We start from the raw sequence: 53,678 nt of genomic DNA, 5'->3' as shown, positions 1-53,678 counted from the left end.
GTTTTCATTTTGAAACTCTAATTTTGCTGAATCTCTGGACATTGTTTTAGTGACAAACTTTTCCCAAATCCACGAAAAATCTACTCCATCCGTCCTAAAGAGAAACAAAACAACCTATGATTTGAAATGGGGGAAGTAGAAGATTAACTAGAAGTCTAACTCTGCTGTTAATTTTCACTTTTTAGGAACGTCCGCTCAACTCCCACATGCGGTTCCACACTTCCACTTCATGCTAAAAAAATGTGAGTGCAAATACGTAACTAGGTGCAAATAAAGACATTTTATAGGCGATGGTTCTCAAGTCATAGCATAGGCAATTGAATTCTTGAGCCTCGGCAAATAATCTCCTCCAGTCCTCCTAGATACTTAGCGGTAGAGTGTCACATTGGCATGGTTGAAGTCACTATCACACCCTGCTTTTACTTTTATGCTCTTGACCTTGACCAATGAGTCTCCAACCCAATCAAACAATCAGATAAAACTGCACGTTTCTTACTTCAGCAGGAAGTAATCGTTCATGCAATACTTTTTCTCAGCGTCTCAGCCTAATGCAACTATATAGTGACAGACAGGCCCTAACATTTCCGATCTTGCACATGTCAAATGAAGTGAGTCCAAAGCCCAACTCCATAGCAGGTGATCATGGAGTACACACCGGAGGACGGATCGTCGATCTGCTGGTTCTCGCCGGCAGCGCTGCTGGCGTCATGGCTAGCGTGCTTCTGCTCGGGCTCCAACCGCGAGGACCACGACGAACTGGCCGGCGACGACGACAACCAGCCGACGGCACCGATGGCTGCAGCAGCTGCTAAATACTTGACCTACAGTCTTCAAAAGATAAAGTTTGCCTGATTATTGTCCTGATCCTTATTTTTCCTCTCCCAATTTCATGCTACTAGTTGATTTTCCCTCTTTGTGGCGTCCGTTCGCGTACGGTACACCTGAGATGCGACCTGTAATAACTTTGTGTGCTGAGTGAGAACTTCGATTAGCGGCTCTCTTCTCACTAACCGGAAGTCCAAATCGTCGGGCCACGCTGTGTTTGGTGTCACGTGCCGGCGCCCACGCCACGACGGCGACAACTCACTTGCAAAAGCCCCGAAACCCACATGCCCCTCCCCTAAAAAACAGATCCGTGTCCCGTAATCTACCCCGAAAAGCAGCCCAAATCATGAGCTCCCCCCGGCCATCTCGGCGCCTAGCCCTGTTACCGGCGATCTGTTACCCCCGCGGCCTGCAAAACGCAAAGCAGCAAGGCAAGAGCCCCCGCCCCCGCCCCCGCCGCCACACGGCACACCGCTGAAGTGACCCGCGCCGATGGGTGGGTGCGTTGGCCACGTGATGGTTCCGTAACCCCGAGCCTGATTAGGCTCAGATCTGAGTGGCGACGGGCGCTGTCTATATCTTAATCCCCCGGCCGAGAGGCGATAATTAAACTAGTCGGCGCCGGGAGTTGTTTACTGATCCCTAAACGGATTCCTCAGCTTGCAGCAGGGAGTGTGGCAGAGGGAATGTTCCGATCAGAGCAGAGGCGGAGCAGGGGAAGGAGGCGGAGAGCACAGAGCACGACGCCATCCACTGACCTCTCAATGATTTGATCCACGGGATCCCATCATTTTTCTTTTGGCGTCGATCTGAGCTGAAGAATCATTACATCCGCGGCGGCCATGTTTTGTTGTGCCCGCAAGAGGAAACGGCCGCGAAGTTTCCCCGGGGTTGTGCGAGACACATGCGCCTTGTCGTATTGGGCGCAACGACTTTGAGATTGAGCCAGGCCGGCCGGCCAGAGCTAAGCTAAGCTAGGCAGCTTAGCATCTGCCCTCATGATAAAATATCGATAAATTTGATACCCAAGGTCCGGTAAAACTATTTTTATCACCAGAATTTTAATTTTCAGCTGAATTCGCACGCAGTTGACTAGTCGACCCATGTAAACGTGTGATATTATCTTATTTCAGTATCATTACTAGCAATTTTGCTATGCTAAATGGTTTGAAAACAATTGTGTAGTTATCTGAAGAAATTGGTATTTGTTTTTAAATTTTAACCTAAAACAAATCCTATCAACCGATATAAAGCCGATAAACCCATTTATCATTGACCTCCGATAATTTTTTCTTACAGGTAATGTTAGCCCTCACCTACTTAGCTAGGTTCACGATCATGAACCCCCTAGCGTAAATAAACGTAAGGCATAGTAGCATATCACTTCGCCCAGGTGAAATTGATGCAGACGGGGCCATGGCGCCATGCTTTGTTCGCCGGGACGCCCGTGGTTTCAGAGTCCCACGCACCGGCCGGGGACGTCGTCGTACGTGTGCTACAGCACTGCACAGGTGATGCGATCAGGGCCGGCCGCCCGGGGACCGTGGGCTGTTTGTTGGGTTCGTGCACGCACCGGCGCCGCGCCACCGGTCACGCACGCACCGGTGCTGGGCCCGGCCATGTAGTAGTAGGCGAGTCGCGTCGTCGCCCCCACCGGCGGCACGTGCACCGTGGTACCTACTAGCCTACGCGCGGCGGGATCGGTGACTGACGGGGACGGGCGCATGCACGCAGGTGCGTCGGCCGGCCCGTGCGTCGGCCGGCCCGGGCACATCGTACACGCGCTGATGATCCGCCGCGACGTGACGCGCGCGCCGGGCAAAGCCGTGGGGCAGGCCGCGCGTCGCGGTCGAACGTGCCATGTCGCCCCCGGCTGATCCCGTCCCCCACGATGCCATGCGAGCTCTCGTGCTCCGGCCAGATGGGCGCGCCCCCCTTTCCGATCGCTCTCGAGGGCTAGTGGGTGTAAAGGGCGGCCACCACCACCCACCAAGCGAACGCAGCAGCAACGTGGCGACACGCGCTGGCTGGTTGGCTGGCTGGCGGCATCAGGATGGATCGACCACGTATACGAACGGCCAGGTGCGCGCGTGGATCGTGCGTACGTGAGGCCTGGCGCTGGCGGTGCCGCTCTCGATTGGTTGGGCTGCTAGGTTACCACGACGCGCCGGGCACATGAGCGAGCACGAGAGCGTGGGCACGCATGACGGCATGAGACGCACCGGCTAGTTTGCTACCTATAGCTAGCTTGCTCGTCCTGCCGGAAAGCGCGGGTGTCTCGCACAGCACAGCCGCCTCGTTGGCTGGGCATGTGCGCGCAACGGGTGGGATTGGGGAGGTGGTGGAAACAGAAAGAAGGGTTAGGCAGGCAGCTAGCTAGGGAGGCCCACCAGCAAGGCGGTGTACAGCTTCGTCTCCGCCGCACCGGTGGAGCACGTGAGCGGGTGAGCTAGCTAGCCTTCTTTTCGCTCCCCTCTTCTCCCTCCCTCCCTCTCTTCCGGTGTTCTCCTACGTGAGCAGTGTTTTTTCACTCCTAGGTAGTTGGATCATACCAGTTGATTATTCTGTCGTCTGTGCCGCAATTAGCGGTGGTAAGCCTCAACAAAAAACGCCAGCCGTTCGTTCGATCAGATATGCCATCAGGATTCGAAACTCTGTGTGCTTGCCATTCGCATCTGGTTGCTGTTTATGTTGAAGACACTCCAAATTTCAAAAGATAAAAACATGGATGACACAACCAGACAGGCAGGCAGGCAGTCACACCTCCCCTCTCCTCTTCTCCTTCCCTGGCCTGGCTTCCCTCCACCTGACTATAATAAGCTCAGCGGAGTCGACAGCCGAATTCGCCACATTCCGTCGGTACTAGCTAGCAGGCGGCAAGATCCAGGCACCATCTTTCTGCTGCAGGGGTAGGCTTGGCAGGCAGGCGCCAGAGATCTCTCGGTTCCCGTGCCAATGCAGCTCTTCCAAGGTACTACCATGTCGGACAGACCTCGCCGACCGAGTTCGTCGTTCGTTGCTCTTGCCGTCGCCGCTCACTCGCTACGCAGCTAGCCTCTCTGTAATTCTCTCTTTCTCGCACGCTTCCTCTGAAGCTGACAGCTGTGCTGTTCCCGTGATTCGCAGGGGAGAAGCCGGCCCACGACTTCCTCTCGCTCCACACCGGAGGAGGCTCGTCGTCGCCGGTGCAGCACTCCACCCAAGGTACGGTGAAGTGCCATGGCTCACAATTCTGGCCGGAAATGCGGCAGCCTGTGACCCTGGGTCTCGTGTTATGCATCGGCTTGCTAACCCACGCGGTTTCACCGCGGTTGCAGGATACGATCTGGGGGTGCAATCTTCGCTGAAGCCTCTGAAGATGGGCAAGCGGCGCGGCGGCGGCGGTGGCGGCGGCGACGGAGCGATCGGCATGGCGCCGTTGGGTCTGGAGGCGGACTCGGAGAAGCATGCCCTGCCGGGCGGTGTCGGGACGTTCAGCATCAGGCAGGTGCCATCGACTACCCAGCCGAGGGGGCAATGCGTCGTCAGGGATGCATTTGCGCCCGTGCTTCATGGCTCCAGAACGGAGGGCACGCCCGGAGCAGAATCTGGAGCCAGGGCTCACAGTGGCCCGGCCACAATGTGGCAAGATTCGGGCACCGATCAAAGATCCAGAGGTGACTTATGTTTTCATCATGGAGTGAATTGCAGTGTCATTGTTCCCTAGTATGTAATGTTTAGAGTTCAGACCTGATTATCGTTCTGCATGTGCAGCAACGAGAGGAGAGGGGAGAAGCAGCGGCAGCAGCGGTGATCAGGGGCCAAGCACTCCGAGATCGAAGCATTCCGCGACCGAGCAGCGGAGGAGGACCAAGATAAATGACAGGCAAGCTTCTATTTCAGATTGTGTTATAAGCAGATGAGAAACAAACAGATTAGCCATGATCATGTGAATTTGAGTGAGCCACAGCCATCTCAACATTTTATAATTACATCATGGCATGAACCTGCCATAAGGACACAAATCTTGAATTCTATTCTGTTGCAGAACAGTTGATACATTACATGGAATTTGACAAGGGAAGTGTATTTTTAACAAGTATCTCTATAATGCTCTTCTTCAGGCTTGAAATACTTCGTGAACTTCTGCCACACGGTGACCAGAAGAGGGACAAAGCGTCTTTCCTTCTCGAGGTAAGCAGAGCATCAACTTTGCCACGGCAGTCAGGCGATCTCATAATGCCTTGTTGCCCCTAATTTTGGGACAATTTCCTCCTTGCTGCTTGCTCAATCATATGCAAACAACATTGTAGGAACTAGAACACTTTGCAGAATGAATTATGCTATAGAAGGGGGAAAAAAAACTAAGAAACATGGTATCAGCTATGCACTAGATTTGAATCCACAGCAGAAATTTTTACTAAGTGAAACATTTTGCTCGCAGGTTATCGAATACATAAGGTTTTTGCAAGAGAAAGTCCAAAAGTACGAGTCAGGCCACCCACAAAAGAATCACGAGGATTCCTCCATGCCATGGGTACTATACTAACATAGCCATGTTACCATGTTCACAATAGTACTCTACAACAATCATGCATCACTTTACCAAAAAAATGCAAACAAGGCTACATTTGGATTTTATCTGTCATTTTTCCATCTCTATTTTTCTTGCAGGCGAAAGTTTACTACAGATCATGCTGGAAAAACACAGAGGTAATTCCACACACACACACATGCCAAAAGAGGAAGAAAAGTAATAGCACATGAAGGTCCATTTACCCATGATATATCAATGATAAGATCTTTTCCTCTGTTCCTTTTTCATGGTCTCACAGAACATTAGTCAAGTCCAGGGAGGAGGATTATCAGCCCCCACGCAAGATCTAAACAACGAACAGTACTGTTCCGAGAAAAGTACAGTAGCACCTACTGCTCATTTCAGCACACAAAGTGCTGGAGAAACTAGTATAGACGACATTTCCTCCCAAAAGGCAACAAGCACACCAAAAAACTGGGCAGGTAAGTTGCCTGTTTTCCCTTTCCATTGCTTAATCACCTTTCACTAGCAACAGTTTTGTCAAGCCTAATGTCTTCAAATGCAGATGACAGCACACCTAGCAAACAGCCACCATGGTTGAGCATGTCAACCTCTGATTCAGGCGATAGAACACTAAGCAAGAATGAGAACAACACTCTTGATGAGGATACTCGTAGTCTTTCTAATGCTTACTCTCAAGGGTCTGTCCCTAAACTAGCAGTTGCTTGCAGAATGCTAATTTAGCTATATCTGCAACTAACTGAAGAAAACTTTTATCTGCAACAGGTTACTAAACAGATTGACACAAGCACTAAAAAGGTCGGGAGTAGACCCATCTCAAGCTAGTATATCTGTAGAGATCAATATGGACAAAAGAGAGCCTAGTAACATGCACGACAATTTGAAGGTACATCAGCAAGTTAAATGCTTACAGAGTTCCTAAACTTACCTCATATGGCTTATTCACACAATCACTCATTTCATTACCTCTTCTTTTCACCCTCACTTGTCAGGAACAGGACAATGAATGTGAAGAAACAATCCATGTGACCAAGAAGCTCCGGTGCTGACAGATCACTACCTCAAACTAGAAAAGTCAAACATCCCCCCCCCCCACCCCCCCACCCAAGTCCAGACCAGGACTTCACAGAAGCAAACCACAATTGATGCAATTCTTTTATTTATATTGTCATCACATTTACTGACCTAGGCTTCCATTCCAATATAGAGGAAGCTGCTTAGGGAGGGTAGCCAGAAACCTTCCCCATTCATTCATTCCTCATTTGTAAATGCAATTCAGATTGTAAAAACAGTGTATATGTATTGCTCTCTCAAAATTTGTCAATTCAACAAATATGGTAGTAGACTAGGTTGCAACGTCACTGTGTCAACCTTCCACAATTCATCCATTAAATTGGTAGCTAGAGCTATGGACAATGTAAACTATACTAAGCTTGTGATTTGCAGCAAGCGCCAGTAAATCATTGAGAAATTGAGATGTCACTGTGAGTCACAGATCCCCTTTCCCTTCTCATCAGCATGATTCAAGCGAACTGTAGTCACATCACCTGGCGCTCGGCTGCATCCGCAACGATAGGCAACCGTGGCGTCTTCCCGAGCAGGCACGCGCCCCCGCCGTAGACCAAGCAGACGAGCAGGAAGAGGAACACCGTGCTCTCCATGCTCTGGAAGATCTCGAATCCGACCCCGCCGGATGGCGCGAAGGACTGCGCGAGCAGGTCGGGGAAGATGAGCAGCACGTCGAGCACGACGGCCTGCATGGCGTTGAAGCGGACGAAGCGGGAGAAGGCCTGCTGGTTCCGCACGACGGCGAAGTAGAGCGTGAGGAAGAGGAGGAAGGGCGTGAGCGGCGAGGAGTGGAAGAGGCGCGCCGCGGGGCCCAGCGGGCGGAGCAGCGCGCTGAAGAAGGGGAACTGCGCGAGGAGGAAGCGGCCGTGGTGCGCGCCGTCGAGGAACGGGTAGAGGTAGGCGACCGCGGCCACGAGGCGGTCGGGAGCCTCCACGGCCCCGCTGTTGTCGTTGTTGTTGGAGGCGCGCGGCGGGGCGGCGAGGAGGCGGCGCGGGGATCGGGCGGGGCACGGTGGAGGTGGGAGGGCGCGGCGGCGGGGGCTGCAGAGGAGGTGGCCGGATGTGCGGTGGAGCGGGCGCGGGGACGAGAGGAGGAGGAGCGAAACGGCGGATGCCATGGGGGCCGCGCGTTTCGGTTGGTACTCGGGATAAGCGGCGGCGAGGTGTGGTTTCAGTCCGCTGCTCGGCGCGGGTAGGGAGTGGAGATTTTTGGGGGGTCGGAGGGGGCGGGGCGTTTGGGTGGGTGGGTGGGGGTGGGGGGGGTGGGGGGTGGGCAGTGGCGCGCCGCGCGGATGCCGGCGGCTGCTGCCTCCTCCGCGCGGGGGGGAGAGGAGATTTTTGTGGAGTTCCGGCTTTCCGGGGATGTGGCCGAGTGGGAGACGAAGAGGAAGAGATTGGTTGGTGTTGGTGGTGTTTGGCGTGCCGAGGCGGTAGCCAGTTCACATGGGCCGGATGGGGCGCGCCGCGCGCGTTGTCTGCATAGTTCCACATTGAGGCGAAGATTGTTAATGGGCCACAAGGGAAGCCGAGTTCTTGACCAATTTCTACAGATTTTTTATATTTCTACATTTTATATCTTAAAAAAGAGCAAAAATATATGTTGGTTTTGAAAAATTCAAAATGGAATCCTCTCGTCAACTCTAGTGGCGAGATAAATAAATCGTTGTTCCAGTAAGCAATTTGTTAAAGGTTGCCATATGAGATCGCGACAAGATGAGCTCCACCATTACGGATTTACGGGCACACATGGTGAAAGGTGAATAACATGTGGACTGTAGGCTGCATTTTAACTGACACTCTCCTCATCTCCTGGCTTGCTCGATGCGATATCACCAAACGGAAATATGGATGGGCCACGTAGCACCATTGGGGCACATGTCAATTGTGGTGCGTGTTAGCTCAACTTCAGTTCACGCATGCTGCTCCGTGTGCAGGGACGGACCTAGCGTATAATTTGAGAGGGGGCACACCTCAAGAGTAGGTAAATTGATGTAGGGGTGGGTCCAGGACCCGGTGACTCTTGGCACCTGCCCTGCCCAGCTCCAACGACATTGTTGCAAGAGGAGCTAAGAGCAAGCTCCCTTTTATTATTTTCAAAACCTTAATTAGGGAGAAAAACATTAGAATCGAGTCTCCAACAGCTTCTCCCCGCAAAAATATGACGACGTGAATAACTCTTCGACGCCCCGCAGATTTTCGCGACTCCGCTTTTCCCCGATCGCTCCTACACGTACTTCTTTCCCGCAATGGAGATGAAGAATCCATCATTTTCATCATCATCTGACGACGAATCCAACACCAATTTAATAGAAAGGTTTCGTCGACTCATAACGAATCCGTTTTACCTATCTCCAATTGCGATCGTAGAACGCGGCAACAGATTTGCAGCGCTAGAAGGGGCGACAAGTGGCGGCAGCACTAGAAGGGCGACGGGAGAAACAAATCGTGAGGGGGAAGGTGAGGCTGGCTGAACTGATGGACCCAATCATACTGACGTAGCCTGTTTCGAAATATTGGTGATGTTATTATTGAAGATCTACCGTGGGATGACATGATTTTAGGGAAAGAAAATTTTAGAAGAGCCCTATATATAGTTTTGGGGAAAAAATTTAAAATAAGCTTTTGAAGCTGCTCTAAGTGTTCGAATCAACTTTCGGTGGTCGCAGCCCTCTTCGACGAGAGATGGGAAGATAATTTTTTTTAGTTCACCCGAGCTCCATTCAATTCCTACTTCTGCAACTGATTGATGTAGATTTTCTATGTTGAAATTTAGTTAATTAGCTTGGCTCGCAGAATTTGTATAGGTCAGCCCCTGGCTCCGTGACAGTTGATCTCGACTATGACAGTTGGCAGGGATCTCTCACGTCATCGCACAAGAGTCTTGTGATTTCATCAAATACGGAGAAAATTAATTCAGCATTTAGAAAAAAGATAATAAAAAATAATGTTCTACCTACACGAGAACATGTTTCAACATTTAGAAAATAAGAAAATATATTTTTAAAAATGTTCCAGATACACTAAAAAAATGTTCCATATTGAATCTTATTATTATTTTTTGGGAGTATTGTGTTCCTGCCCTGTTCTGAACCTCAAGTGTAATTTTATCCTTATTTTTTTCACTTTGTGATTATACCTTTACTTTTTCAAAATAAACACTTCGTTTGGCCCTATTCTTGGCACTGTTAGTTGGATGTGGAATAAACCAATTTAAAAATTTAAGAAAACCCTTCATAATATGGTGGAAAGACAAAACTACCCTTATCCATTCACACCCCACCCACCTCATGAGCATCTATCTCTTGCTCTTGGTCTCTCATCTCTCTCTCTCGTAGCTCGAAAATAGACCTACAACTAAAGAAGTAAAGAGAAAATTAAAATTAAATAGTTTTATAGGAAGAAAAAGGAAACGCTGGTGTTAGGTGTTGCTGCGCCCTCCTGTGCGCTGTGCGGCGCGACGCGACAGCACCCAACGCATGCGAAATACGTTGGTGGTATAAGATTTGCGTATGCGTATCATCCGCAAGACCCAAACGTTAGGTGCTACCGTGCTAGACGGGAGGCCGAGCCTGCATAAGAAAGGGCAAGATCGATTATTCAGTGTTGGTCAGTTGGTAAAGGTGGAGCTGCGAATCGTAAAGACTTATAAGCACCACTGCTCCGTGCCAGCAGCGACGCGGCGTAGCCTAAACGAGCAACGGCAAGATGTTTATCAAGTCATGCTCCCTCTACACATAAGTATGCTGAACTGTCCTACCGAAGCAGAAATGTGTTGCTGAATGCTGAGTTTCATTCAGTATCTGATTGCTTCGCCAACGGTCTTGTGTAATTGTGCTGGCGGTATCACCGCAGCGGAAGAGCCGGTGCCATTCCTGTATCGAATACTGCAATTCGCCACGCACTGACGCAACTACTACCACTACTAGGCCACTGGTAGCATACTCGATCCCAAGACTGCTCTTGCGTCAAGGTTAATCCTGCCATGTTAATCGTCACTGAAAACAAGGCGCACGAACTCGCGAGCTATCGAATGTACCCCCATTCGAAGCGCTCGATGCAACTAGGGATCGGAGGCGCGTTGACGAGCACAGTGCGCGACGTACACAGTACGCATCGCCGTCAGAGTCTATAGCGGAGAAGACAACGGCACAACGCCTTCAACAAGTGCCCCAGAGAAATTCAATACTGAGTCGTCTAGATCCACTGACAATTTGACGCAGTAGTGGTTCCAGCGAGGCAGCATTGGATCTTAACGGAGCCAAAATGACGCTGCATTGCGTCTCATCGGAACGACTAATCTAGCAACCCCAGGACGGATCTGACCAGCGACGCAGGCGCGTCTGGATATTCGCCGCTGCTGACGGCGTCCAGCGAAAACCTCCCACTCTCCCAGAACTGCTCGCGCATCAAGGCTAATCCTATCCTAATCATCGCTGAAAACAAGGCGCACGTTAGGAAGCGGATCTGCTCGGCAACCGAAAAATTTACAACAACGTTTACTGACCGATTTTTTTTTTTTTTGCGAGCTGGAGACGTTGGAAATTAAACGTTAATGGATTCAGGAGGCATGCGCTATTGTGTAACCCAAATGTTGGCACATCTATTCTTTTCTCATCATAATAGTTTCTATTCTTACAAAGATCATTCTTATGGGACTTACACCATCTACACATGAACATAATCTCTGCATTTGCTGGTGTAATCAAGACTTGCCTCGCGGTGCCAGGATTATGCCTATCACCTATGTACATCTGCATTCAAGTATCCATCATCCTTTCTAGTTTCTAAACCAATCGCAGACCTTCCATGGCTCTGAACTGCTACCAACAGAATGCTAGCTCTCCATTTGACGGCTCCGAAGATTGATGAATCATCTTAGGTACAGCCATGCCAAGTTACAGAAAGAATGGCAAGAGGGGTGCTGAAAAGATCACGATGTTCGAAGCAGATTGGGATGTCGCAGGCATTCTTGAGGGTTAGCATAGAAGTAGTCCTCTTCTTTCGGTCTGTCAGGGATCACCGTCCTGGTGGTCGCTGATCCCATCCGGTTGGCATGGACAGCCTTGATTAATGAAGAGAACTCATCCCACCGCAAAGAACCACTGGTATACTGATCTACCAGCTCAACTATAAGTTTTCGATCCAACAGGATCGTTTTCTTGAAGCCCATGTACCTGTGTCAGCAAACAATGATCAAAATGTTACTTGCTTTTCTACAAGTGAACGCTTCGGATGCAGAACTTCCTCTATGAAAAATGGACAACAAGTCAACTCTAATATGCTGGTCGTAAAATTTGATAAATAATACTTGAGACAATAGATACCTGCGGTGGCCCTCGACAACTTTAGCCATGTTGCCATCATATGTTGGAACAAAGATATCACTTTCCAACGATACCAAGTAGTCCAGCGCTGCCATTTGCGATGAATGGTTCTGAAAGAACATGAGATCAGAAGGTTCCAGAAGTGTCTCCTTTCTCACCTGCACATCATTGACAGAACAAAAGGCATCAGAGCCATGCTAATTGATGACAGCATAATACAACTGTGGAATCGCAGGTGAATTTAGTCATTTGATCCATACCACGTTAGGGTAAGCCGAGGTAAGAGAAGCCATTCTGCGTTTTCCACCATATATCTCACCAGCTGCAATATATATTTGCATATTTTTGTCGATATCCAATGCTCTAAGGACAAGAGCAATCTCCTCTGGCGTCAGAGGGCAAAGGCCGTCTTTTCTTTTCACAAAAGAGTTTATTACTTTCTCTTTCCACCATGGGTAAGCATATCTGGAGTGTGTACTTCACTGTTAGTATGCAAAAGACCCGTGATAGAAATCAGAAGGGAACCAAGAAACTGGCAATCAGAAGAATTTTACCTCATTCTTGTAAGCTCCTCTGCTTCCTTAGGAGTGCAACCTTGAGTACAGCCAGAGAAAGCAAGCATATCCATCTCGTAACGTAAATGGAGAACTAAAAAGGGGCCATTTTGGCGGAGTATTCTAATTACTCTCCTGCCTAACTCTTCAATTTGGGGTGTAAATTTCAGTGCAGCGTAATTCACCCGGCAACGCAATCTCTGAATCTCCAGAGGCAGACCATTATTTGCCAACCTAGCATCAGTTCTATTCAGATGGAGGACCTTGTACTTCCGAATCAAAGGAAGAATCTGTACAGGATGAAGAACTGATCATCATCAAATGTCAACATTCAGTGCAGTTTGGAGTAAGGACGGATAAACATCTGACATATCTGACCTGCTTATGGTAATAAGATATATCTGACCAACTGATAGGAGGCATGGAGTGGAATTTCCCTAATTCCACTCCTCTCTTTATTCTCGGTGGCAATTCTCTAAGTATACGAACCTCGTCTCTAAGAGAGGTTACAAAATGTTCAACATCAAATATATCCTGAAATTCGCTGAAATATGAAGAAAAGGAGGTTTGCATAAGTATATTGTCACAAAAAATAGCACAAAATCTGTTGATGATTCAAGAAAGAAACTGGGAAAAGGAATTATACGCAAACAGTAGACAAACCTTGGGTCATTCCAAAATGATGTCTTATCCAACTCGGGAACTATTAAAGTTATATTCAAATATCTTGCAATGGCAACCATATCACATATCTGAGGGGCAAAGGTAAGGATGCTTGATGTTAGATGCAAGAAAGCATTGTTCTTCTGTAGCAAATGGCTGCATGGAGAGTCTTAAAGTAACTTACAGCGGCTCGCATTTGGTTAAGCCCACCATTGCATGAAACCATCAAATAACCATTGTTCCTATAAATTCCTAACAGAAAAATGGACAAAAAAAGATTTAGTAAAATCAAGGAACTAAATCACATGCTACGGTGCACATCAAGCAAGATTATCCTGCAGTTAATACAACCAATATTGTGATAGAGTTGAAGCTCACCGACCATGGTAATCATATAGTCAAATTAATACATGTGTAAGTGAAAGATATTTGTTCTGTTTTTTTTTGCAAAAAGTGAAAGATATTCATGAAAAGTCTATCAAATACTCCCTCAGTCCCAAAAAAAAATCGATTTGTAGCCAAAGATTATGTCCCAAAGGCTGTACTCTAAAGGTGCAAAAAATTAGGTCTGTTGTCACCTGACACCAGTGAGAACGAAATTGTGTACTGAAATGCAACATAATTGGTACCAAAAAAGGAAAAGTATAAGCCATAAATTTTGTGTACTTGCTACAAAAGGTTGTTACACGTTACTCCTACTTTCCCACCTGTCTCGAAATGATTAACATATTACCATCACACGACTTTCGAACAGGAAGCTGGAAATTGTGTCAAAACTTTGAATTGTAGTAAAATGCTGTAGTGTACGATTACTACGGCTTATCGTATTCCACCAAATGAGTGGCTATGGCCGATGCACAAAATATGAATAAAAATTGGTGGTCATAAAACGCATTTACGTTGGTCTACAATTGGTGTATTTGTATGCAATCGATGAGAAGCAGAGCGGCAGCACTCACTCTTGGGCGGCAGCGCGGCCTTCTCCACGACGGCCTCCGGCATCGCAAGCCGCGTGGTGGTGACCGCGGCGGCGGCCGCCGCCTCCCGCGCCGTCCGGCACGACGGCCACCCCTTGAGCACGCGGGGCCCCCAGGTGTTCCCCACGGCCGTGAGCTGCACGACACAGGTCCAGAGCAGCACCGTCGTGGTGGCGCGCACCATCCACGGCTTCATGCGCGACCGCGCCGCCGCGGCGGCCGCCGAGGACGGGAACCTGAGCTTGTCCGCCGCCTTGATCCCCATTGTTGCCACCTTGCACACCATCGAGCGAGGCCCCCGCGCGATCAAAGAGCCTCCCCGCGGAGCATCTTCACCGGCGTACGTAAAAAATCCACCGAGAACAACAGGGAGGGGGGATCGCCTCGCCTCCACTCAATGCATCGTAAGCACGTCGCTGGCCACAGCTTCTCCCACCCGCGCCGCCGCCAATGCGCTATATAAACGCGAGCTCGCGCGCCGAATGAGCGCCCCGAATCGGAAAGCGATCAAGAGAAATCCCAGACTGACGCGGAATAAAGCGCCCACCAGCGGCAATCCAGCAGTTATTGCCAATTCTCGGGCGCCCCGCCTTATCACCTTCCTTTCGGAGCCGAATCTCGGGCTGGGGGACCCCGACACGGCACCAAACGACGACGCCTGCCGCTCGCGCCGCGCCGGCGCCAGGGCAGGAGACGAGCAGCGCGAGCGGTGGTGGTGGGGGGGGGGGGAGTGGGGGGAGAATGGCTGCCGCGGCGCGCCGGCGATGGAGCGGGTGGATCCCGGGCGAGCGAGCGCCTCGGAAGCAGGGGAGGGAGGAGTGGGCGTGCGTGCGTGTGGAGGGAGGAGGCGGAGCGATTCGCGTGGGGAAGTGAAGTTATTTTTGGACGCCCCGCGTCGGTGGCGCTGTTAATACCCGGCGGACGTGTCCGATTAACCGAAAGGGGGTCGCGGTATGCGGCACCGGGGAGGTGTACACGAGTCGGTGCGTTACACGTGGACGGCGGGGATCGCGTGCCGAGGAGATTGGGACGGTCGAGATGGTGGGGAGGCGCGGTGTGGGAGCGAGAGTTAACGCGGCCGGGTCGGGGAGCGGGGCGCCGTGCGCCGCCGGGGGCGAGATCCCACGTGAGCGGTGGCTGGTGGCGCGGACGCCGTTGGATCACGCCCCGGGCCCATCGGACAGGAGACGTACACGTATCTGTATATGGCTAATTACCTTGCTCATAGGCAATGCAGACGGGCACCCTTCACCCCGCGCTCTAGGCAAGAGGTTTCACATGCATGGCGTCCGCTGCTTTAAAGAGAAAGGCAGCTGACAGATCACAGCGGCATTGTGCTGCGCCGCGCCGGCGCACGTACATGCATCTGCCAAACTGGGACTGTCTTATCCTTTTCCGGATTAAAATTACCATTGCTTCTGCCTGGATCATGCTGGAAATTTGCAGAGTAAGCTTCAAAGGCCCGAGGCCCGAGCACATGCCAAGGCTTCGTAGTGTGCTGGTGTGCTCGAGTCTCCCTGTGCTTCTCGACTTTCAGTCAACAACCCGCAATTAAACTGATCCCGTTGAAAACGAGCAAGAAGAAAACAAAGCAAGGAACCAGCCAGCCTGGGACCCCTCCTTCCAGTTCCATGTCCGTGGCTCACGAGCTGTCCGCATCTGCACCCAGTAGGAATCCTGACTCCTGACTCTTTGTCCAGTGGGGAGAGGACGCGCCGTGTAACCCAGTAACACTAACATCAGATAGCTTGAGAAGATTCGACCATTTCCAAATCTCAAAGGCACGTGAACGTGAGGGACGGGTTATACACCAGACAAAGTGAAGATCCCCCGAGTCATAGAGCAATTAATAAAAAAAATTGGAAAAATGGATGGGCTGCACATAGCTCACTGGTTGGTGCTCTCAGGAAAATAGATGGACTCCTTCAAAAAAAGAAAAAAAAAAGCTGATGAAGCGGATCGTGGGCCGTGTTTGTATTCGCAGGCCGCAGCATCAATGTAGCGGGCTATATATCTAGGCCGAACCATTCCTGGGCCGGCCCACCCCTTTCTTGGACCGTGTATGAGGCTCATAAGGCCAGCGCTCGAGCAGCCGGCATCAGGTCCACCTATGCGGAGCCGTTCTGAATAATCCCACATCGGGGAGGCAACGAGGAGCGGTGGCGAGCGGGGTGTACAAGTAGGACTGGGATGGCACCGAAGAAAATCAAAAAGGGCCGGTTGGCTATGTATGCCACATCCATCCTCGACTGATGGGTGCTGTATGGCTATCAAGACATATGGCCGGCATAATTTGTGGAATACAATAGGGTTGGCTCGCCTCGGCCGACCCTCCAGTGCCAAAACCGAAAATTTTGTACAAAATGATGCTACTCTTTTATTTTTTATTTATTAAAAGAGGCTATTATGCGTCGATGATTCAATAATGCCGAAAGTGACAGGCACACGACTACAAGAGGATGTGTCTTTTAAACCCAACCCAAGTTGAAAGAATCTGAAACCATGTATGTAGGAAAATTTTATTGAACGTGAAAAGTTATAGCGAGCTAAAACTCAGTTCACCAGACTACGAAGAATATCGACATATGCAGATCACCTTGACAAGAAAAGAAAAGGTCACACCATAGGTACAGATTCCTAGAGTTTGGTCAAAATCAAAACTCGCAACAAGATTAATATTGCTTCATTGGGAGATAACAAATGAATAGATGCATGCAACCAACTAATATACAATATCATCTGGAATTATAAAGTTCACTATCATTGTCGTCATCTCTCGAATCGTGAAACCAACAACCCAACTTCTCTGAGGCTACTACTTTGCATCTTCTGCCTTTCCTCGGTTTTTGTCATCGTCGTCACTTTCCAATCCCTGCAGAAGTGAACAACATTGTTGTCAGCACAAAACAGCAAACAAAACCAGTTACCTCACTTTTATAAACATGTCAAACAAAGTAGTCAACCATAGCGTGTCATGGAACGTGTGCAGATTCCATGGAACGACAACGATGCTACATATTGAAAGCACTAGCGTTGTATGACTGCCTTTATCTAGTGCAATAACAACACATCACACTCCAATTCCACATTCTAGATGGCATGGATGCGTTTTTTGTCAAATGCTGTATGCACAACTAAATCATGGTTATAGCTATTGGATACAGCAATTCCATTCCCAAGGGAACATGTGTACTTACTGAGGTAGCATCAATCTTATCGAAGTCATCACCATCATCACCACCATCTGAAAGCGATCAATCAAACAAGTCATGTACAAGAATTGGAGAAGAATATACAAACTCAAGAGCTGGATGAGGTCCAGGGAAGTGAATAGTATACCAGGGCCCTCATCGTCACTACCCAGATCTCCCAGCAGAAATACATCCAGATCATGTTCCGGATTCGTTGAAGTAGAAGTCTTGCTTGGGGCTTTTGAGTCTTTCTGTTCTGCAGTTGTAGCTTGTGAGGCCTGGGACTGGGATGCTTCCTTCTGGGAATCCTTTTTCTCTTCCTCTGCTTTCACTTTCAGCTCCTCAAAATATTTCTTCTCAAAGCTATTCAAATTATAGTAAAGTCAGTAAAAACGCTAATGTGCAGGTGAACTAGGTCATAACTAACATAATGATGTGATATAAGCAGCACTTCCAAATCAACCATTTATGTGAAATTTGAAGAAATCAAATGTGATAATATATGTATTAAAGATAAGCTCCATTCCACCTATCAACTAGGCAACTAAATGATCAAACCCAAAATTAGAGCAGAAGAGCCAAACGCATGACATTGTAGATTATGCCGTCAGAAATAATTGCCGCTATGTAGTTATCATATATTTTAACATCACAAATAAAAGTCAAGAATAGATCAATCCAAATAACATTTCTATAAATTTTTTACACAAGTGTGGCATGAAGAGTAAACAACAAAACTATCCAGCTTCTAGTACAAGATTTCAATGTGCAAGAGTTCACAAAAAGGGACAAGACTCCTGTAAACGAGCCCATTCGATTTATGTAAATCAGGACAGGTATTCTCCATTCTACTGAAGATAGTGCATCAAGAACAGGTTTAAAAAAAAGCAGCAAAAACATTCTAAATTGCACAGCATGAGCTGACAAGGAGAGAGAAGAAAACTTACGGGGCTATGTAGCTGTTTACCAGCAAAAAATATACCCGCCAGAATTTGCGTTCTTTCATGTATCTTGGGCATAGCTCATATCTGAACTTTGATATTTCCTGAACATAAGATGGCACTAATTAGTAGAAATACAACATTAGGTGATCGGAGAACAGAGATCTTTGCTTATCTGCATTACAAGTTAACACCAAAAAACAAATTATACACAGGAAGAATATTAATGGGAAGCAAGTTCAGAGCAGAGATCAAATTATAGTCAAGAGACTATGGGTGGCCAAAAACAATCCTGTTATCTTACTAGATAAGAACTAAGAAGCTAGCTTAATTCAGTATCAATATGGTAACTGCCACAACTTTAAACAGCACATATTTAACACATGTTAATTGACACAGTCTCTCCCCAAGTTGCAACTCCCTGCAGATTCTAAGCGCAACCATAGTTGGTATGCTGATGCTCGGAGATAGATCTGAGTTCCACAAAAATCTACACACAACCTTTGGTTGAGCCTACACATTTTTATGTCTTCAGTCTCCTATACTTAAGAACCTGAATTTCATATTTGAAATACCACTAGAATTACTGACATTTTGTCTCTTGATCAGTTTACCACAAACATGTAAAAGTATGTATAACATATTTTTAGATCCCAATTTTACAGATTATCATGTTACCACTTTTTTACCGTCACAAATAATATGTCCAGCTCTGTACTCAATATGTCCCAATGCTATAAGCTCAGCATTCTACAACTTTTATGATCTAATAGTCAAAATGTGTGCACACCTAATCATACTTGCAAATCATAAACTACTGTATGTCCTTCCATACTTGGATTCATCACTAATCTAGCAACTCCACCACGCACTGAATCCCCGAGGTCACAAGTGTACCAAATATTGTTCAGTGAATGAAACTAGTTGATGATGAGAAAACCTTGACGGACGAGAGGACGAGTGTGGCGTGCTTGGCCTGCCACTCGTTCAGATCCTGACGCACATTCGACACCGTGGGCACATCCGACATCTCCGGCTCATCTGCAGGACCAAAAAAATCCCGATCAGATGCTCGAAAGCTTCGAATTCTCTAAACCCACCCAACGAGAAACGCCGCACCTTGCAGGGGGAAGTCGCGGAAAGTGCTTATGGTCATGCCCTTGACGAACTCGCGGAGGTCGTCGGTGATCCCGTACCGCTCGAGCTCCTCGGCGTCGGGCTCCGGCGCGGCGGCGGAGGGGATGGGCGGGATCGCGGGGATGGGCGGGATCGAGGGCACGGGGAGGTCGGAGGCGAGGTGCTTGATCTGACCGGCGAGGAGGTCGGCCTGCTTGGTGGCCTCGGCGGCGATCTCCCGCGACTTGGAGGCGGTCTCGGAGAAGATCTCCTTGGACTTCTTCGCCGTCTCCGAGACCAGCGCCGAGGAGCGCTTGGCCGCCTCCGCGGACAGCTCCTGCGACCGCTTCGCCGCCTCGCCGGCGAACGCCCGGGCCCTCTCCCAGAGATCCATTGCCGCCGTCGGAAGAAGAAATCGAGAAGGTTCTGGGGGTCTTCTCACCGCCGCCGGTGACACGTCTCCGTTGACGTCGGTGCGCGACGGGAGGAGGGGTAGTGTTTTAGCGCTATTTAGCCGAGGGATATTGCTTGCCAAATGGAAAGATAGATAGTTTTCCCTTTTTTGCAAAATCACCCTTGTTTGTTGAGATAATTGGTTGGAAATCGCGAAAGTGATTGTTTGGACCAAATCATTAAAACGTGGTGTTCATGCAAGAGAATGATGACGAGGGAATGGGATTGATGGTTTGCTTGGAGCTTTGGTCACGGCTTTGACGTGACAGCTACTAACAGCTTTGAATAAAATTTGGGTGGGTTCATGCCAAAGCGATTCCATCCCGCATCCGCGTGCGAGAACAGGTGGGATGAGTGCAACTCACTGTGCCCTGATTTAGGATCAAAGTGGATTGACTGGTTTGTGAGGCAGCCTCAGTTGACTTCACCATGCAGAACATGGAAAGATATGGCATCTTCATATCCTTTGTAGCTGCTACCACTCAAAATGCTCTCGGGATATGCAGAGCAGAGAGATAATGATACTGTGGTGCTCTGATTTCTTTTGATGCTGTGATTCCAAACCGGAATGTGCAAAGTCTTCGCACGGCGCACCCCATTGGGTACCACCGTACCACGGTACCAGGCGAGGACCAGGGGCAACGGTGCAAGATGATTTTGTGAGGAAGGCCAAACAAAATAACAATTATTCAAGAAACATTGTAAGAAAATAATTAACACATTTATGATCGCGAAAGAATAGCAACATAGACTAACAGTTGCTGAGTTGCCTAAGATGATCATATTTAGTGGTAAATACATGTTAAAGATGATGGAAAGAAAGGCCATTCAAGCACCCCGCGTGCATAGTCTCATTGAAAACACAAAATACTGGAGCATTAGAAAATGGTTTGGTTGCGCATGGATAAAAATAGCGAGTCATTCCTTTCCAGAAGAATATCATTACTAAGGCCCCGTTTGGATCATTGGAATTGAATTCCATCCTAATAATCATAATTTAGACACAAATTAATTAAGCTAATATAATTGTATGTGGAATATAGTTGTATATTATAGTTGGTGATATGGGAGAGATACTTGTATGCTGCACTTCTACTATAGAGAAGCGAGTCTAAGAGCGTGCTATAAGAATTGAATTCCATTCTAATAACCATAATCTATAGAATCAATTTCCATCTCCCACCCCATAAATTTAAGATAGGCTTATATCTAAACTTTGGAAAGTTGTGGAATGCCACATTCCAACATAAATTAACCTACTCCATTAAATAGATTCCAATTTCTTGGACCCAAACGGGGTCTAAGAGTAAATACAATATTGACTTGAAGACTACCAGAAATCCTTTAAAGCCTGATTTCCAAAGAGAACTTCAGCTATTGTGATCCCTATAATTTAATTTCCACACAACTGCAGCATGCACTTTTTTCCATCCTGCTCAACTAAATATTGAAAATTGTGTCATGGTCAAGCTTACTCCATTAGATGACACATAATTTTTTTGAGATTAATTAGATAACACATGTCCGTAGCTATATTTCTAAATCAACTGAAGCCCAACATTGTTCAGGCCCAACTTGGCCCATCACCCACCCATCCATCCATCCATACAGTACACAACCTTATCTTCTCTGTATCGTTCAACACTTCAACCTTAACCACACGTAGGCAGCACCAACGAACACTGACATCAGCACAACAATGGCGCTCGCGCTCGTGCTCCTGCCTCTGCATGCCTTGGGATGTCGGGCTCCGAAGCGTCGCCGGAGGAGCAGCCTGCTCCGCTCGCCGCGGCGCTCGCGGCACCGGCTGAGAGCTCCCCAACCCCGTCCCTGACGGTGAGCACGGGGTCCCCCTCCCCACTCCTCTCCTCCGATTCCAAGCTGTGCCAAACCTGATTTTCCTTTTGCCGGTTTTGTTTGCCTGGATTCCCAGAGGAAGGAGTAGCTGCTGCCCGTGAGGGAGGAGATCTCGGTGAGGATCCACCAATCCCCCGTTCTTGCTGGCGGACGCAGTAGGAGTGGTGAACGGACGATGGACGTGTGTGGCGCCTGCGTATGGTCGCACGGAGGGAGAGGCGGCAGAACGGGCGGTAGAGGAGCGGTGTGGATGGGATGGGTGGAGAGTAGCAGACGGGATGGGAGGGGGCTGCGGCGCGTGGGCGGGTGCGGAGCGGATAGGAGGGCGTGGCGGCGTGCTCGGCTCAAGGTGCGGTGCGAGCCGACCCCTCCTCCGCTCCGGCGACGAGCTCCTCTACTCCGGCATCGGCCCACCTCCACCGCTCCGGAGCGAGACGCGAACACCTGGAGATGGGACCGGGTGGAGGAACGCGTGCGCTCGGAGGCGCGAACCGCGAAGGGAGAGAGGGAGGGAGTGGGGCCCACCTGTCGGCGCCGGGGTGATTGGTTCTGCCGGCAGACCCAGGTATTGACGCGGACCTTGCAGTTTGTTCCGTACTAGCACGTCGAAATATTCGGATAGTAATCGGAAAGATTAATTATAAAAACTAATTATACAGATGGAGTCTAATTCACGAGACGAAACTATTAAGTCTGATTAATCTATTATTAGTACATGTTTACTGTAGCACCATATTATCAAATCATGGACTAATTAGGTTTAATAGATTCATTTTGCAAATTAGCCTCCAACTAGGAAATTGATTTTGTAATTAATCTATATTTAATACTTTTAATTAGTATCTACACACGAGACCTTAAAATAGATAAAACCCTGAAGGAACCAATGTCTTTTTCTCTTCTTCTTTGAGCAAAATGAAGAAACCAATTGAGTTGGCTCCGGCGGTCTGTCGGCGTCATGGGCCTTATTCGTCCACTTTGCAACGTTGGGCCGTGTGTAAAATGGTGGACCGTTGGCTCTTCAGTTCTCATTAGGGCCATTTTCTGATGGGCTAAGCTGTCTATGGGCCTTGAAGCAATGATAAGTAACTAGGCCTGAGCAAAATGCAGGCCGGGCTGGGCTCGTGCTGGGCCAGCAAAAGCCCGGAATGAGTTGGGCCCAAAAAACGTGACCAATCCCATCCACGACCAGCTTTCGGGCCGGTCATTTCAAGCTTTTTTGGGTCGGGTTGGGCCGACCGTTCGTTTTAGTTGGAAAACAATTTTAAAAATAATTGGGCCGGACTTGGCACGCCCATATTTTTTTGGTTGAAAAATACGCGCCACACCCGGCCCTATAAAGGCCACGGGTTGGGTTTAGCCCGATGGGTCGGCCGGTGAAATTTAACTAAACATTTATAACCTAATAGCAGCCCAATAACTAGCCGACAACGGCTAACAAACTATCTCAACATTTAGATGAACTATCCCAACATTTTTTACATTAAAAAAGTTGGTGAATATAAAAAAATATTGAGAACGAAACGTTGGCGAGTGTAAAAAAATTTGGTGCATGTAAAAATTATTGAGCAATATAAAAAAGTTAAAGAAAAATGTTGGAATATATAAAAAATATTGGTCAAGGTCAAGAAATGTTTTTTTTACGGAATTAGCAGGGGAGCTCCTACCTAATGTCAAGAAATGTTGGTAACAATTAAGTCAGACTTTTCTAAAAAAATGTTGTTATATATAGGTTTAATATGACCTTTAAAGCTAAGATAAGTTGATTTGTTCGAAAAAAAAATAAAGATAAGTTGATTATCTACCTTCAGAAAGACGTATAGAAACGTCATGAGCGACAACACGTGAGAGAGATGATAGATGAGATTGGGTGGGTCTTATTTTGCACTTCTGGACGAATTCAACCTCGTAGAGAGTTGGCCTCGCACTCGAAGCATGAGCGCAACTTGGTGCAGGTCCACCGTAGTGCCAGTCAGAAATCCTTCTTTACTTTATTGAAGCCTTTTTAAAGAGAATATTGAAGCATGCGCATCGCTTCTCAGATTGGCCGCATTTAGAAGCCTTCTCCATCAATTACAGTGGCGACCATCCACAGGAGCCGAAGATAAGGTCGGCACCGAATTCTGTCTTGACAGAAGCCTACATATGCTCCCTTGAATTCCGGTTCCGATGCCTTGCGAATCAAACATTAGCGCAACGCAACAACCGCAAAATCCATGCTAATCCCTGTCCGTTGTGCAACCGTGCGTTCCATCAAACGATTCATCAGGTGCGCAGGCTGTGTTCTCGCGTCAGGTTCCGGACTCCTTTGACAGCCACCCTTTGTCCGCGCCCCTGTTTGCACGTCCACTCGCCCGGTCTGTCGGTCGGTCGATCAGGCCACTGTTTCGGCTTCAGATCACGGCATGGGCACCGAGATCTTTAGGATCTCTGCTCGCTGGACACGGTTCCAGTGCAGTCGCAGTACCGACTGCAACTTTAAGCAGTCCCAGGGAGCAGGCTCGAAACACCGTGCGGTATTGTTGAACACAGTAGCATCACTATTCACTCGGTTCAGTACGGCACTGTTTATTACTGTACCATCTGATCTGGTCCGTTGGCTGGGAAAATGGATGGCCATGATCAGGTGCAGTTGCCAAATTGCAGCCCCAGGAGCAACTGCACTCGATCTGGGTGCCTGCTCGCTAGCCTGACGACGAGAGGAGGCAGCGGCGCCTACCGCCACTCACTAGCTAGGGTCGCCGGTAGCGTCCAAGCGCCGGTCATCTCGATCGGCACTTGTCAGTTCCCAGTACCCTCGCCGTCGCCTTGCACTTGCATTGACTTTGGACAGATATGCCCTACGCGGCTAGGCACTTGCCTCTGTTGGCGTCTGGCGACGTGGAGTCACTCGCCCACTAGCAGGCGGCCGGGCAGAGGGGAGGACAAATCCCTTGGCGCCAGGGATGTGCCCACCCGGCCGGTCAGGGTTTAGCGTAGCAGTTAGCTCTACTGCTTATCCTCGTCACCGTCCAATCTGCCGGTAGCCTGTCAGTAATCACTGCTCTGTTGCCACGGGCGTAATTCTCAGACCCTGATCGATCATTCCCCGTACCTAGCCTGTAGGACTGACTGTAACCCTGAACTAACCAGTTCCCTGCCAGCACGGCCTCCGTTTGGCATGGACACACGCGGACTTCAACTGCTGCAGCTTTGGACTGTGCAGGACCACAGGGGTGCCTTTCAGAGTTTCAGGTCGCGCGAGGGATCGAAGCAACACACACTTGCGCGCTAGCAGATGGTGGCCACATGAGTAGCCATTGAATCCCTAAAGGCCTTCTCACCCTTATCTCCTCGCCGCCGCCGTCCCAATCCTTGGGACCTCACCAGCCGCCGATGACCTGCCTCCTCGCCCTTCATGCCAACACAACACGTTGGCTGGTATAAAATACGTGATGCGCCTGCTAGTTGACACACCGTGTATAGCTGGGCTACGTGTGTAGCGTACGGGCAAGAGCGTACGTACAGTGATGAGTGAGAGAAGTGTGCGAGTCGATGCGAGTTTAAATGGGCCGGTATCTTTGTGCATCCAACCAGGGTGGCGCGAGAGAGACCGACCGGGGCGGGAGGGAACACGTACTGTCACCGCGTCGAGGATGGGCAATCCCAGTCGTGGTGCCGTCGGGGGCCAAGCATTAAGCCCTCCCCGGAATGGGAGTTCGTTAGGCGGGAGACAGCTCCGGCGACACATGGGCGCGCGGCGCTGCCGTCCAGAATCTGAGCACCGCGCCGCCGTCGCGATCCCCGGACCTCGCGTACGTCGCCTCGAGCAGGGAGATGGACGTAGAGCTGAAGCGTCAGCTGCTAGCCGCTAATCGACGTAGAGTGCGCTACTAATTAACGGCTGGATTAATTAACTGAGGGCACATGAAAAAGGTGAGGAAAGGTAGAACTGTGTTGCGATCGACCGCCGTACGTGCTCTAGCGTACAGTACAGTTGGGATTGATCGGAGAGGGGACGGGGACGGCCGGGCCGGGCGGGCGCGCGCTGCAGCGCCGTGGCGTCGCTTTCGGCGATCCCGCAGGCCACAGCGATCCATGTCGCGGGGATCACCGAAAGCAACGGCTAGGGGTGGGGATCCCCGCCGCGCCCTGCCGCGGCTGCTGTCACCTTCTTGTCATGCTGTCTCGCTCGCCTCGCTCGCCCTAGCTATCCGTCTACTACCCCATCTCTCTACCCTCGCCGTTGCTACCTCGCAAATGCAAGCTAGAAGCCCTGCCCATGACGTACGCCACCGCGCGCCTCTTATCTCTCCGTCGAGTCAGGTCAGGTCGCAGCCACCGTGACGTGCAGCAGTGACTGCACCAGCGCGGCGGCCATCCGATCGACTGGATCGGTGATACAGTCTAGCAGCGACTTGGGACTGGACCGATTCAAGTCGGCAGGCATCGGATGAAATAGGGAAACTGTGTGGCGCGACTTGGTCCTCACTCGCTCTATCGCTCTAGAGCGTATGTAGTAGCCTGTTAGGCGTGGCGTGGCGCTGTGCCGCGCTGGTTCATCAACGGGCCGTCCGTCACGCAGGACCGATCGCAGTTTCACCCAACGGTCATTAAGCCTACTTCATCTACTCATCTAGCTTAGACATAGATGGGCTCATTGCTTAGACAGCAGTCGATTGGTGGATCCATCCTGCCACGAGCCCACGACAGACCGATCGATCGATGCACAGGTACCGGCCGGTGGTAGTAGTGAGGCTAGCTAGCTGTTCAATCTGACCAAATGATACAGACACTGCATTCATTCAGTTATCCTTCAGCGCAGCATTTTCAGTTTGCGTTTCGATGATGGTTCCTAGAAAAGTGAGGACTCGTCGCCTCGATGATCATTCGATCTTGATCACAGGGTACCTAAGCTAGCATGTTGTGGCCCATGACGTTTAGTCAGATCGGAGCCCAACATGAGACGTCGAAGCTCAGATCGTAGGAGTAAACGCGACCGGGACCCGTCGGCAACCGGGCACGTGGCGCCCGAGGTTCCTGCGTGCTACTCGATCACGCCGCGCCCGGGGCCGGCCGGCCGGCCGGACTCCCCAAAGCTACATGCTAACCACCCGCAAACCAATCGGCGGACGCAAAGCCGCTGCCTAATCCGTCCCCTGATCGGCATCCCTGTCTGCCAAGTTGCCGCCGCGTGCACGTCCAGCGCGGTGACAGGGCAGGGCATGATGACGGGCCGTATCGGATGGTGCCGGTACTAGCTATACGATCGAAGAAGACGCGAGGTGGGGGCCTGGGGGCACGCGTGTACGTACGTCCGCCGGCGGCCGGGCGCGGTGGGTCCCCGGCCGGCGTGCCGCCACGGCGCTGTCCGTGTCCGGCGACGCCAGCCGGTGCCCAACCCTCCTGGCCCGGCGCACAGTGGAGGGCAGTGCGCACGCACTTGTGCGTACGATCAGGCAAGGCCGGCCAGTGCAGACTTGCAGTCGTCCTGCTCCTGCAGACCCATGTCATGGACGCATGTCAGGGCGGGGCCACGGCGAGGAGACTGGAGACGTGCCGGCGCACTGTGGCGCTGCAGTCGCTTCGATCGGCCCTTGGGCGAGGACGACAAATAGTGAGGCGCAGCGTGGCAGAAGCGCGTACTACGCCGGTGGGCCGGGTGGTGCAGCGTGAGCGGCACGAACGCCGAGCGCGGCCGTGCGCGGGGCTGGTTCCTGATGTGAGCACCGCCAGTGGTGGCCGGCAAGGGACCCGCCGACCTGCCCGGACGGTCCGGCACGTCTCTGTGCGCCTGTTCGTCTGTGCAGTGCACGGGCCCGGCGGAGGGAGCTGCGACAGTTTCTACTCAAGTGGGTAACTGGATGGAATTTCGGCACTTCAGCTGAATGACTGATTCGAGCGAGTTAAATTTCGGCTGAATGGGAATAAAAGAGCAAAAGTGGCTGACAAAATTGGACGCTTGTTGCGGTAACTTGCCAGATTAGCGTGCACACGCATACGCTGAGACGTATACGTCACGTACGATGGCAAATCTATCTATTATCTTAATATAACAATGTTAAAAGAAACCACCACATTCACCAAGAGCGTCTAAAAATTACCAAGTTAATAGAAAATTGAGAAGAATATACACCGTTAGATTTTATGAAGATCCAATGATCTATATTAAACCACAAAATCCATATCAAAAAAGATTAACAATAGATAAATTGGGAACTTAAGAAAAAAAGAAACCCATATTATCACGGCAGACTTTTAACCAGAGATATGTAAATCCATGGATGGTTCGCGTGATATTATCAATCAATCCGTGCTGCATTAGCATTAAGAAACTGTACAAATAGTTTTTCACAGGGCACGTAAACAATAAAAATTGATGTGTATTAGTATTAGGAAACAATTTGCTTTCCGGACAAGGAGGCAAACAATAAGGAAATAAAAAAGCACCCTCTATGCAAATACTACTGGTTTCCGATATGTATTAGTATTAGGAAGCAATTTGCTTCAAAAAAAAGTGTTGCTCCTGTCTGGGCTGTGATGGTAACGCAAAAAAGATCATTCAAACTAAACATGGCTTCACAGAAACAGTACGTGGAATGCTAAAAGAATACATATGTAGCTTTGGGATAAGATTTATAAAAAGAAAATAAAAGTGACAAGAAAATAAAAGCGACATTTTATCCAATGGTGGTATTTACAGTAAAGCCAAAATCAATCATGACACCATAAAAATATACTAAAATAATTAAAATATTAATATGTGAAATATTTTTAAAAGACTACTATGTAGAAACTCACAAATTCGCACGCACACGCAACAGCACATGCATTCCTATCCATATGAGCATTATTGACGAAGTCACCACTAACATATTGCTGTTGACATGGACGTCGCCTACCACTGAAAGAATAGTACCAATTAAATTCTTAAAAATTTAGGAAAATGCGAGCACCCACGCAGAGTCGAGGAATCGAAATGAATATACACACACAACCCTATCCTTATGAGCACCTCCGAGCGACTGAAACGGCAGATCCTTAAGATTGATGAATTCACCTCTAGCACCTCACCTACTACGAAAAGAGTAGTGCCGGTTAAATATAAAAAAATTAGGAAAATATGAACACCCACGCGGAGTCAAGGCCAAACCCAGATGGATAAGTTCCACCACAAGGAAACTTATCAGATGAGCTATGAATGGAGATACCAACGTACTAAGATCAGCCATCAGCAAGTATTGACGGTCCTCAAATCTATGAAGCGGCATTGTTAGTGTTATCAATTTGGAGGAAGTGCCTACAAAGGAGAAGAACTTTGGAAGAGGCAGCCCCCCACAAAAGATTAATACCTATCATGTTCACTCTCAAGGGCTAAAAAAATTTCATGTTAATTAGAAAGACATAGAGAGATCTAGGCCATTTGATTTTCCATGGTCCCATGTTATAATGGTGGATCAGTTACATCAACACAAAGAGTACTTAAGCTATACTTAAGCAATACAAAGTTTGATTAAAAAGAAGCAAAGGAAATGATTGATGTTATTTATTAGGGCTGTCGTAGACTAAGTTATTACAAAAGCAACACCCATTATTACCTTAGAAGCAAAATATGAACGAATTGGTATTCGTCGGGGCATGATGAGAGATATGATTTTAGGAGATGCAATATGTCTTGAATTTCTATCCTGGTGGTAGTCTGATCACTAGATCATATGCGAAAAAATAGGAAGGAGTAGGTGAAGCACCTGACGAAAGTCATAGATGCTTTTATAGCTGCTGGTGAAATCAAAAGAATGGCCAAAGGAGATAGAAACAAAGTAAGAAATCAATTTCCCCAAAGGGAAATAGAGGACCGATGATAGAGATGTTGTGGTTGTGTTCTGATGCCATGCTTTCTATTCTTTTCAAATTAATATTAGAATTAATGGATTTTTAGAAAAGTAAAAAAATAGTAAATGAATTAAGAAACTGTGAAATTAAGTAAAATTAAAGATCCAAGGTACGGGCAAATAGATAGTAGAATTATGCAAAATTAACAATTGGTTCTCATGTGGCTTCGAAATAAAAAAACCAAAAAAAACAAGTCCGTCTCAAATAGATATAAATTCATAATTTTTCAGTAAAGAAATACCAAGTAGATTTTATATGTAATGGTAAGAGAAAAAATAAACAAAATAATCATATAAAATACAATTTATAGTAACTAAATGTTATATTCAGGATAGAAAAAGGATTCTATACTAATATAATATGAAAAAGGTAAGCTAGCTGCTGAAGGAGAGATTCATAGGAGTACAAATTCAAACAAATATAACCTCCACTTTCCATGTTTTGCTATTAAATTTCATTGTATACCCAAATTAAGAGACATTAATATCAATTGATTAGCATGGAGTATGTAGAAACATCATCATGAAAAAGTTTAATGAAACTATATTTCATAAATTTGTGAAGGAAACTTAAAATAATGCATTGGTCAATTGTAAGATCACTATATCTTGGATAAATAATCATACAAAATAAAACATCAGATCTAGCCGCGCTATTTGCGCGGTAGACAGGGCACACGCACCCTGATCTAATACTCCTACCCTAGCTACCCGGCAAACACAGACAGCCACGGTTCGTACGTGCGACGGCGTGTGTGAGCCCGCGGGATAGGACTAGGGCGTCCCCTGGCCACGGGCTGGGGTTAGGCGCGCGGGTGAGATCGATCGCACCCGCCTGCTGCCGCCTCCGCCTTGAAGGCCCGACGCGACGGGCGGGCGAGCGTACGTGTGCTGATGGACACCAAAGCGCACAGCGCCCGAGGACTCGACGCCGTGGCTTCCACGCCCCGGCCCCCGGGCGCATCCTCCTCTCCTCTGCAACCACCAGCGACGTCGAAGAGCACCAGATGACACCGGTGGCCGATCCCGAGAGGAAGCTGAACCGGCCGTGAAGCGCCCGCCCACGCGACCGATCCCCCCGCCGTGCCGCGCGCGGAACGCGCACAGCTAGCGCACTGTTTCCACGTCGTGGGAGCGTGATGGGGCTCGATCAATCGATCGTCCGATTCGGCAACGCCGCAATTACTAATCCGGGCAAGGCGTTCCCAGTCCCATCCCGGCAAGGGCATCATCACGGCCGCGTGTGCGCCAGCCCGGCCATCGAGCGCGAGCGCGACGTGCCGGACGCAACAACTTACCCAACCGGCGGGTGCGATGCCTTTACTGAGCGGGTGACCGCGGCCTGCCCGCGTCGTCGTCGCGCTCGGGCGGTCGCCTCGCTTCTGTAGGACGAGGCGCTACACGGCCGGCGTGGCGTCGATGCGCGCGCCCCGTGGTCCTTGGGAGTTTCACGACTTGTGAGACCCTGACGGCGACGCGATCTCGGGCGACGACTGTTCAGCGAACCAATCCGCCACAGACACTGCGAGCTCCCTTGTTGCCGCGCCCTGCGGACAACAGCACCTCTTGGCGCCGCCTGTGATCGGACGCCACCCCCTTGGCTCTCGCCAAATCTGATTCCCGGTCTCTCCCGGTCGGACCGGGGTGCCCTCGCCTCGCCTGCTGAGTAACTCGTGCCGACAAAGATCAGTACGTCTGGACGCAGTACATGAGATGTTACAGACACATATGCGGTATGCCGTTGCTGGCACAACGATCTTCCGGCCAGGTCGATCAGATTCGTTCGTTAACAATGTCTGCCAGCGTATGGTGACAGCCGGCGTTCAGAAACGGAAGGCGAAGCGGGTGGTTCGACGTGCCCATCTCGAAAGAAAGCCTAGAACGTCAACCCGGAAAACAAGAGGCGCTGCTTCGTCCACGGCGCGGCTTGCCTCTACCGGCCACCATGTCGAACCAGTACCTGCAAACCCTCGTGGCCTTATCCCCCGAAAATCTCCGTACGCACGTTGTGCGGATCACGAATACTCTGTCTCGAATCTATGGAATGCAGATTGACGACAAAAAAAACAAATCGAAAATCAGTACGCACGACACTGCTAACGATCTGAGCACGCATCCAATGACATCGTCGTCGTTGATCATTGCATGCAGAAGAGCTTGATCCACCCAAGTAGCGGATCGAGCACATACTTGAACTTGAAGATGATCATGCACGATGGGAAACAGTAGGGTCAATTCGGTCATGAATAAATTCAGGGGCAATTTCGTAACTCGAATGGGGCTGGGCGGCGGACAACGAGGGTGAGAAGTGTAGATATTTACCCGCTATCCGTGTGTGATGCAGAGGCGACGCCGAGCGGGTGGAGCTCTTGCCGCGCTCCCGCGTCCTCGGCGAACACACACCCACTAAGCTAAGCCAGGGGCCGAGCCAACGCCCTGACCTTGAGGCGATATCCTAGCACGTCAAGGACAGACGACGCCGCTCGCTGCCATGCAGGAGTTCCAGTCCATCCCCGGCCTGGCGGGGCGGCTGTTCGGCGGGGCCGCGGCCGCTGACCTCCGGCGCGCGCAGGCGCAGCAGGGCCCCGGGGCGCGGTGCGGCGGGGTCTCGCCGGCGGCCGCGGCGCCCGAGGCGGTCAAGTGCCCGCGGTGCGAGTCCACCAACACCAAGTTCTGCTACTACAACAACTACAACCTGTCGCAGCCGCGCCACTTCTGCAAGAGCTGCCGCCGGTACTGGACCAAGGGCGGCGTCCTCCGCAACGTCCCCGTCGGCGGCGGCTGCCGCAAGGCCAAGCGATCGTCGTCGTCGTCGTCCCCCTCCTCCGCACCGTCCACCCCCACGTCGGCCACGGACGCGAAGAACCCGCGCCGCGCCTCTGCGTCCTCCCCGCGCTCCAACAGCGGTAGCGGCAGCGGCAGCGCCAGCCCCACGGCTGCCGTGGCAACGGCCCCGACCACCCCGGCCACGCCGTCGTCGAACAGCATCGGCCTCACGAGCCACCACACGAACCCCTTCTCGACGGTCGACGTGGCTCCGCCGGCGCCGATATTCGCCGACCATGCCGCGGCGCTGGCGTCCCTCTTCGCGCCGCCCCCGCCGCCGCCACTCCCGGCGTTCACCTTCACAGCGCAGCCGAAGGAGGAATCGGCCGCCGCCGCCTCGGCGCAGCATCTTGCCGGGCAGGCGGTGCCGTCCGAGGCGCCCTCATCAGCCTCGACCGACATGACCCCGTTCGCGTCCCTGGACACGTCCGGGATGTTCGACCTCGGCGACGCGTCGGCGGCGGCGTACTGGAACGCCGGGAGCTGCTGGACGGATGTCCATGACCCGTCCATGTACCTACCCTAGCTCGCCCCGGTTTAGTTACCTATCGCGATCCCTAGATTAAAGCCGTGGTGAAATGCTTCTTAACGACGACCACGAGCTACGTCTACTACTCCATCTCCATCTCCATGTTCCACTGCCTCTGCCTCTCCATCTCTGTAACTTCCTCCTCCTTCCGCCTCGTCTTTCTTGATTTGGCTGCACAGGCTGCGTCCTGCGTGTAAGAAAGCTAACCTCTGTGTGCGTCGTGTCTGCACTCTGCGAGTGGATCGATCGTTGTCGCTGCAATGGAATTAATCGCAATATTAATTTCTTTTTTTTCACTCACAAACCATAGTATACTACCATGATGTCTCTCTTGCATTAGATGAACGCATGCATGTTTCCGGCAACACGAGGTGTTGGAACGGTCGAAGCCGATCGATGGTCGATCAGCATTCAGCAGGGATGATCGATCAGTGGTGTGCGACTGCGCGTGTCCTTTTGGTTAGCGGTTGGTTTGTTAATTTCGGGCGTGGTGCCCCCGCCCCCGTACGTGCCTTTCGCTCTCCGGGGAGTTTGTGCTGACGGCGACGGCACCTGCGCTAGCTGGCTCGTTACGTACATTGCTTCTCTGCAGCCCTATACGTCTCTCCGTTGGCCCGGCATGGCCTCGCCCTCGCCCCCTGACATTGCTGCATGCTTCCGTGTATCGCCGGGCGACGCGCCATGTCGCGTCGCGTGCCCGGCCACGCGATCAGCTCGGTCAGTCCCGTCGTCCGGTGCGGCACTGTTACCGGCCGGAGGCGAGAAGAATCCAATCCAGTGTCCAGTCGCCGCACGGTGGATGTGCATCGAATCGGGAGTTCTGAAGAGGCGACGGCGAGGCGTGCGTGCTGCACGACCACCGGTGGAGGGCCGCCTGGGCCGTTCTAGCGGTCGCACGCCGTGATGTCGTTTTTCTGTGCCGATTTGAAGAGCGTGTGTGCATCAGCCTATAGTAACCGTACCACCACAGGAGTCGTCGTGAATTGACCGGCGAGTACTGATGCGGGGACACGGGCATTGGGCCATGCTGTTCAGTTGGATTGGCGACCAAGTCATTGCTTGCACTCCGGTGGAGAAATTCGAGCACACGGGGTCGCGATGGTGACGGGCAACTGAAACAGGAATCGTGGCCGTCCAGGGAACTGTCAGATAGCGGCGGCCGGCGGCGATGCTCCGATCCCTGGTAGCCTGATGACATACATGGAGGCTGGAGCGTGGCTTGCTTGGGCCCTACCGATGAGCTGCGTCACCCTTGACACAAGGATGCATACCGAACGCAGCACCACCGCCGCGGCGTCGCCCACGCCCTGCCGGCCTGCCCTGCCTAGCCTATACCCTAGCCACTAGCCTGTCCGTCGTCGGTGGCATCACAGACAAATCGATTTGTCACATACCTGCCCTACGCAATTCTCCTGCTGCTTCTTCTCCAACTCCCCGTGCTATTCGTAAGAATTTTTTTTTATGTGACCTTTTAAGAGAAAAAAACAATATTGTTCCAAAAAGAAACATACAAGAGGCAATCAAATTTTCACGAGAATTTGTGAAGAACACACATGGTGGCTGGAAGGGCAGGCTTGGGGTTGATTAGTGCGTCTCTCTGATTGAAGGTCACACACCCTGATGTGTAAACTAAGAACCGAACACGATGCCGAATTTGTGCGGGCGTCGTTTCAGATTGACTAATGCCGATCTCCCCGGCCCTACTCGGGGTATTCGGTAGCGATGATTGCTTTGGGTTAAAGATATGCGAGATTTCCTTGTCCAAGAGGCTACGGGCCTACGAGATGGACAAACCAGCAGCTGCCCCGGCGGCTAGAGCTTATCCGAGGGAGCTCAGGGCTCAGCTCAGGCATCCATGACAGGAATTCTCGCGTCATTCATCGCCACCGCTCGGCCCTCCACTGTTGCTTGACCCACGCTGAAAGGCGCAGAAGATGCGCCTGCGCCAGGAAACAGGCGGCCCCGGCCGGCGTGACTGTGCGGTAGCACTGTGCCGCCATGGCCTTCGCGATCGGCGTCGCTGTCGATCGCCGGTCGCGTCAGGGACGAAATCTTTCCGGTGGCTGCTCCGTCGCTGGTTCGTCAGGTCCCGCGTGCGTTTAGTTCCTGTTTTTCCAAGTTGAGTTACATCTGGGTTAAGGCAACTTGACTCTAGGGTGTTTTTGCTGTTTGGAGAAGCGGTTGCAAGTGAGGAGACGTGGTCGCGCGTGAGGAAGGGATCCACCAACCTTTTTCTATTGAATTCTTCTTCAGGAAATTACAGTTTTTCTGATCATCCTTCTTTCGTGTTTGATTAGTTTCCAAGAAAGAAAGTGCGCAGAATTCGCAATACCTTCCCCATAACAACTCTGACCTCCCAATTGATGCGCTATGGAATCAAGACGGTTCAGACTTCAGAGTTCATAATACAGCGGAGCAGGGAGCAGGGATTTGCTAGTTCGCCTCTGGGAGAACGATGCTACGGCCCGCAGACACGTTATCCCCGCATGGAATTTATGCATGCGCAGCCGCTGGCACAGAGCACTGACCACTGAGGCGACGCAACGACATCAGCAGGCGAGCAGCACAGGTGCCCAGTGGCATTCACTGCGCTGCAGCACGACGGCGGCAGGGGAACAGAAGGCGGTCGCTGGTAGCATAGCCGCCGACAGGGTTCGGAAGTTACTATGATCCCTGGAAACCCTGCTCGCTCTGCCTCTCCTAGGCGGTAGCAATAGTTGGTGACTGTGGATCCATCGTATTTCTCCAATTATTACTCTCCTCCCGTACTGGCCGCCGCCCATGCTTTCATGCTCGCAGGACGAACAGGGCAACAGGCAGCGGGCTAATGGCTCTGTGGTATGCTGCTACTCCGTAAGTGCTAACTTGGTACTGCCTCTGCAAGTCTGCATCGAGTTTATGATCTTAACTAGCTCTGGCCATATGAAAAAGGAAAAAAAACACTTTTACGGTATCTTATACTAGACTATACTAGTATTTGAAAAGGTTCAGTATAAAAACATCCGACGGCTTGTATACCATTGAAGACTTGACCTGTATGGTATAAAGTACAATAGGTAGTATAAGAATATTAAGGGAAAAAACATGCCGCCGCGACTCCAACAGTGGCACGGAGGGAGAGGAGATCATAGCGAACCTCTGTTGTTTTTCACGCTGGCCGGCGAGCGCATGTACCCGAATCCTCGCCGCCGTTCTCCTTCTGGTTATCGATTGATCAGTATTCAGAAGGCCCTTGCATCCCATAGCATCAAGATGGAGAATTCGAGATCCTTGGATTCCATCGTTCCTGCGCATCTTTATTTGCCATGGATTCGAGTGCTGCAGAGAGGCCATGTTCATGGAACTCACCGCTCTCTAATTCCTCACCAAGATGTAACGTACATGAAATAGATGCGGCATCACTAAATTAACCAAGTCTATAACGAGTACTGATTGTTTTTAACACACTACCTTGATCGTCAACTGATTGATTAGGATTATGTCCGGTTTGAGTTCATGCAGAATTTAATGGCTTCAGCCAACACGTGAGCTGGTGCAGCGTCTCCTTGGCTCTGCCTCACGCCATCAACCATGCTTGTGGCGCCGCAAACATAGCAATCACTGCTAATCGCGGTCGCCAACGCGGGCAGAATTGCGGCGCATTCGCCATGACGCCGACCTCCAGGAGGCTCCCGCGGCTGCGGAAAGAAAAGGATCAACGAGTCAATTAGTAACTAGGTACAACACTACTAAGTCATCCTTATCACTCTAGGGTTAGATGTTCTCTATACTATAATAATAATATAATGCACCATAAAAGAGTAAAAAAGAGAATAGATGCGAATGTTTAATCGCATTTCGATGTGCTGTGCATTATAGAAATTAAGCAGTTCTTGTTTCTTTGTGGTAAAACTTGTATATATGGACCAGAGCCTTCAAATCAGTACGACTACTCAAATTTACAACTATTTATTTGCGCAATGATAGATGATATATCCGTCGACTTTGAGGCACCTACTTACGTTTATATACGTTCATAAATATAGGGCATGCGTTCGTAAAGGTGAATATGTGTGCGACCATGTAGGTATACAAGCATGCACGTTTATACACGTTTCACAAAAGGAAAAGAAATAGGCAACAACTAAATGTCCCCTTCTTCATGAGCTGGAGAATCCAGTGAATACGAGCTGATCAAATTTTTAGAGCAATCACACCATAGTTTTTTTTCAGGGCATCACATCATAGTTGATCACTGCAAGGCCATCCTTGCAATAGAGTTTGCTCTGCTTCAAAGAAGGCATATTTCCCAAGTATTGAAGAATGGCTAGAAAGCTTTTTATAACTGTTGTTTTGTTTTTTTCTTGATTTCCATCTTTGTAACTGGGCCATTTATTATAAATATATTTAGTCAAATCAGTAGGGGCAACCTCTCCTCTCTAAAAGAAGGAAAACAAATTAAATAAAAATAAAAAATATTAGTTTTTTTTAGAAAACCGGGTTGCATTTTATTGATTCATATGGAAGATTACACATACATCTTTACAAAGACACCCTTGAATAAAACAAAAATTACATTCTGATCCTGGTAAATATCTCTTCCCGATCATCTTCGTCACTGGAGCCACCACCCGACGCTAAGACGAACGCCAAGATTGCAACTTGAAGCCGAATCCAACCTCCACGAAGAAGCTTCCAGAGAAGCAGCATACATTTTTGATGCCACATGAGTTGGCACATCACAAGATGTGCACCTAAATCGCTGAACGGCTAGGCAAATCTTCACTAAGAGTAAGGGATCAGACACCACAAGCATTGCCGATGACCCCAAACTCCCCAGCGAGGAAGAAACCCTAAGGAAAAGCAACCAACCCGATTTCTCGAGTAGGGAAGGAATAGACAAACCTCACAGATCCACATGCGGGGAAGGATTCGTCATTGTCGTCGCCACCAAAAATCGCCTGGAGGGACAAAAGAACCAGCCAGCTATACAGAGCCACCAGGACCATCCGAATTGCCGCCAGCAAGTCTTGACAACAAAAGAAACTAACAGCCGCCGGCGGGTACCGACAACAGGGCAACTTAATCTACTAAGCTAAACCTATAACTAGCAGATATACAGGACCACACCTGGTTCTCGAGCCGATTCCCTTCACCTTCGGTGCCGGCGACGCTGTCAGAGGAGAGGAATCGACGAGAAATGGGTGCGGGATCAAGAATCGTCCGAAACTCGCCCCTCTCTACTGTAGCTTGGGGAAAAGAAACAGGGTTCAAGAGAGAAAAAAAACATTAGTCTAGAGTTGGAGGCCAGCCCGTCCGTGTGCACACTTTTGCTTCACACAACCTAGTTATATATTTTGAGATAATTTCCTATTTAACACTAGAAAAATGACTAATGACTATTTGTTGACGCTCAAAATTTTTTCCTTAACACTGCCTTTTAACTTTCATAAGAAAAACGACACTGCTCTCAGTTCGGTTAGACACTATCGTGAAAAGCTATTGGAGACGTGTCAGTTTTTTTGTGAATGGACAAATGTACCCCTAGCCAAGGGCCGTTTCCCCAACTCCAACCAACAGAGGAATCCATTCCTCCCTCTCTCTCTCCCCGACGGGCGCTTGTGAGCGACGGCCGCGGGGGAGCGGCGGGCGCAAGCCCCGACTGGCGCGCGGGAGCGGGCCCTGCCGTTTGGGAGCGGCGGGCGCAGGCCTCGAAGGCCAGGTGGAGCGGGTAGAGGCGCCGTCGTTGAACTGGGGGCTCACCCTCTTTTTTTTTATTTCTTTTTTTATCCGGAAGCGGACTTCTTGCAGTGGTTGCTTGCCACTAAATAATCGCGCTTGGATTGCGTTCCGCCGGCTGCCAAGGGGCCGCCGGGCTGCGGGAAGATGGTGTCGCAGGTGCCCATGGCCGGCGCCAACCACACGGCAGCGCTGTCCAAGAAGAGCAACCGCATCGCGCAGGTGCTCGCGTACGCGCTGCTCCTCGCCAACGGCATCTTCTCCACCTCATCTCCAGGTTCGCCTCCTTCTTCGACCTCGCGCCGCCGTGCGCGCTCTGCTCCCGCCTCGGCGTCGACAGCCTGTTCGACCGCCACGCACACCGTGGCGTCGGCGGCGCTGAGCCTCTGCGACGCGCACGCAGCCGAGCTGTCACGCCTCGGCTACTGCAGCGCGCACCGCCGGCTCGCGGACGCCGGGGACATGTGCGAGGACTGCGCCGCGGCGGCGGCGCCCGGGAAGGCGCTGCTGTCGTGGATGAGCCGGAGCGAGCTCGGCGAGCGGGACCTCGCTTGCGCCTGCTGCGGCGTCGCGCTCGAGACGAGTTCTACTCTCCGCCCTTCTTGCTCCCCACGCCGGCGCTGCGCGGCTCAGATTGTGGCCACAAGCAAGAGGAAGAGACAGCGAGGCCAAACGGAGACACGGTTCTTTGTGTCCGAGGAAGGCCCTGTGATCTTCGACAAGCAAGAGGCAAAAAATCCCGAGCTCTTCGACGAGAAACCATTGCTGGGGGATAACTCAACCAGTGTCTTGCTACGGTCCTGAAGTGCATCCTTTGAAATTTGGATACACAAGTGCATGAATATCTCAACTGCATAAGGAGCAAAAACGTCTTTCATTTTACACTTAACGCTGTTAGTACTCCGTATCGACGGTAGTGTCAAGTTGAAGTCGGTGTCAAAGAAGGAAAAATTTTAAAGTTTAAAGAAGAAACGAGTTATTTTTCTAATGTCAAATAAGAAATTATCTAATAAATTGAGGCCGTAAGGCTGAAGGCCCAGGTTTGTTTCCAGTCTCTGGGCTTTGGCTAGATCGAGTGGCCTATTGATTCAAATGCAGCCCACTTGCAATAGAGAAACTTATTGCATTCAATGGGCCAAAATTTATTGGATTCAAATCACGCTTTGTTTCCAGCCTGTTTGCATTCGATGGGCCAAAATTTATTTGGTCCATCCGTTCAATCAAAATGGATCTTAACTTCCTTCGGCGCTAGCACGACGATGAACTGTTTATGTTGGATTAGGAGGTCCAATCAAGCGAAACTTCGAGGCAGCCCTATTATGTTGACTAGGTCCATCCCGTATCCACTCAAAAAAAAAAACAAGAAGAAAAGAAACGACCCGTATCCACTTAATCGAACAACTCGATCATTCTTCCTCTCTTTCTTTTTCCTGACAAACACTCCTTTGCACTTGCTAGGACATCCAGGTTTTGCTGCGAGAGCTGCCATGTGCCAAGCAACTTCAATGAGACGGAGCGGTGATTTCTTTCCCGGTCTGCACCCTGCAGGGCAGGGTGTGAAAGTGTTAATACCGGAAACGCCGAGGCACCGGGTGGGGGCATTTACCTTGGGGTGCTCTGGGCAGCAACGGTTTGTTTGGGGACAGTGCTCTTGAGCCGGCCTCGACCTCACTCGTGTCCTGTTCGTCTCTCCCGTCGAAACGCCTCCTGCAAACTTACCATTTCTTCTCCGGACGTAACGTGCAAGGTCTGCACAGTTCAGGGGCCGAGACCACCCGCGCGCCCCCGATCGATCGATTCCGCCAGCCATGTGGCCGATCCGCCGCTCGCGTCTCACCTTTCCCTCCACCGACCGCACACGGCACATGCTTTTGTCCAAGCGAGCCATTACGGGCACGGCTAAAGCGACGTCGCTGGCGAGGACAGGCTCCCCGAACTGTGACCCTGGACTGGAGATGACGATACGGTTTCGCCCAAGGCATGTGCCGTGTGGGCGAAAGGGAGCGGTAGAAACGTTGCTGATCTGGTTGTTGTACACGGTTTCATGGACATGGAACACCTTCAGTGCTCGTCTATCGCGAGTGGTCTAGGCCAATTCAGGGAAAAAGTTATGGAGCCTCGTCTTAACTTTGATCTCTCAGCCCCGTAGAGTGCCAGAACCATTTCTCTGAAACCACTGAACAATGGACCTTCAAATCACTCTTGGGGTCAACAAGCCATTTTGTTCCTTTTCTTTGGGAAAACATCACGATGGTGAATAGCAGCAGCAAGCGGGAGGAGCCAGAGATGGGCTAAATGGGGTTTCAAGAAATTTCAATGTTCCAAAGCAAAATAACCTGCTTCTACTATAAGCTTCGTGCCTAATCTGCACCACCACTCTTACCAGTGCAAGCAGTGTTCAGCTTTTCAGCTTTTCCAGGGTGAGATTCTGCGCTTGAGCTCGATTGAATATCTGAAATGCCAAAACAGTTGCTCTGGGTGACATAAATCGGTATGCAGATAGCTGGAAATTTTGAACGCTCATTACACACTATCGTAATGCTGAACAAACTCGAATTCGCTGCACTGAAACTGAACCATGCTTACCGGCCACAGAACAGCGCGACCCGGCGCGCTCATTTCGCAGCCACTTCGTTCCCATAAAACCACAGGCAGCTCACGCTCTGCGAAACGTTCCTCGTCCCGACACCATCTCCCTGCTCTCCTGAGAAACCAAAAACCCCACCCACAATGCCGCTCGTCGGCGCCCGATCCGTCTCCGTCCTCTTCTTCACCGCGGCCGTCCTGGTGGCCACTTCGGCGCCGCCGTGCCATGCGGCGCACAACATCACCGCCATCCTCTCCGGGCGCCGTGACCTCGGCGAGTTCAGCCGCGAGCTCACGGCGACGGGGCTCGCGGACGACATCGACGGCCGGAACACGATCACGGTCCTCGCCGTGGACGACGCGCGCATGGCGCCGCTGAAGGCGCGCGGCCTCCCGCGCGAGACGCTGCGTCACGTGCTCTCCCTCCACGTCCTCGTCGACTACTACGACGACGCCAAGCTGCACCGCCTCCCCGGCGGCTCCGCGGACGTCTCCACCCTGTTCCAGGCCTCGGGCGACGCCCCTGGGAGCGCCGGCATGGTGGAGATCGCTGAGCGCCGGGGCGGGCGCGTGGCGTTCTCCCCCCAGGACGACGGCGACGCCCGGGGCGCCGCCGTGTTCTACGTTAGGTCCGTGCACCAGGCGCCGTACAACATATCGGTGCTGCAGGTGAGCGGCGTGATGTCGTCCCCGGCGGCCGAGGCGCCCGGGTCGTCGCCATCGCCAAGCGGGCTCAACTTCACAGACGTCATGTCCAAGAACGGGTGCGGGCGCTTCGCCGGCCTCATCGCAGCCACGCCCGGCGCCGCCGCGACGTTCGACAAGCACGCCCACGACCTCGGAGGCTTCACGTTCTTCTGCCCGGCGGACCAGGCGGTGGAGGCGTTCGAGCCGACGTTCAAGAAGCTCCCCGGCGACGCCCGTCTCGCGGTGGTGCTGTACCACGGTGCGCTGGGGCACCACTCCCTGCAGACGCTCAGGGAGGACGGCAGCCGCATGGCCACGCTGGCCTCGCTCGACGGGGGCAACACCACCGCCGTCTTGGCGGTGCGCCACGCCGGCGACAAGGTGACGCTGGTGTCCGCGACGCAGAACACGGCCAGGGTCACCCGCACTCTCGCCGACGCGGACCCCGTCGCCGTGTACATGATCGATGCGGTGCTTGTGCCGTTCAGCTTCCCGGGGCTAGCGTCATCGCCACCGGGTCTCGGACGGTCCGACGGCGGCGATGGCCATCAGACGAGCGGTTCGGCTCCAGTCTGGCCACTGCGCGGATGGGTCGCTTCGACGCTCGTGTTCACTACTCTGCTAGCAGCGGTTGCGTCTGGACGAGTGTGACCGATTGGTTGATTCGTTGGTTCACTTCACCATCAATTGTGACTGCTAGGTTGTGTGTGTGGGTTTGTGGACCATGTCTCGCTTGAGTTTCATCGACTATGTGTTGTGTTAGTATCATTGGGTGCTGCTTGTTATGCTTTTCAGTTAAATGATCAATGATCAGCAAAAGTTATCTCTTGCACATGTCTGGTTTGGAATTTGCTCGAGCCTTGGTATGCATATGCAATTGCATGAAACTAGTTTCAAAGGTTCAATATGAGCATGCTTGTCTTTTTTCTGTGCAAATTTGCCTGCTTTTTTCTCACGCTAGATGTTGGTCCAAACTACTCCCTCCGTTCCCTCAAATTATAGATCGTTTTGACTTTTCTAAATTCATAGATATTATTATACCTCTTACAGAGCATTCGGCCTCAACTTCGAACTCAGCTGGCCGGGCCGGGACGCAAAATCTGACGTGTGGAAGTTGTCGAAACTAATTAATGAAAAGACAAAGAGCGGCCGAGCATTTCCTCCTTTCTGCAACCAGACTGAGCAGATCTGCGAGACTGCAAGTGCGAGCCCCAACGATTGCGTTTTGCTTGTCTAATACGTTTAGGATCCTGTAAAAACTTGACGAAAGAGTTGCAGAGTGCACAGAACACGTACTCTTTGTCGATGAAAGAAGTAGTGTGACTCTGTTCAAGTGCTAGTGGTAAAGAGAAAGCCGAAGAGCCGCAAAGAGGTTTCTGCAAACTGAGCTGGCTGCGCAATGGCCAACGGGCCATGTTACCGGTACCCCGGGGGTGGGGGGTTTTGGAAGGTTTGCATGGTACGTACTAAAGGGGCCCGTGATGTAGCGGCTTTAGCTTTTGCTTGCTACTGCTGCAGCTTGCTAGCTTTCTATCCGGTCCAAGGTTACCGTGGTTACTTGTGTCCGGGTTGATTAAGCTGGTAACTGACTGGGCAGTGGGCACCTCCAATGGGCGCCGTTTTCATGTGAACGGTGTTTTAAAGATGGTTACACACTTACCTGGAGGGAGCATGGCAACAAGTCCGCGCATCGTTTTTCGTCGCTCAGGCCCTAGGCCTGCAAAGGGTTCGGGTCGGCCCGTTTGTGAAGTCGCTCCGCTCCTCAATTCAGCCCACGGTTCGAAGCGGGTCGACCCTAAGAAAAAAAGGAGCGAGAGGGTCGTGACCCTGTTGACCCACGGTGACCCTATTAGGGTCGAACCTCCTCGCGGCGGCGCTGTTCCCGGCCGCCTCCGCTCTCCTCGCGGTCCTGCCTCCTCCGCAGCCACCAGATCGAGGTCGCCGCCGTCAGAAGGTGCCCCGGCCTCCCAGATCGGGTCGCCGCCGCCGGAAGCTGCCTCCGGCCTCCGTCGTCCCCTCGTTGCCATGGCCGGATCCTCCTCGCCGCTGGCTCATTCAGCCCCGACTACATCACCAGGCAGCCACGATGAGCACCATCAAAGCTTAGATCCCACCCCTCTCCCCGTGCATAATGATCTATGGTGAGACATCTGCACAATCCTGTAGTTGGTTCTTTACTTTGGTGTAGCTAAGTTTACTTTGGTGTTCTTTACGAGCTCGCGCTTCCTCGGAATCAAACATTTCCCCCCTTCCCCATGCATGTCTTCTGTAAGATACACACTTCTTCTGAGTAAGATACTAGTTGGTCTCTATGTTTAGTTAATCATCTGTTTATGTTTTATCTCAATGCCTGAACTAGGTAATGAAGCCACTTAAGAATATCCTAGAGTTGACTGCCGGACCTGCCTGCAATCTAGATTCGTCGGTGATGTCAAATGCTACACTTTATTGTTGTCAGTAGCCAACGAATGAGTTCATTGTTCTTGTTACAAAAAGAATTTGACTTGTGTGGCTTCAATCTGAGATTCTAGATCTAGCATCTCACCGCACTTTACAAAAAAACCATCAAATCAGTTCATTTTCTTGAAAGAAGAAATTTGCACTAGGAATTTTACAGATTGTTTTGACGAATTGGAGAGCAATCTGCTGCACTCTCAGAATTGATGTAGACAATATTCGCTTCGATTCTCAGGCTTGCCCATCTAGCTCCAGGTCTTGTTAATATACTGCAGATGCCGTCTCTTTGTTTCAAGACATACTAAGCATGATATTGACACTGCACTTGATTAAAAACAATGCTTATGCAGTCAGCCCAGGACTTTGTTTGATAGCGCAGTCTCCTACAGATATCTGTCTATAAACTGTAGCACCACACATCTTCAAACATGCTAAGGTTTTCACGTTTTATCTGTCTACACACTTCTTCTGGGATATTCTTAAGTGGCTTCATTACCTGGTTCAGCCATTGAGATAAAACGTGAACAGATGATTAAGTAGGTAGAACAGATGATTTTCTCCTGCGTATAGCTCCAGACTGAATTTAGTTGGTTTCCAGTTTAGTTTCTGAGACACCAAGCTGACCAGTTGAGTTCGAAAACTGTGAAATGGCATTGAGCTCTCATCCTAAGAAATTTTACTGTCTCAATTTTGGGACAGTGCCGTACCTAGGGCCTAATCTGTACTTTCATCATATGTGGAAGATTAAGCTGGCTTTGGAACAAGAATCCTCAGTTGAAGTTGCTGAAATTGCCACGGTGTTAAAACATATGAAGAATAAATTTAACAAATATTGGAATAAGTCATATGTGTTGCTTTGTGTGCCGGTTGTCTTTGATCCAAGGTATAAGCTCAAATTCATTGATTTTCTTTTCACTGAATCATTTCCAACCAAAGCCAAGCAAAGGTTTGCCAGAGTCGAAAGACTAGTTCGAAGCTTGTTTCAAGCGTATTCTTCTCAAGGAAAAGACTCAAACGTAGCATCTAGTGGGCAAGGTGTAGTGGATCTTGGAGTGCCTTCCATAAAGAATGATCCGTGGACTGCTTGGGATCGACAACTTAGTAATGATCTTCAGTCACAAATGAGTACAGAACTTGACAGATATTTGGATGAGAACCCAGTTCCACGTTCTAAAGAATTTGACATCTTAAAGTGGTGGATGGGTAATGCAACCAAGTATTCGATTCTTGCCCGTATAGCAAGGGATCTGTTAGCCATTCCAGCTTCATCTGTAGCCTCAGAATCGGCTTTCAGCACCAGTGAAAGAATAATCAGTGATTTCCGTAGCAGCTTGACACGCCTGAGACAGTAGAAGCGCTCATTTGCACACAGGACTGGTATCGAGCAGAAGGTAAATTTCATTCCTGAACTATATGTGTTGACATTATACTGTCAGATGTAGTAGGAGTATAAATCTATATCGTTGTTAATGGAACCTATCGCAGGTTCATCTGAGTTTAGAATGGTGTCTATCAATGATCTTATCATGGGTGAAATGGCTGAAAATAATACCAGGTAATCTGTGCATGGTGTGTTTTACTCATGTAGCTTTTATTTTCTGATGGTAACAGCATGCTGAAGATATGTTGCTTGGTTGAGTTCGACTGAATGCTTGGTTGTTTCAATGAATGTGCTACAACTAATATTGTGATCCTCTTTGCCGTGTAGGCTATGATTTGGTCGATACAAAATGTTGCTAGCTGGTCAGCTGGTCCTTGGATGCATGGCCACTGCAAGTCAGAATCCTCAGTGTAAAGATTTACAGAGATCTTGAAAGTATCGGTGTTGTCATGTTTGTGTGCCAGACTTTGGTTACCGGGGTCTTGTCAATTTAGATATTGTGCCTGAGATTCAGATTATATTGTTCTAATAAGCAACTACTGTCAACTGTTAAACTCAGTATTCAGTCTTCAGTTGTCCGTTTGAGAAGATTCTGTGTACATGGGGTGAATATTTTCTTTATGTTATTCGTCTTCTGTGTTTAAATTGATAAATTGGTGCATCCGCAATTCAAATGCTGGTTGATTATCCCTTTTCTTCTTTTGAGCAAAACATGTTCTTTTTTCATGTACTCTTACTGCTTGTATTTCCACTCTGAATTTCTTTCTTTTTTTTTTGAAATTGCGGGGTATTTCCACTCTGAATTTCTAATCCAACATTTGTTGCGTAATTTCTAATCCAACATTTGTTGCAGCTTTTATCAATGTGTTAGTTTGGAGTCAACACTATAGTTTTGTAAATACCTAAAGTTGGCAATATGTTGGCCGATCGATGCATGCTTATTACTTTGAAGTTTAAAGTTACGTGTTACTTTGATGGCGCCTGCGACGGTAGAACAGTACAGCAGGTCAGCCTAGCCAGCGACGGCAGGGGAGCAGCTGATCGAGCAGCATGCATGCGTGCATGGCAGGTTCGACCCTCGAACCTCATTCAGCACTGAAGGAGCGGCGGGTCAGTATTAGGAGCACTACGCTCCGCACCGTTTGCAGGCCTAGGCCCTAGCACACGTAGCGTATACATCTACTACTACCTACTGCATAGACGGCCGCCCCGCTCGCCCCCTCTCAGGGCCGGGCCTGGCAACAACTCGGTCGGCTCGTGACTGGTGGCCCAAGTTATGTGTGATAGCTTGCCTTTTAGTTGGCCTATTGAACTATGGCTGGGCCAAAAATGTAATCTTAGGTGGATGAGCCCATTAAGTCATTAAGTATTTCAAATGATGTTTTGCCCTGGGCAGGAGAAAGTAGATGAGTCGTTTATTTTCTCTTGGCGACGAAAAGAATTACTCCCTCAACCCAGAAATACACGGGCATCCTATGCTCGGAAGTGCGCCGCTGTCAGCTCGTGCGGTGTGCGCCGGTGGGAAACCGAGGTCGAGGGTGGGGAGCTCAGCGGAGGGCTGGGAACTGGGCGGAAGCGGCTCGGCGACGAGGTCGCCGCTGGCCGCGGCATGTGGTCAAGGGTGGCACCGGCGGTGGTGGAGTTTGGGGTTAGAGTTCGAGGTTGCCGGGGTTCCAATGGCCACTGGTCTTAGAGAAGAAGGTGGTGGGCGGCGGTAGGTCCAGTGATGGCGATGAACCGGCCGCGCAGGGTTGGACCCCTGGTGGGCGGCGGCCGGCGGTGGGGCTGACAGTGGGCGGGCGGCGTGGCAGCCTCCGGGCGGGCTGGTGGATGAAGTGGCGGAGGTGGAAGACGGTAGGGAAGAAGGAAGAGAAGAAGATAGGTTTGGAGTTGGGTCAGAAGCTAAATAGGAGCCCCTGGAGGACATGTCGTTCCGATTGAGGATTTTGCCAATCACCGGTGCAACCATCGGTCGGAACTAAGCTGATTGTAGAAGTGATTCCGTGATCGGAAGTGATTCTTTTTTAGTATCTAGCACAAACTCTTAAAATTAGGATGGAGAATCACTTTATAGAATCAGGAGAAGCTACTGATGGATAGCTAGATTAGGGATACCTTAATCTATCAATAAATCCGGAGGAGGGTGAGATTACGAAGAAAACACCGATTGGATCGAAAGAAAAACCATTGTCATCATTGCCCGGCTGACTGTCCGGTAACCGAGATAAACAGTAGCCTGGCCCAAATTACCAAGCAAAGGCCGAGGCGCAACGATGAGCCAGGCCTACCACGTCTCTAGGGCGTGGCTAGGTCTGCCTGATATGACAACCGCACCGACGCTCGCGAGGCCGAGGCAAGGAAACGCGGGCTGGCTAGTCGGACGCACCGTATTCTGTGCCTAGGAGGGTACGACAACCGCTTCGAGACAAAGATCCTCAGTTGGGGATGGCGTCGCAACGCTGTACTTGGTCGTGCCCGCCCGGTTTCCGTCCGCCATCATGACGATGCCAGTTGATAAGACTGATGGCAGGCTTCGCCTTCAGATACTTGTAGGTGTCGGGTTTGGTGACTGAGGTGACCGGACGAATGGGCCCAGACGAAGGTTTCAACGGAAGTCAAGCGAGAGAAGCCCCGACTGAGAGATGGGGCCATGGCCACCGGTCGGAGGGAGACGCCCAACTGAATAAGAGGACGCGACTGACAATGTCACCCCTCCCATGAGCCGTGTATATAAGGTCATGGGGAACTGTAACGCCCGTAAAAATACACCCAATTAAATCACTCGTTAAAAATGCATTCCAAAATTTTTCCGACCGCTGAGCTCCGTCAAATCATTTCCTTTCCGCCGGACCCGCCGTCCCGGCACCCGACGTCGTCAACCCTCTTTTTCCATTCCCCGCAAATTTCGCCGCGTGCCGGATGGCAGACCGCCGTGCGTGCCCGCAACCATTTCCGCAGTCGCCGCCATCTATTTCTTTTTCCTTCTTTTCCTTCTTTCCTTTTCTTTCATTTTCCTTCACTATCTTTTCTCCTTTTTTTTTTCCTCGCACCAACAGCTCCTAGCTTTCTTTTCCTTACGTACTGCATGCATGCATGCATGCATGCATGCACCGTTTCCTTTTTTTTTATTTATTTTCTTTTCCTCCGGGAACTTGGTGCTGGCCGCATGCACCATTTCTTTTTTTCTATTCTCTTTCCCCTGGGACTTGGTGCTGGCCGCATGCACATGCGCCTGGTTCTTTTCCTTTCTTCCCCCTGCTGCATGCTCCAGTACATGTCGCATGCTCCAGTGTATGTCCCCTAGTGCCTGGCTTTTCTTGGCGCGCGTGCACTTCCCTGGGCCCGTGCCTGGCCCCCAACGCTGGCCCCTGCACCTCTACTGTTCGCATAGCGGCTGCACGCCACCTCTTGCTGGCCCCGGTTCCACCTGCACAACGCACGCACCCCAGCACACTACTACCTAGCGCCCAGCTTCTTCCTCGCACGCGCCCATGCTCATCCACGCATGCACGCGTTGCGCCCGGCCACTCCCGCGCCGGAGCGCGCTCGCTCCTCCGCACCAGTTCGCCCGGCCGCGCCCGCGCGCCTGCACTCGCCCGCTCGCCCGCGCCCGCCTGCGCACCGCACGCCCGGCCTTTGGCGCCTAGCGCCTGGCCGCACACGCCGCGTCGCCGGCCGCCGGTCGCCGCCGTCCCACCGCACGTCACGCCGGCCATCACCTCGGTGGACTCCCTGTGCTCCTCGTCGACCGAGCCACCACGCCATCCACGAGGACGTCCACTCCGGCACGCCACCGGCCGGAAGTCCGGCCGCCATCATTACCTCGGCCCTCGCCCGCCCGTGCGCCGCCTATAAAAGGGGGGGAGCCGAGCCTTCACCTCCACACCCTCACCACGAGCACCTTGCCTTCCTCCACTCCCACCACTAGAACGCCGACGGCCATTTCTTCTCCACCTCCTGTTGCCTCCAGGAAGAAGAAGGGGTAAATCCCTCTCCTCGCGATCCAACCCACCAATTTCCCTGATTCGCGAACAAGTCCTCCCACCATTCCAAAAATAATTACAGATAGGTCCCTGCTCTCGCGGTTCAGTCCTAAACCCCGTTTTAAAAGCCCCTAATACTCCTTTAACCCGTCATTTCATGCGCCAAATTTCCTCCAATCCACCCCAAATTCGACCACAGCCTCCTCTCATATATTTCCGCCGAGGCATATCAAAATCCCACGAAAATACCCTTCCTACCTATTTTCCGTTCATGTTTTCTGTTCGGAGCTCATCGGGTAAAACCCTTTTTCCTTTTATTTATTGTGTGCTCGTTTGTGTGTGCCGTAGATCGCGGAGTACCCGAGGAGGAGCGCGAGGAGGAGTTCGACCGCGAGCCCGAGCCCGAGGACCAGTACCGCGAGCAGGAGCTCCCGGAAGGCTTTGAGAACGGCAAGTCCAATCTCACCCTTTGATGCATATTTTAATACCCAGTTTTTTTTCAGACACAACCTATTGGCCTGTTTTATAAAATGCATATTGTTTTATCGCAAGACGTGGTTGGATAGCCACCCCTTGATTGTTATGACTATTCCTTGTTGTCCCATATTTATCTCTAAATATGAGTTGCTCTGTTTAGATGATAAATACTGCTAGAATGCTTAGGAACTCATCATCCAAATTCAAACATGACTACACCTGTTTACTCGGAAAATAATGTATGAGTATGTTTAACTGAGGAGTTGGGTTTTCGGGTGTAAAGAGAGGTGGTGGATGAGATGGATGGGTGTTTCTTGTGTGGAACGCCGGGTTGATGGGCTCGTACCTCAATGGTTGAGCAGTGTGGGAGATATCCATCTTGTCATGACTAAGGACCGAGTTGATGTGTCATCCTGCCTAATTCCATCATCGTACAACCACTCGACCGTTGTATGGGCAACGGCTTAGCATAAACCCCACTAGCTAAACTGCTAGGCTTCGGGTGTGCTGGTGAGCAACGGGAGGCCTTGGAAAAGGACTAAGCTCTTGGTGACTTAGGTCCCGGTTACGGCCCCGTGGATGGGTTGCTAACCCCTTGAGCGCTCTTGTGTTGACTAGTCAGTGTTGGCTAAGGTGGGTAATGGCTTTGTTAGGATCCGTACCGACACTAAGGTGATCGCGATACGGTACCCTACTTGTGGAAAAAGTGTACAACCTCTGCAGAGTTAAAACCTATCCGGGTAGCCGTGTCCACGGCATTGGACGAGTTACGGCTCGGTCACACAACTAGCTTTTGAGGATGACTGGCATTTTACTGCGTGTGTGGGTGCGTGGAATTTTGAAAGTGTCCGGCAGATGTGCCGTGCGCTACGGCGGACGGGGAGTCCGGTAGCGATAAAACTTGGATCCTTTGTGTAGGATCAACCCCACTTGATATATTGTGTACTAAAATGTTTTCATGAAACTGCTTTGAAATGGATCCTTGCATGTGTCTAAAATTCAGCTTTACTGCAAATAAACCATAGCTTATTTCCTTGATTATTCATGTGCATACTCTGTTGTATCCCCCTCCGTGGATGGGGTTGGACTTGCTGAGTACTTTTGTACTCACCCTTGTATTGTTACTTCAGAAGAGGATCCGGACTTCGTCGCCGAGGACTTCGAGTAGGAGGTTGCGTCTGCACCCAACGCTGCCTGCGGTGTTGGCCCTTTTGCAGGATGCTTCCGCTGACGCTTAGCTCCGATTGCAGCCCGGAGTCCGACTGGACTGCAACTTGGATTTGTGTTGTTATCGCTTTAGTCTTGCTTTGGGTGTGGCTTGCCCGCCCGCTCCTTCGGGAGCTGTACGGTTTCTGAACTATCTGTTGAATAAATGTGTTATCAGCCTCCTGGGACTGATAATTTGGATCACATTTAGTCTCTACTTATGTGGGGACGCTTCAGGAACGAGAAGGGAATTTGATCCTCAGTAGAACACATATGCATACACACATCGTTTGTAATCCCCTACTACAAACTTGAGCCCTCGAGCACAGGAATAAAGAACTTGTGCCACGATCTGGACATAGGGCTCATGTGTCTTGCGAGCTGACCCATCCGAGGATTCACGCGGCAAATCTTTGCTAGTTGACGCTACTAAATGTCGACAGCTATTTTTTTAAGCTCCCAACCTCTTAGTTCATTTCGAAGAATCACGTCACAGAATCAACAGAGAATCACGTCTCTCTGCAAAACTGTTTGGCAGAACTCCTACCGGATCCAACATAGAATCAGTTCTAGGAGCTCTACCAAACTGGACCTTAGCGATTTGTTTATCGGACCGGTGACCCTACTATATTTTCCGTTGTCTTCCATTTTTCATGAGATATCTCTATCATTAGAATACTACCTTTTTGAGAGAACTTATCGCTTGCAAGATATGATATCTTTTAGCAAGATTTAACAAATATTTTCTTCAGAGGTATACATACTTCAAAGATATCCTACTAAAGAGATATTTAATACATAGGGGCATCTACTTGTAGTTTTAATACTGTAAAACTTTGTAAAAATCACGGAAATAGCATGCAATGTATATAACTAATCATATATCTGCATACGTCCTATGATAATTGCCACTATTTGTAGTGGATATTTACATCGCCCCGCAACTTGACTGAAATATGTTGCCACTCGACTGCTCTGTATGCGACCTCAGGTCCTCATGAAATCCTTTAATCCGTGACGGATCATGTACAAGCTAGAGAAATTGGAGAAAGGTGTACTTACTTTGTGGATGCATAGAGTTTGATCATTCGGGGTGGGGGTGCATATATGGTGAAAAATTGAACATATTCACTATTTTTTTATTTTTAGGGTGCATTAGCATCCCTAATTACTATATACCTCCGCCCTGATCATCTCCCATCTCCGTCCATGATTTCGAGATGTAAATAGCTGAAAATCGTCTCCAACGTGCTTGTTTTCATCCAAATTCTAGCACAATATTTTTACACCAATGTGTCGTCCCCCCCCCCCCCCCCCCCCCCCCCCCCCCCCACACACACACACATTCCTCCAGAAACCGGGTACCTTTGGATGTGGGGTGAGTTCGTCGAACCAGGGCTAGAATAACAAGAACCCGCAAGTATCTGAACGCGAACAGATGTTTCGGCTACTACATATGGTACACTAGTACGCGTACGGTAGGATAGCTCTCCGCGGGCTGCGCCGAACGGACGCGCGCGAGCAAGCTCCTCGTCGCGCCTACGCTTCGGACGCCGCTCTCGTCGCGCGGGCTGCAGCAGCCGTACAGCGGTCGGCGGTAGGCGGCAGGCGAGATGCGTCGGCATTAATTCGTGAGCGGTGGGTGCTCCTGCGGCTACCGTAGTGCCGTACCCGTACGTCTGCCGGATAGTTGGGAAGCGAGCAACGGCGGCGCAGGCCGCGCGGCCAAGAGGTCTCGGAGAAGTTCAGGTTCTTCCGATCAAAACGCGTGCATCCACGCATCAGGGAGACTCGCCGATCAACGCTGCAAAGCCTGCGACTGCGACCTGGCACAGTAGGCTCGCGACACCGCGGTACCGTCCGACGAGTGGCTTCGTTTTCGTGTCCGGGCCTGCGTGCGTCCAAGCGCCAGCAGGCCCCTGTTTCGTAGCAGAAACTGAACGCGGCACGGCTACTATAAATTGGGAGGATCCCATGGCCGAGGGGCTCATCGATCACCAGTTCACCACAAAGTTCACAAATAGAGAGAGGATGGGTCGCAAGGGAAAGCGTGGTATGGAAGTGCTCTACCAGTAGTTACGTGTTCTTGATGGTTTGCTGCAAATAAAACCAGCGCTGAAACTAAAAACTTTTTCGTGCCAAAAAATTGTTTTGGTGCAGCAGGTGCGATTCGTGAGAAGAAGGGCGGCCGTGACGGCGAGAAGGCCGCGCCGCCGGCTGACGACGACTGCGCGTCGTCGTCGGACGGGGAGGGAGGCGCCGCGGCCGCCGGGCTGCCGATGGCCAACCTCGTGCGCCTCATCCGGCAGGTGATCCCCAAGGGCGTCAAGGTCTCGACGCGAGCCAAGCACCTCACCCACGACTGCGCCGTCGAGTTCGTCGGCTTCGTCGCCGGCGAGGCGGCCGAGCAGGCCAAGGCGCAGCACCGCCGCACCATCGCGCCCGAGGACT

The 53,678-nt window shown here is 50.6% G+C and overlaps 7 protein-coding genes, 1 long non-coding RNA gene and 1 other non-coding gene across 10 annotated transcripts in view; 6 read left to right on the top strand and 3 right to left on the bottom strand.

Moving 5' to 3' along the window:
* The first annotated feature begins 2,909 nt into the window (after positions 1-2,909).
* LOC117836362 (transcription factor BIM2) lies at positions 2,910-6,844 on the top strand. Of its 2 annotated transcripts, none has more exons than XM_034715779.2 (11): positions 2,910-3,796; positions 3,952-4,029; positions 4,143-4,481; positions 4,579-4,690; positions 4,929-4,998; positions 5,249-5,341; positions 5,479-5,517; positions 5,640-5,823; positions 5,907-6,042; positions 6,128-6,248; positions 6,361-6,844. In XM_034715779.2, the coding sequence occupies exons 1-11, from the start codon at positions 3,781-3,783 to the stop codon at positions 6,409-6,411; spliced, it is 1,239 nt and encodes a 412-aa protein (XP_034571670.1). In that variant the 5' UTR covers positions 2,910-3,780; the 3' UTR covers positions 6,412-6,844. The 2 variants fall into 2 exon arrangements, with proteins under 2 accessions (XP_034571670.1, XP_034571661.1); XM_034715770.2 differs by having other exon boundaries at positions 2,919-3,796; positions 6,355-6,844.
* LOC117836378 (protein TIC 20-v, chloroplastic) lies at positions 6,643-7,677 on the bottom strand. The gene has a single exon (XM_034715786.2). The coding sequence runs from the start codon at positions 7,546-7,548 to the stop codon at positions 6,901-6,903; it is 648 nt and encodes a 215-aa protein (XP_034571677.1). The 5' UTR covers positions 7,549-7,677; the 3' UTR covers positions 6,643-6,900.
* Positions 7,678-11,005: 3,328 nt separating this feature from the next.
* Positions 11,006-14,816, bottom strand: LOC117841486 (rhamnogalacturonan I rhamnosyltransferase 1). The gene is made up of 8 exons (XM_034721883.2): positions 13,931-14,816; positions 13,156-13,223; positions 12,972-13,060; positions 12,687-12,852; positions 12,309-12,598; positions 12,015-12,219; positions 11,755-11,912; positions 11,006-11,604 (listed from the first exon to the last, which is right to left on the bottom strand). Exons 1-8 carry the CDS (start codon positions 14,232-14,234, stop codon positions 11,361-11,363), a joined length of 1,524 nt encoding a protein of 507 aa, XP_034577774.1. The 5' UTR covers positions 14,235-14,816; the 3' UTR covers positions 11,006-11,360.
* A 1,340-nt stretch (positions 14,817-16,156) lies between these two features.
* LOC117841797 (U11 spliceosomal RNA) lies at positions 16,157-16,284 on the top strand. The gene has a single exon (XR_004637379.1). It is a non-coding gene; the product is annotated as a U11 spliceosomal RNA (small nuclear RNA).
* Positions 16,285-16,524: 240 nt separating this feature from the next.
* On the bottom strand, positions 16,525-19,713 carry LOC117841554 (uncharacterized). Its single transcript, XM_034721964.2, has 6 exons — positions 19,200-19,713; positions 19,021-19,121; positions 18,087-18,184; positions 17,288-17,502; positions 17,146-17,192; positions 16,525-16,820 (listed from the first exon to the last, which is right to left on the bottom strand). Exons 1-6 carry the CDS (start codon positions 19,588-19,590, stop codon positions 16,764-16,766), a joined length of 909 nt encoding a protein of 302 aa, XP_034577855.1. The 5' UTR covers positions 19,591-19,713; the 3' UTR covers positions 16,525-16,763.
* Positions 19,714-30,858: 11,145 nt separating this feature from the next.
* On the top strand, positions 30,859-33,028 carry LOC117836339 (dof zinc finger protein 4). Its single transcript, XM_034715745.2, has one exon. It carries the CDS (start codon positions 31,869-31,871, stop codon positions 32,727-32,729), a length of 861 nt encoding a protein of 286 aa, XP_034571636.1. The 5' UTR covers positions 30,859-31,868; the 3' UTR covers positions 32,730-33,028.
* Positions 33,029-40,110: 7,082 nt separating this feature from the next.
* LOC117836329 (fasciclin-like arabinogalactan protein 1) lies at positions 40,111-42,555 on the top strand. Its single transcript, XM_034715734.2, has one exon. It carries the CDS (start codon positions 41,181-41,183, stop codon positions 42,372-42,374), a length of 1,194 nt encoding a protein of 397 aa, XP_034571625.1. The 5' UTR covers positions 40,111-41,180; the 3' UTR covers positions 42,375-42,555.
* Positions 42,556-43,554: 999 nt separating this feature from the next.
* LOC117836321 (uncharacterized) lies at positions 43,555-46,248 on the top strand. Its single transcript, XR_004636060.2, has 3 exons — positions 43,555-45,571; positions 45,666-45,735; positions 45,889-46,248. It is a non-coding gene; the product is annotated as an uncharacterized lncRNA (long non-coding RNA).
* Positions 46,249-53,201: 6,953 nt separating this feature from the next.
* The window catches only part of LOC117856358 (nuclear transcription factor Y subunit B-1), a 915-nt gene continuing 438 nt past the window's right edge, over positions 53,202-53,678 (top strand). The window contains exons 1-2 of the mRNA XM_072291433.1: positions 53,202-53,299; positions 53,341-53,678. The exon at positions 53,341-53,678 is cut by the window's right edge and continues 438 nt beyond it. Coding sequence (XP_072147534.1) covers positions 53,202-53,299; positions 53,341-53,678 — 436 coding nt within the window. The remainder of the gene's footprint in view (positions 53,300-53,340) is intronic.

This window comes from Setaria viridis, chromosome 1, assembly GCF_005286985.2.
Source record: "Setaria viridis chromosome 1, Setaria_viridis_v4.0, whole genome shotgun sequence".
Classification (NCBI taxonomy): Eukaryota; Viridiplantae; Streptophyta; class Magnoliopsida; order Poales; family Poaceae; genus Setaria; species Setaria viridis.
Note: the sequence above shows the minus strand (reverse complement) of the source record. Positions and strands in the feature narration are given on the sequence as shown.

Bases quoted from the DNA above. Each gene is read 5' to 3' on its own strand.
- LOC117836329 (XM_034715734.2), top strand. From the start codon at position 41,181: ATGCCGCTCGTCGGCGCCCGATCCGTCTCCGTCCTCTTCTTCACCGCG.
- LOC117836362 (XM_034715770.2), top strand. The intron at 4,030-4,142 runs GTACGGTGAAGT...CCGCGGTTGCAG, and splicing joins GGTGCAGCACTCCACCCAAG to GATACGATCTGGGGGTGCAA. The intron at 6,249-6,354 runs GTACATCAGCAA...CTCACTTGTCAG, and splicing joins ACATGCACGACAATTTGAAG to GAACAGGACAATGAATGTGA.
- LOC117841486 (XM_034721883.2), bottom strand. From the start codon at position 14,234: ATGGTGTGCAAGGTGGCAACAATGGGGATCAAGGCGGCGGACAAGCTC. The intron at 12,853-12,971 runs GTTTGTCTACTG...TTCATATTTCAG, and splicing joins TCATTTTGGAATGACCCAAG to CGAATTTCAGGATATATTTG. The intron at 12,220-12,308 runs GTAAAATTCTTC...TACACACTCCAG, and splicing joins GAGGAGCTTACAAGAATGAG to ATATGCTTACCCATGGTGGA.
- LOC117836339 (XM_034715745.2), top strand. From the start codon at position 31,869: ATGCAGGAGTTCCAGTCCATCCCCGGCCTGGCGGGGCGGCTGTTCGGC.
- LOC117841554 (XM_034721964.2), bottom strand. From the start codon at position 19,590: ATGGATCTCTGGGAGAGGGCCCGGGCGTTCGCCGGCGAGGCGGCGAAG. The intron at 18,185-19,020 runs GTTTTCTCATCA...TCTTATGTTCAG, and splicing joins TCGTCCTCTCGTCCGTCAAG to GAAATATCAAAGTTCAGATA. The intron at 16,821-17,145 runs GTAAGTACACAT...TCACTTCTGCAG, and splicing joins ATAAGATTGATGCTACCTCA to GGATTGGAAAGTGACGACGA.
- LOC117836378 (XM_034715786.2), bottom strand. From the start codon at position 7,548: ATGGCATCCGCCGTTTCGCTCCTCCTCCTCTCGTCCCCGCGCCCGCTC.